At 39.9% G+C, this 72,089-nt stretch overlaps 1 protein-coding gene, 2 long non-coding RNA genes, 1 other non-coding gene and 1 pseudogene across 5 annotated transcripts; 3 read left to right on the top strand and 2 right to left on the bottom strand.

The window, feature by feature from the left end:
* Nucleotides 1-1,566: 1,566 nt before the first annotated feature.
* LOC104226704 (uncharacterized) lies at nucleotides 1,567-2,688 on the bottom strand (annotated as a pseudogene).
* A 6,937-nt stretch (nucleotides 2,689-9,625) lies between these two features.
* Nucleotides 9,626-12,198, bottom strand: LOC138885930 (uncharacterized). The gene is made up of 2 exons (XM_070166934.1): nucleotides 12,187-12,198; nucleotides 9,626-10,708 (listed from the first exon to the last, which is right to left on the bottom strand). Exons 1-2 carry the CDS (start codon nucleotides 12,196-12,198, stop codon nucleotides 9,626-9,628), a joined length of 1,095 nt encoding a protein of 364 aa, XP_070023035.1.
* A 4,436-nt stretch (nucleotides 12,199-16,634) lies between these two features.
* Nucleotides 16,635-25,179, top strand: LOC138886545 (uncharacterized). Of its 2 annotated transcripts, none has more exons than XR_011405533.1 (2): nucleotides 16,635-16,908; nucleotides 22,970-25,179. It is a non-coding gene; the product is annotated as an uncharacterized lncRNA (long non-coding RNA). The 2 variants fall into 2 exon arrangements; XR_011405532.1 differs by having other exon boundaries at nucleotides 23,361-25,179.
* A 635-nt stretch (nucleotides 25,180-25,814) lies between these two features.
* LOC138886423 (uncharacterized) lies at nucleotides 25,815-49,575 on the top strand. The gene is made up of 2 exons (XR_011405150.1): nucleotides 25,815-26,279; nucleotides 49,245-49,575. It is a non-coding gene; the product is annotated as an uncharacterized lncRNA (long non-coding RNA).
* Nucleotides 43,818-43,921, top strand: LOC138886617 (small nucleolar RNA R71). Its single transcript, XR_011405667.1, has one exon. It is a non-coding gene; the product is annotated as a small nucleolar RNA R71 (small nucleolar RNA).
* Nucleotides 49,576-72,089: the final 22,514 nt, after the last annotated feature.

Genomic DNA, 72,089 nt, shown 5'->3' on the forward strand with positions numbered 1-72,089 from the left:
ATCCGTAACAATGCTCTTTCCATAAATATCCGACTCTGAAATGGTCCAAATCTAGCCAAAATCAATTACATAACAGAAATATAACTACAAGAAACTAATCTAGCTAATGAAATCAAAGCTAAAACAAGAAATTGAAAAATCGCCCTAAAAAGTCTCCCGAGCCCACATCTCGGAATCAAGTAAAAGTCACAAAACCTGAAAGCCAATTCACTCACGAGTCTAATCATACCAAATTTATCAAAATCCAACACCATTTGGTCATCCAAATCCCAAAAATTCACTCTCCAATTATCAATCTCTAAATTCCCAAATTTCACTTCAAAATCTCACTAATTAGGCACAAAATCAGTGGCAAAATACCATTATTGAAGATAAATAGGCACAAAAAGCTTACCTCAGTATTCCCTTCGAAAATCTCCTCAAAAATCCCCAAAGTCCGAGCTCAACGTGATAAAAATGATAAATAAGGATGTTTGTCTAAAATTTTTTATCTTTTGTAAATAGCATACACTTAAAATGGCATAATATATTGTGTCTGCTTTTTGTCTTTTGGTTGATGCACATTTTATTTGCTGCATTTCTTAGTAAGCAGTATTTTGTTTAGTGGTGTTGCTCGTTCTCCTTCAAAAGCAGTTCTATTTTTCCATAAAAGTTTTTTAGTTAGTTCCAAGAATGTTTTAGTTTAAGATTTTCACTATTAGGTACTTCCTAAGAATTAAATAGATTGTGACAGGCTAGTCATGGAATCTATGAAGCATCTATCCATTATCACAAATAAGATACTTACCCAACGAGGGAGGTCCAGGAATAACCGAATAACTGAAGAGAAAATAACATGGTAAATCTTTCGCATTCATGAAGCTGTATAGTTTGTCGATAATGAGAAGTATCCTATTTTGGGGGGAATGATTTAATTTGTGGATATGGATATCGATCGGGTCGGATTGGGTCATGCATATTTTAGTTGAGTCATAATTTATTAGACTAAATTTTAAAAAAATAAAGAAATGGTAGAATAAGAAAAAATTACCGGAGAATTGTCTTTCCGGTAACAATGATTTTTTGAGTGAAGTAGTAAAAGTTTTATGACTTTTGTGCCAGAAAACAATGTTATATGAATTTGGTGACAAAATGGTCGTAGTTATATCACATTTTGTGAAATTTACCACACAAGCAACTAACTGCACCGGATTTTGGAATGTAATCTTGGAACCCACACTTGAAGAGATACAGACTTAGATTCACAAAGGAAATGGAGTTTGAGTATCAAATCATGGACTCACAAAATATGCTGATTTTGGAACATAGAATAGCAAGTTCAATCATATTCACTATATTTGCATACTATTTTTTTATGTCTCTGTCTTTTCTTCCATTTCCAAATACAAGTGATGTCAGGGATGACCAAAAGTTGGTTCCTTAAGCTACAAAGAGAACAAATAAGAGTAAAAATAAGCTACTACATAAGAAATTTAGAGGGAAAAGGAAAAGACTGAAAGTGGTAAAGAGAAGCGGGAAAATAAAGGAAAGGCGCAGTACTATGTTTTCTCTTGACATGGTCAGAAGTCAGAAGAGTCTGTTCTCATTGCTTTGAACTCCAATTCCAAATGCCCCTGCAACTGATACTGCAGTTGCAGTCCCTGCAACTTGTCAAAATATATGTATCACAAAGGAAATTTTAATGAAAAAAGTACTGATCAATCAATATGCAATACTTACCTGCAACAACTCCAGGCTTCCTGTGAGAATTTCCGCTATCTGCACCATACATCGAGGATGAATCAGTATTGACTTTAACATATCTAAATTGGACCTAGTTAGTAATTACTATTCACATTTGCTTACCATTACAGTTGGTTGTACTATTTCCTTTGTTACACAGGCACAAAAAATTGAGTCTCTGTATGAAACCCACAAATGCCATCTCCCTTATCAGAATCTTGACACTTGAGGCATCGCGTAGTCACTGGAATATCAAAATCAACTCTAATCCCATACTCAGGGACCTCATTAAAAGCCGGAGTTACCCCAAGATTTCTCCAATATACACTAGTATAAGTTGTACAATGCTTCAACATAAGTCTCAAAGACTGTAGCTTTAGGATAGTAAGAACAACAAGAGCTACTTCTCAATCCATTAGCACATTCAGGTAGGTGCCTACAAAGATAACTCGAACTATCACAAGTCGAATCACACTGTTCAGGAAAACGCTCACAGAAAGTTGGTTTTCGCTCAATGATCACATCTTTTTCACTACAGTTGAAAAAAAGGTAATCATTTTGAGGTGACAGAGTGAAATGTGTGCTAGTGTCTAGGCTAAATGGCCTAGTGGGGAGAAAATTATCGCCGTCTAGGCAATTCCACATAAAGGGGTCAGTGACAAGAATGTGAGGATCTGAATAGTTTATATTTTTAACAGGGTATCTGCCTGAAGGGGTTTTAAGCTCAAGCATATCTGCTGTACAAACAAGAGTATGCCTGTAATATGGACTGCCACATCCATCATCTAGGCCAAATGGGTATTGAATTGGAATGCCACCGCAAGATTTTCTGCAGAGTCTTGATTGAGCTTGTGTTGGAATGAGAAATGGAAGTGTAAATAGAATTATAAATATGGACACAGAAAAGAAACATGGGAAAGTTGAAAAATAAGTTAACGTTAATTTGTTTGTTATTAAAAGGACCATCAGGGACTTGCTGTCACGACCCAAAATCTCAACCCGGTCGTGATGGCGCCTCTCGTGAGGACAAGGTCAGCCAATCAACAAAACAGTACATCTCTTTATAACTACTTAGCAGGAATAAGTCTAAATCATGGGCAATATAATCTTAAATGCGAAATAAACGTGATAGAACAAGGAAAACCCTCCCAACTCAGCCCGAAATCAGGGTGTCACAAGTCATGAGCTACTACAGAGTTTACTAATATTTTATAAAGTCTGGAATTATCATAAATAACAAAGATAAGGGAGAAAACGGGGTTGTGGACGTCAACAGCTACCTCGTTACTCCTAGTCACCGCCTGGTCTGGAAAGAATCAGCGCTCAGGAGCGAACTCAGCTCTGCCTGTATCTGCACACATGGTGCAGGGAGTAATGTGAGTACTCCGACCCAGTGAGTAATAAAAATAAATAACGACTGAAAACATGAAATCTCATAACGGCACAATATAGCGCTATCCCAAGCAGTAAAATCAGTTATACAGTAAAATAGTGAGTATCAGATAATTCTTCTTTTAAAACAGTAAAGACAAATAATTTCCACAGTAAGGATAAATCAAAAGCTTGCCCCTCGGGCTCAATATGTAAATCTCAGTATAGTATCAGCCCCTCGGGCTCACTCCCAACTCACCAGCACACAACATCAGCCCCTCGGGCTCACTCCCAACTCACCACACACAAGCAACGGCCTCTCGGGCCCACTCCCAACTCACCTGGGTACCCTGCGCTCACTGGGGGTGTGTACAGACTCCGGAGGGGCTCCTACAGCCCAAGCGCAATATCAATAGGCCTGAAAGCCTTCACACATCACACACGAGGCCTGAAAGCCTCCTCATATAACACTCGAGGCCTGAAAGCCTCCTCACATCACTCAACATATCCTCACGTATGGCCCTCGGCCTCAATCAGTCCAGAAAATAATCATAAGCCTCTTGGGCATCAGTAAAACAATAGTGCTCAGCTCAACAGCATTATAAATATCATTAAATCTCGAGTTGAGTATAAATGTAGCTGAGTTCACAAAATAATATAATTCAATTGGACTGAGTTCAAATAATATTTCAATTCGTGAGGAAAATAGTGATGTAAATTCACAAAAGATTTCAGATAATTGGCACGAAGCCCAAATATGGCAATAAGCCCAATCATAGTGAAAAACAATAAATCTTTATCAATTACGCGGTAAAAATATCAACTGGGATGGACCAAGTCACAATCCCCAATAGTAAATGACCCCGCGCTCGTCATACAACGCGTGTCTCATCTCAACATAGCAGTATGTTGTGCAATCCGGGGTTTCAAACCCTCAGTGCATCATTTAAAATCATTACTCACTTCAAGACGGTCCAATGTCTACTCCACTATGCCCTTGCCTCTCGAATTTACCTCTTCGCGCATCGAATCTGGTCAAAACCACAACGAATACATTACAATAGGCTAAGGGAATATAACCCAATCGAAAAGACTCGAAAAATATCGAAATTCACGAAATTCGCAAAACCCGAGCCCCGGGCCCACTTCTCGAAAAATTACAAAAGTCACATCACCGGATTCCTCGTCTCACCACGAGTCCGTACATATAAAATTTACCAAAATCGGAGTTCAAATGACCCCTCAAATCTTCAAATCTTATTTTCAAATCCCTAGGCTTAAATCTTCAATTTACTCCTAAAAAACATGTAATCTAATCCGATTATTTGATGATAATTCAATATTATGGAGTAGAAATAATCACAAGTGATTTACCTCAAGATTTCCCAAGATTTCTTGCTAAAAATCGCCCAAAATCCGAGCTTGGAAGTAAAAACAAATGACCAATACTCGGACTGCTGGACATTTAATCTGTCCAGAAATTTTCGGTACTGTTCACGCGGGGCACTGTTCATGCGCATGAGGTCACTGTTCACCCGCGCGGTTACTGTTCACGCGCGGGTACTGTTCACTGCTGCAGAAAATACAACAGCTTTTAAGAAATTTGCAGCACAGCCATTTTTCACAAAAATGGCTCTAACTCTATCATACGAACTCGGAATTAGACGATTCTTGTTCCTATGAGTAAAAAATAATAATACAAACACAACCCTTCAATTGAAACTCAATTTGGAGCTCGTTTGCCCAGTTCAATACCCATTTCGCTCGTTAAACAATTAACTCACATTTCACGTCAAAAACCCAATCGCGACTTGATGAAATTAAACCAAAATTTTTAGAACATTCCTATAATTCATGATTTAAATTTTGGAAGTATCGAAATCAAATTTGGATCTCTAGAACTAAAAATAAACCTTTAGATCATTACATTTATGCTCAAAACGGCAAAAATCTTCCAAAAATGACCCGTTGGGCATCCGAAACACACCCGAGGCCCCCAGGACCCCGACCAATAAAACCAACCAATCCAAAAATACATTACGGACTTGCTCGAGGCCTCAAATCACATCAAACAACGCTAAAATCATGAATCAACCTCCAATCCAAGTTTTATGAACTTTAGAATTTCCAACTTCTATTTTCGATGCCGAAACCTATCAAATCACTTTCGATTGACTTCAAATTTTGCACACAAGTCCAAAATGACATAACGAAGCTACAAAAATTCTTGGAATTCCATTACGACTGTCGGATTAAAATTTCACCTATCAACCGGAAATCGACAATATACTAACTTCGCCAAAATGAGCTAATTTCTTCACCGAACCTCTAAAATTAATTCCGATTGCGCTCCTAGGCCTTAAATCATCCCCCTAAACTAACCGAATTATCGAAATTCAATTCCGAGCCCTCTAACTCACAAGTCAACGTCCGGTTGACTTTTCCAAACTAATTCTTCCTTAAAGAGACTAATTGTCCCATTTCATACCAAACTCGATCCGAATTGACTCAAATTCACCAAGTACACATATTGAAACATGAATAAGCATTTAATAGGGAATACAGGACGAAAATACAGGAAACGACGGTTCGGTTCGTTATATTCTCCCCAACTAAAACAAACGCTCGTCCTCGAGCGAGTTAAGAAACATACCTGGAGTTTCAAATAGGTGCGGTTACATGCTCCGCCTCTCCTGCTCGGTCTCCCAAGTAGCCTCCTCCACGGGCCGACCTCTCCACTATACTTTCACTGATGTTATATCTTTTGATCTCAATTTTTGAACCTGTCGACTCAAAATAGCCACTGGCTCCACATTATAAGTCAAATTTTCATCTAACTGTACTGTACTGAAATCTAAAATATGAGACGGGTCCCCAATGTACTTCCGGAGCATGGACACATGGAATACCGGATGAACACCCGACAATCTAGGCGGTAAAGCAAGCTCGTAAGCCACCTCTCCAATCCTCCTAAGTTTCTCAAATGGTCCAATAAACTGCGGACTCAACTTCCCTTTCTTTCCGAACCTCATAACACCCTTCATCGGCGAAACCTTCAGCAAAACCTTCCCGCCCTCCATAAATGACACATCTCGGACCTTCCGGTCCGCATAACTCTTCTGACGCGACTGAGCTGTGCGAAGTCTTTCCTGAATCACCTTCACCTTTTCTAAGGCATCCTGGACCAAATCTGTCCCCAACAACCTAGCCTCACCGGGCTCAAACCAACCCACTGGAGTTCTACACCGCCTCCCATATAAGGCCTCATACGGTGCCATCTGAATACTGGACTGATAGCTGTTGTTGTAGGCAAACTCTGCAAGTGGTAAAAATTCAACCCAAGAACCTCCAAAATCAATCACGCAGGCACGCAACATATCCTCCAATATCTGAATAGTACGCTCAGACTGTCCGTCCGTCTGAGGATGAAATGTTGAACTCAACTCCACCTGAGTGCCCAACTCGTGCTGAAAAGTCCTCCAAAACTGAGAAGTGAACTGAGTACCTCTATCTGAAATAATAGTAACCGGAACACCATGCAACCGCACAATCTCCTGAATAAAGATCCCAGCCAGCCGCTCCGCAGAATATGTGGTACACAACGGAATGAAATGCACTGACTTGGTCAGCCTATCCACAACGACCCAAATCGAATCAAAATTCTTCAAAGTCCGAGGAAGGCCACTCACAAAATCCATAGTAACTCTCTCCCATTTCCACTCAGGAATAATCATCTGCTGAAGCAAACCGCCCGGTCTCTGATGCTCATATTTCACCTGCTGATAGTTGAGACACCGAGCCACATATCCCACAATGTCTTTCCTCATTCTCCTCCACCAATAATGTTGTCTCAAGTCCTGATACATCTTCGCAGCACCCGGATGGATGGAATACCGCGAACTGTGGGCCTCCTCAAGAATCAAATCTCTAAGCCCATCAACATTGGGCACACAAATACGGCCCTGCATCCTCAATACGCCATCATCACCTATAGTCACATCTTTGGCATTATCATGCTGAACTCTGTCCTTAAGGACAAGCAAAAACGGATCATCATACTGGTGCTCTCTGATGCGATCATATAAGGAAGATCGAGAAACCACACTAGCCAATACCCGGCTAGGCTCAAAAATATCTAACCGCACCAACTGATTGGCCAAGGTCTGAACATCAACTGCAAGAGGCCTCTCCCCAACTGGGATGTAAGCCAAACTCCCCATACTGACTGTCTTTCGGCTCAATGCATCGGCCACTACATTGGCCTTTCCCGGATGATATAGAATGGTAATATCATAGTCTTTAAGTAACTCAAGCCATCTCCGCTGCCTCAAATTAAGATCTTTTTGTTTAAATAAATGCTGAAGACTGCGATGATCAGTGAATACCTCACAAGATACGCCATATAAATAGTGCCTCCAAATTTTTAAGGCATGAACTATAGCAGCCAACTCCAAATCATGAACATGGTAGTTCTTCTCATGGGGCTTCAACTGACGAGAAGCATAAGCAATAACTCTACCCTCCTGCATTAGCACACAACCAATCCCAACTCTGGAAGCATCACAATATACCGTGTATGAACCTGTAGCTGATGGTAACACCAACACTGGAGTTGTGGTCAGAAGTGCCTTGAGCTTCTGAAAGCTCTCCTCACACTCGCCGAACCATACAAATGGGGCACTTTTTTGAGTCAACTTGGTCAAAGGCAATGCAATAGAAGAAAACCCCTGAACAAATCGGCGATAATAGCCTGCTAGCCCAAGAAAACTCCGAATCTCTGTGACTGAGGACGGTCTAGACCAACTCTGCATTGCTTCTATCTTCCTTGGATCAACCTGTATACCTCGCTGGACACTATGTGTCCCAAAAATGCCACAGAACTTAGCCAAAATTCACATTTGGAGAATTTTGCATAAAGCTTCTCCTCTCTCAATCTCTGCAACACTACACGCAAATGCTGGGCATGCTCCTCCTGGCTACGCGAGTACACCAGGATATCATCAATGAATACAATAACAAATGCATCCAGATAAGGCTGAAATACACTGTTCATCAAATGCATGAACGCTGCTGGGGCATTGGTCAGCCCGAAAGACATAACCAAAAATTCATAGTGACCATATCTAGTCCTGAAGGCAGTCTTGGGAATATTCGACTCCCTGATTTTCAACTGGCGATAGCCCGAACGGAGATCAATCTTAGAAAATACCCTCGCTCCCTGAAGCTAATCAAATAAGTCATCAATGCGAGGCAAAAGATACTTGTTCTTCACTGTTACCTTATTCAACTGCCTATAATCAATGCACATTCTCATTGTGCCATATTTCTTCTTCACAAATAAAACAGGTGCACCCCACGGGGACACGCTAGGCCGAATGAACCCCTTATCTAGGAGTTCCTAAAGCTGCTCCTTCAATTCTTTCAGCTCTACTGGTGCCATACGATATGGCGGAATAGAAATGGGCTGAGTGCCCGGCACTAAGTCAATGCCAAAATCAATATCCCTGTCCGGCGGCATGCCCGACAGGTCTGCAGGAAATACATCAGGAAAGTCCCTCACAACTGGGACAGAATCAATACTAGGAGTCTCAGCTCCAACATCCCGCACAAAAGCCAGATATGATAGATAACCCTTCTCAACCATACGCTGGGCTTTCAAGAAAGAAATTACTCTGCTAGAGACATAATCAGTCATGCCACGCCACTCGATCCTCGGAACACCCGGAATAGCCAAAGTAACTATCTTAGCATGACAGTCTAGAATAGCATGATATGGAGATAACCAATCCATGCCCAGAATAATATCAAAATCTACCATGCTCAACAGCAGTAGATCAACTCGGGTCTCCAGACCTCCAATAATCACAGCACATGACCGATACACACGGTCCACAATAATAGTATCGCCCACCGGGGTAGACACATGAACAGGTAAAGTAAGAGACTCCCGGGGCATACTCAAATGACGAGCAAAATATGAAGACACATAAGAATAGGTGGATCCCGGATCAAATAACACAGAGGCATCTGTGTGGTAGACTGAGATAATACCTGTGATAACAGCATCTGACGTAAGAGCATCTGCCCGGTTTGGAATAGCATAAAACCGAGCCAGACCACCGCCCGCTCGATCTCCCCCTCTAGGGCGGCCTCTAGCTGCCTGACCCTTACCCCTAGCTGACTAGGTGGGTGCTGAAATAGCTGGTGCAGAAGATGAGGACTGACCCCTCTGCTATGATGAACTGGCGGTACGACGAGGACACTACTTCCACACATGTCCTAACTCTCCGCACTCATAATAACCCCTAGATGTTGGAGGATGGGACTAAAAAGAACCCCTCGCACCGGAGTGACTAGCTGGTGCACTCGGTGCAGAAGGACCCTGAACTGACGGGGCATGTGAAGAACTCTGAGCTGAAAGGGCACTGAGTGATGACTGGCCCTGCTGAAATCCCTGATGACCACGGCCTGAAGATGGCCCGCGGTACTCTGGACGAGCTGACTGATGAGGCTTGTAAGAACGACCTCTACTCTACTGAAACTGGCCCCTAGACGGAGCACCACTATGACTAGTTGGTCCACGAGGCCTCTTAGCCTCCCGCTCCTCTCTCTCTAGACGACGATCCGTCTCAATGTCGCGAGAAACATCTACTGCATCCTCAAAAGTATGGCTCAGAATCCTTTCTCGAGCCATCAGAATACGAATGGGATAATTAAGCCCATCCACGAACCTCCTAATCCTTTCCCGATCAGTCGGGACCATCCATGGAGCATAACGAGCCAGCTCCGAGAACCTCACCTCATACTGAGATACGGTCATATCTCCCTGACGAAGATACTCAAACTGCCTGCGCATCTCCTCTCTCTGAGATCGCGGTACCCACTTCTCCAGAAAGAGAGTGGAGAACTCCTGCCAGGACAAGGGCGCTGAACCTACCGGTCTACGTCGCTCATATGCCTCCCACCAAGTGAAAGCTTCACCTGAGAACTGAAAAGTAGTAAAGGATACACCGCTAGCCTCCAAGATCCTTGTTGTCCTTAGCATACGTCTACACTTGTCAAGAAAACCTTGGGCATCCTCGCCCTGAGCACCACTGAAAGTAGGAGGTTCAAGTCTGCTGAATCTCTCAAGACGACGCTGCTCATCGTCTGGCATAACTGGGACCATATTATCCTGAACCGGTGCAACCGGCTGAACTGGGGCAACCTGTTGTACTGGTAGTGCCTCTGGTGTCTGTAATCCCTGCACTACTGGCTCAGGTGTGCGAGCAGCGGGGGTCTGATTGCCTCCCCTTGCTTGTGAAGTAACTGCTGTAGTGGTGGCTGAAACTGCCTGAGCCAGGCCAGTGCAAACTGTCAGAATCTGAGCCAGGGCCTCCTGAAGACCCGGAATAACAATAGGCACAGCTGGTGCCTGAGCAGGTGCTGCTGGAGTCTCTGCAGCTGGAGCCTGATCCTGAGCCGGGGCAACTGGTGGGTCTACAGATGCTGCCCCTGCGGCTCTACCTCGACCACGACCACGACCTCGACCACGACCGCATCCACGGCCTCTGGTGGCCTCAGTAGGTGGCAATGGTGGTCGTCCGTCCTGTCCATTAGCGCGTGTTCTTGCTATCTGCGAGAGAATAGAACAACAGAATTTAGTTTTCGGACCAACAAAGTCGCACGACAAGAATTTCCAAGAATATGAAATTTTCCTAAAGGTTCTGCAGCCTCTCGAGGATAAATACAGACGTCTCTGTACCGATCCGCAAGAATCTACTAAACCAGCTCATGACTCGCGAGACCTAGTAACTTAGGCTCTGATACCAACTTGTCACGACCCATAATCCCAACCCGGTCGTGATGGCGCCTCTCGTGAGGACAAGGTCATCCAATCAACAAAACAGTACATCTCTTTATAATTACTTAGCAGGAATAAGTCTAAATCATGGGCAATATAATCTTAAATGCGAAATAAACGTGATAGAACAAGGAAAACCCTCCCAACTCAGCCCGAAATCGGGGTGTCACAAGTCATGAGCTACTATAGAGTTTACTAATATTTTACAAAGTCTGGAATTATCATAAATAACAAAGATAAGGGAGAAAACGGGGCTGCGGACGTCAACAGCTACCTCGTTACTCCTAGTCACCGCCTGGTCTGGAAAGAATCAGCGCTCAGGAGCGAACTCAGCTCTGCCTGTATCTGCACACATGGTGCAAGGAGTAATGTGAGTACTCCGACCCAGTGAGTAATAAAAATAAATAACGACTGAAAACATGAAATCTCATAACGGCACAATATAGCGCTATCCCAAGCAGTAAAATCAGTTATACAATAAAATAGTGAGTATCAGATAATTCTTCTTTTAAAACAGTAAAGACAAATAATTTCCACAGTAAGGATAAATCAAAAGCTTGCCCCTCGGGCTCAATATGTAAATCTCAGTATAGTATCAGCCCCTCGGGCTCACTCCCAACTCACCAGCACACAACATCAGCCCCTCGGGCTCACTCCCAACTCACCACACACAAGCAACGGCCTCTCGGGCCCACTCCCAACTCACCTGGGTACCCTGCGCTCACTGGGGGTGTGTACAGACTCCGGAGGGGCTCCTACAGCCCAAGCGCAATATCAATAGGCCTGAAAGCCTTCACACATCACACACGAGGCCTGAAAGCCTCCTCATATAACACTCGAGGCCTGAAAGCCTCCTCACATCACTCAACATATCCTCACGTATGGCCCTCGGCCTCAATCAGTCCAGAAAATAATCATAAGCCTCTTGGGCATCAGTAAAACAATAGTGCTCAGCTCAACAACATTATAAATATCATTAAATCTCGAGTTGAGTATAAATGTAGCTGAGTTCACAAAATAATATAATTCAATTGGACTGAGTTCAAATAATATTTCAATTCGTGAGGAAAATAGTGATGTAAATTCACAAAAGATTTCAGATAATTGGCACGAAGCCCAAATATGGCAATAAGCCCAATCATAGTGAAAAACAATAAATCTTTATCAATTACGCGGTAAAAATATCAACTGGGATGGACCAAGTCACAATCCCCAATAGTAAATGACCCCGCGCTCGTCATCGAATTTACCTCTTCGCACATCGAATCTTGTCAAAACCACAACGAATACATTACAATAGGCTAAGGGAATATAACCCAATCGAAAAGACTCGAAAAATATCGAAATTCACGAAATTCGCAAAACCCAAGCCCCGGGCCCACTTCTCGAAAAATTACGAAAGTCACATCACCGGATTCCTCGTCTCACCACGAGTCCGTACATATAAAATTTACCAAAATCGGAGTTCAAATGACCCCTCAAATCTTCAAATCTTCAAATCTTATTTTCAAATCCCTAGGCCTAAGTCTTCAATTTACTCCTCAAAAACATGTAATCTAGTCGGATTATTCGATGATAATTCAATATTATGGAGTAGAAATAATCACAAGTGACTTACCTCAAGATTTCCCAAGATTTCTTGCTAAAAATCGCCCAAAATCCGAGCTTGGAAGTCAAAAAAAATGACCAAACTCGGACTGCTGGACATTAAATCTGTCCAGAAATTTTCGGTACTGTTCACGCGGGGGCACTGTTCATGCGTGTGAGGTCACTGCTCATTGTTCACCCGCGCGGTTACTGTTCACGCGCGGGTACTGTTCACTGTTGCAGAAAATACAGCAGCTTTTAAGAAATTTGCAGCACAGCCATTTTTCACAAAAATGGCTCTAGCTCCATCATACGAACTCGGAATTAGACGATTCTTGTTCCTATGAGTCACAAATAATAATACCAACACAACCCTTCAATCGAAACTCAATTCAGAGCTCGTTTGCCTAGTTCAATACCCATTTCCCTCGTTAAACAATTAACTCACATTTCACGTCAAAAACCCAATCGCGACTTGATGAAATTAAACCAAAATTTCCAGATCAGTCCTATAATTCATGATTTAAATTCTGGAAGTCTCGAAATCAAATTTGGATCTCTAGAACTAAAAATGAACCTTTAGATCATTACATTTATGCTCAAAACGGCAAAAATCTTCCAAAAATGACCCGTTGGGCATCCGAAACACACCCGAGGCCCCCGGGACCCCGACCAATAATACCAACCAGTCCCAAAATACATTACGGACTTGCTCGAGGCCTCAAATCACATCAAACAACGCTAAAATCATGAATCAACCTCCAATCCAAGTTTTATGAACTTTAGAATTTCCAACTTCTATTTCCGATGCCGAAACCTATCAAATCACGTCCGATTGACTTCAAATTTTGCACACAAGTCCAAAATGACATAACGAAGCTATAGAAATTCTCGGAATTCCATTCCGACCGTCGGATCAAAATTTCACCTATCAACCGGAAATCGCCAAAATACTAACTTCGCCAAAATGAGCTAATTTCTTCACCGGACCTCCAAAATTAATTCCGATTGCGCTCCTAGGCCTTAAATCATCCCCCGAAACTAACCGAATCATCGGAATTCAATTCCGAGCCCTCTAACTCACAAGTCAATGTCTGGTTGACTTTTCCAAACTAATTCTTCCTTAAAGAGACTAATTGTCCCATTTCATACCAAACTCGATCCGAATTGACTCAAATTCACCAAGTACACATATTGAAACATGAATAAGCATTTAACGGGAAATACGGAACGAAAATACAGGAAACGACGGTTCGGGTAGTTACACTTGCTAGAAGGTGTTGAGATTGATTTCTATTCCAAATTTTCTCTAGTTCAAGAAAGACTGTTGGGGAAATGTTTATTGATGATTGAAGAGAATCTTTATCAGGGCTTGTTTTTTGAACCTTTCACTTTTTCTCTTTTTCTTTGCAGTAGTTTCATGTTCTTGAACTGTTAGTGGGGATGCTTTTCCTTTTAAAATATTCTTTTTACAAAATCTAAGAGCCAAAAACTAAAAATAAAAAAATAGAATAGCATGTTTATGGTAGTACTGTTATCTACTTTAGTGATGAAAATTGCTTATCCGCTATATCTCTTTCCCAGTTTTGAACAAATTCTTGTAAAAATAGCACGGTCTAGCCAATTTTCGGACTGGTTATTCAAAAATAGCCAGCATTTATCAAGTCAATGAAAAATAACTACTATTTTGCTGCAACAGAGACCGGTCCAACATAATATACTGGAGTTCGGTGCACCTGTATATGAACTTCCAGCATATTATGCTGGACCAGTATACTTTGCTGGCTTCAGTATAATATACTGGAGACTGGAGCACCGGTGCTCCAAACTCCAGTATATTATGCTGGACCGGTATATTATACTGGAACTCCAGTATATTAAACTGGAGTATTTTTCCGGATTTTGAACAGTATTTTCGTTAAAATTTATCTTTACATAAAAAGTGACTAAATTTTGATTACTTTTAAAACTGGACTATTTTTGAACGACCACTTGTAAATTTGGCTATTTTTGAATTTCTCCCCAAATTCTTCTCTTGAAACAGCCCAGCCCAATAATTTCCGGACTGGACTAGGCTACATACATGATTGGGGATTCGACCAACTAAACCATTTGTATTGTAAATCTAAGGCCCAGTTATGAGCCAACAAACTTATAATGAGCACAAGTTATTACTTTTGAGTTTTGAGTAAATGTGCAGTTTAGTGGCCTCTTTTCTTTTGGGCTTGCTTTCTTTTCTTTTATCCCTGTGAACATTTTAAATATGATTATTAGTCATGTTACCCTGTATTCACAATACACATTAAAGGTTTATAATCGCGTCCAACTATATCTTATACAAAGGATAAACGGTCGCTGCAAATATATTCCAGTTAACAAGTTCAGAGTCGAATCCCATAGGAAATTAACCTATCAATCACAGCTATTGGACTCACAGAAATTCACATATTCAATCTTTAGAGATATTTGAGTAACAAAGTTGGTGTTTATTAACTAAATATTATGTAATAAAAATGCAGTAATTAAGAACTAGCTATAAACTATTTGTAAGCAAGAATGATAATGGTCTAAGGTTCTGATTTCCCTTTTTGTCGGAGTCCTTTCCGCTATGTTTGCTATAAATTTGCATATGTCTTCTCTATCGATCATGAACACTCTGACTGTCGTAACTCTATCCCGAGTAATTACAACAATATACTAGATATATTATCCCGAATTACGCTAGCTGACCTTAGTTACAGCTCACTTAGATCACACCTAAGGTTTTGTTATCCCTAATCCCACCTTTAAACCCTTCGTATTAATCCCTTATATACGTTAGGAGTGGTGTTGTACATCAACTACCTAAATATGCACTATCTCCCGAGTAATGCATACTAAATAGGTACAACCGATTGAGGGCCCTTCAATCAACAACAATCACAATATAGTTGAACAAACAGAGAAAATATTATGGCAAATCTATATTAACATAATGAGAAATTCATCCTCTAAGAGGTTCTATGAAAACCCTAGATTAGGAGTATAGCTACGCTTAATCGTTTTCACAATCATAATGATAGAATTCATCATCAATGATAAAATAAGAAAAAGAAAGTTAAAAACTCTATCCCGAATCTTCCGCCTTGCTTCTTGCCTATTCTTGCCTTCAAAATCGCTTCAAAACCCTTAATATCCTCTTTTTGGGCGAGCTGAGCTTCTTATTGGTCAAGGAGAGTCGTCCTCGAAATTACATAATTGGCCCTGACTTTGTGGCTCCAAACAACCAGTCCGCGGCTGCGGATTGGACCGCAGATAGACCGCAAATTTGACATAACTTATGTCCGCTGCCGCGTATTTGGTCCTTGCTCTTTCTTCTTCTTTTCGATCGTGTTATCCTCCGATTGGCCTTCCATGCTCCATATTGACTCCAAAACACTCTTTTAGCTTCCTCCTAGCTCGGAATGGCTCCTTCAAAGCATAAAACTCTTATTTAGAGCATTTTGTTATCTTTTACATTCAAAAATTGATAAAGTGCGGCCAAATTGGAGTGTAAATATTATCTAAATTGCATGATTATCGTCTACTATCTGGAGACATGTGATTTTTGACCCTCCCCAAAATTTCACCCACTTTAGCATGTAAATATTTAATTTAGGTCTAATATAACTATTTCAACTAATTTTGACGCTTTTACTTTATTTTATTACAAGAAAAATAAAAATTACAAAAATATTTTCTCTTATTTAGCTAATTAATATTTTTATCTAGTTACTTTTAATTTATCTACCTTATATAAAATTCAAAAATAGTTCCAGGAATATTATCTTAATTTTACAATAATTTTTTCAGTTTTTATCTTTTAGTATGATATTTAAAAATAACAAAATAGGTTTGTTTGAACGAATAGTTTTATTTTAATAGTTATTTTATTTAAGTAGAAATAATTAGTAAATGATGTAGTATTTTTGTGTCTTGTTTTAGAAGAAAGAATATGAAAATTGAGGCTAATTTTGTTTGGTCTTAATTGGAAAAGGCCCAATTTCGAATAGCCCAAAACATTGGGCCCAATACCCATAAAACCCTAGACTTTGACTATAAAAAACCTAGACCTAGACTAAAGCTAGGGGGGATCTCAAAATAAAAGATAAGAAAATCAACCGCAAGAGCAGGGAGCTCTCTAATTTGCAAAAAGAAAATCGGCCAACCCCTTTGAAGACAGCCTCTAAAAAAAATAATAATAAAAGCTCACTAAAAACCCAGTGAAGTTCAAGATATAACACTCCTTGTTCCTTATTGCGGAGGTTCGAAGTCGCCGGTGGAGGTTTAACTTAGAGGCTACAGTTCAAGTTCCTTTGGTAGTTGAATTTGAACAGTCTTCGATGTCAAAATTGTTTATCGGCAAGGTAAATTTCTTTATTTTTATTTTTTTGAATTGTTTTTGCCTTTCTTCTTGAAATTTGTTTGTAACTGGTTCAGGGGTTCATATTTTGCTAAGCTTGTGTAAGCAATGTTGAGTTTGGTTATTAAATTTGTGTATCCAATGTTGAGTTGTTATTAAACCCATATGGTTAAAGTTGAATAGAAACAGTAGCTTTATGTTAATCAAATTGGTTCCATTATATGAGTTGTCAATAATGAATACTATGTCAGTAGCTTTTTCCTTTAATCTAATGCACTTCTTTAAGTTTTTGTCGTTGTTTAGTTTTCTCTTTCAGAAATGTGCTTGATTTTTTAGGGATGGTGAAGTTATATTTGGGCTGTAGATAAAATTAGCGGACCATAAGGTGGGTCTTGAACTATAAGGAATTGGGCTAAGTAATAGATCATGTTAGCCAGCCTATTTACTCCCCAATAATATCTTGTCCATAAATTCGACATCGCAACAATCATAGTAGTTTAAGAAATAACACTTGATATCGTAGTTTGCTTTAGGTGCGATTAATAATAATTATCGTGATCACGGGTACGGTTGTCGTGACGTGGTCATGATATGTAAATCCCCATTCGGGTGTGCATTTATGTAACCCAAATCCAAATATCAACAATGTCGAATAAAATATGTCGGGGACCGCGGGTGCATTTATGTGACGTGGTTCAAGACGTATTTTAGATAACGTTGAAACCTTCCTAAAAAATGATTAAATAAAAGCGGTTATAAAGTTAAAATTGAACCATAGGCTAAAACATGTATTAAAATCAGATAATACGCCAATTATAACAGTTGAGCGACTGTGCTAGAACCACGGAACTCGGGAATGCTTAACACCTTCTCCCGGGTTAACAGAATTCCTTACCTGGATTTCTGTGTTCACGGACTGTGAAACAGAGTCAATCTTTTCCTCGATTCGGGATTTGAATCGGTGACTTGGGACACCATAAATTATCCCAAGTGGCGACTCTGAATCTTTTAATAATATAATCCCGTTTCGATTGTCCTTTAATTGGAAAAACTCCTTTATACCCTTCTCGGGTGTAGTAAAACGGAGGTGTGACAGCTCTGGCGATTCTACTGGGGATTTTAACCCAGAACTTCTGGTTCAGGGTTCAAGAATTCGAGCTTAGGATAATTGTTATAATTGACTTTATTTATTATCTGATTTTATTGCATGTTTGAGCCTAATGTGCTAAATGCCGCTTTTTACCGCTTTGACATTATTTGAACTGTATATAAACTGTTACAAAACCCTTCTCTTCTCATCTTCGGGGATGTGCATGCTGGCGTGACTCCTCCTTCTGTTAGTGTCATACCTTGAAATAAGAAAGAGGCTTAGACAAGTTACAAAGCCGGATGGCCTTTTGGTTCCCGGTACGTAGCCCCCTCCCCGGATCGAGTTGTCCACTCGGGTACACAAGTCTATATACCCAGGTTTTTAACCTAGAATAACTCAGCCTCATGCCGGATTCCTAGTAAGAACGCTTATCTGCATCATGTGCATTTGACTTTGAGGACTCAACATAGGGGTTGGGTCCGTCTAGGACAGGTGCACCCGAATTAAAAGACCATCCTGATACATCTTACGTGCTACTTGTGTATCTGTCTATTTCGGCTTGCATGCTGACTGACTTCTAGAATAGGGAAAGAAAATGAAAAAAATGAAAATCGAAAAAAAAAGAGAAAAGAAAAGAGAGCTTAGGTAGGTATTTGAATTACCCTGAAATTCTGTTGAAATTTTGAAAAAAAAAGAAAGATCATTTCAAAATAAGTCATATTTTCTTTTGTTCCGTCAAAACTGGGTGAACTATGCGGGTCTGATTCTCACCGGATGTGAGATACGTAGGCAAACCTCATCGGTTCCAGCCCATAATTTTCAAAAAAATCTAAAAATATTTTCCTTTACTTCCTCTCTAGAAAAGTCTTTTTTTAGAGACCCCAATTTTCAAAAAATCCAAAAATATTTTCCATTACTTGCTTCTTTAGAAAGCCTTTCTTTTAGACCTTAATTGTTTTTTTTTAAAAAAAATATATACAAAAATATTTTCTTTTAATTTCTTCCAAAAATCCAAAAATATTTTCATTCTTCTTTCAAAATTGAAAAGAAAATTCAAAATTTGAAAATATTTTCTTTTTTTAAAAGCATTTCTTTCATAAATTCAAAATAAAATTCCAAAAATATTTTCTTTCTTCTTTAGAAGTTTTTCTTTCGAAATTTCAAAAAAAAAAAAAAATTTAAAAAAAATCTTTCTTCTTTAGAAGTCTTTCTTTGCAAAAATGCTGAAGAAAAATCAAAATCCAAAAATATTCCCTTTCTTCTTTATAAGTCTTTCTTTCGAAAAAATAAAATAAAAATTCAAAAAAAAGTTAGTTTATTTACTTTATTCATGATCTTCCCGAATTACGCAAGATCTGATTCATGTTCCCACATGATACGTAGGCAACCCACATCAGGTTTGGTCAACCAAACAGAAAAAAAGAAAATGAAAAAAAAAATGAAAAAAAGAAAAAATGATGATAATAATAAAGACTGACTGAGCCCATTCTAACATGTCTTTTGTTTTGAATTGTGAAGAAAGTTTGAGGTGGTCGGTTTGTGGTAAGCGGACAACACAAGATCCAAGGAAAACTGATAACTGACATCGAAGCTGTTACAAGTGCTCAAGAGACTCAGGGTATCTACTGTGTTTCAGGAAAATAGAATACTGAAACAGCAAATGACCAAAATGTGTCAAGCATGGGCCAATGGCCAAGGACAGCCTTGTCATGAGTCACAATTTGTTACCCAGCAAGAGCAATACCACTCTCCTGAGTACCACTCGTACTTGTTTGATCTTCCTGCAAATATTGAGAAGCCTGCCCGAAAGTTGGCATAGGAAAAAATGACCCAAAGAGTGAAAAGCTTAGAACAACGGTTGAAAAACATGCAAAGGTTGGCAGGTCAGAAGAGTATTTCCTTCAAGGATCTATGTATGTTCCCCGATGTCCACTTGCCGTCTGGTTTCAAGAATCCCAAATTTGAAACGTATGATGGACATGGAAACCCCATAGTTCACCTGAAAAGATATTGCAATCAACTAAGAGGTGCGGGAAGAAATGAAGAATTGCTAATAGCTTATTTTGGGGAAAGCCTTACGGGAATAACATCCGAATGGTTTATGGATCAAGACACATCTCGCTGGTACGTCTGGGATGACATGCCGTAGGCCTTTGTCAAATAGTTCCAAAACAACATTGACATTGCCCCAGACCGCAATTCCCTTTCAAACCTAAAGAAGAAACCAAGTGAAAGTTTTAGGGAATATGCCATTAAATGGAGAGAGCAAACAGCTAGAGTTAAGCCACCCATGGATGACCACGAGCTAATCACTGTCTTTCTTTAGGCTCAAGAGCTAGATTATTTTCAAAACACGATGGCCGCAGTGAGTAAATCTTTCTCGGAAGTAATCAAAATGGGAGAAATGGTTGAGAATGGTCTTCAGACAGGCAGAATTATAAGTCAAGCAGTTCTCAAAGCCGTAACTCAGGCTGTCCAGATTGAATCTGATAATTTTAGTGACACGAATGAGAAGGACGAAGAAATCATGATGACATCACGGTCGAGAAGAGGTCCTAGGAGAGCATCTCAAAGGTATGACCAACCTTGTCTGTTTTTCGATGATGCTCCTCAGCACTACTATCCACCTCAGAACTCACAATACTCTGTTGCTCCACCTCAGTATGTTGTCCAACTACCAAATCACCCAAGAAGGCGAGCACGAGCACCGCAAAATCTCCACCAGCCTCCACAAAAGTTTTAAGTGCCCTATAACCCACATCCAAGCCAAGGGTATAGAAGGGAGCAAAGTTTGAAAGATAATTTTATGCCAATAGGGGAGTCCTATGCAAGCTTATTTGAGAAGTTAAAACATCATGACTTGATTGCACTCATTCTTCCAAATCATGTGGACCCACATGCAAGAAGCTTTTACCCTTCTAAAAGGTGTGAATACCACTCCAATGCCCAGGGGCACGATGTTGAAAGCTGTCGGGATTTGAAAAGAGAAATAGAAATGATGATTCAGGAAAAACTGATTGTGATACAAGACAATGACAACCAGAATATCACGCAGAATCCTTCACCTGCACATGATGATGCACACTTTGTGGGGATAATGCCTGCTGACATGGAGTATGAGAATCCTTGCGGGAACTTGCCGACTGAAATTGGAGAAGGCCATGGTGATTCTAATGAGCAAATTTGTGGCCAAATGTCAAGCTTAGCAATTGAAAAGTCATTCTCTTCTTACTAGGAAGGAATCTTGGTAGTTTGTTTTGATATTTTTTCTACTATCTGGGTTATTTCAGGGTTGTCATCCAGATATTTATTTGTTTTATTGAGTCAAACCCTTCTATCCCTCTATTCTGTTTATGTGAGTCTTGTCTGTCTGTTCTGTTGCTATTTTCATTATCCGGTTTATTTTAGGGTAGTAACTCGAATTTTAGGTTATTTGTCTTGTTATCAAACCCTTTCATCCTTTACTTAATAAAATACAGTTTGTCCTTCTATGTCATTCTATTCCTAGTTCTTTTCTCCCTATTTCTAATGGCATGACATGCATGCGAAAATTTTGGCCAGATCTTAGAAACTGATTTAACCTGGAATTGGATAACTGAAAAAAAAAATACTTTTCAGGATGAATAAAGAGTTGAAATACTTTGGAATTAAGGTCGAGTAAAATTCACTTTCAAATCATTGTGAAGATCGAACTTGAGGATGTTTAATCAATTGAAGTTTGTTGGAAAGTTTGACATTAAGGGATGAAAAATGTCTTGTGACCACGACACATCAAGAAGACATACATGTTCGTGAATATTGTGATCGCGAATAGATACTATGTTTAGCATTCTCGAGGTTGGGAGACCCTTTTTCTGCTACCCAAATACTTTATACCATTTGTCACCCCTCTGAGCCTATGTTATTTTCTTTGACCATCCTCTTTTGGAATCAAGTTTAGAGTCGAGAGTCAAAAAAATGAATGAAAAAAAGAAAATAAAAGTCCATGTCCCAAGAGTAAAAACTAGGGCAATTCTTAGAAAGTTCAAAGAAAAAAAAAATTGTCAAAGGTCCATGCCCTCAAAAATAGAAGCTGGGGCAAACAAAAAAAAAGAAAAAAAAGAAAAGGAAAAAAAGAGAAAAAAAAGAAAAAGGAAAAGAGAAACAGAAAGAAAGATGAAAAATAGTTTAGGCTAGATGTTTGAACTACGTTCGACCTGATTCCTTAAAAAAAGGATACGTAGGCAACCTCACGGTCTGGTCCAACCAAATAAGAATTCAAAAAAAAAAAATCCCAAAAATCCCCAATAGCTGAAACTGGGGCAGAGATTTTATTTCACTTTTGAAAGAGTCGATTCCAAGAGTTGTAAGTCCACAACCCCCTTTACTTTGAGTTTATATTGAGCCTTCTTGATGTCCTTTCTTTCCAACCCTATCCAAAATCCTTCCAAATAAAGACCTCCCAATATGCCTTTAAGAATGCCAAGAGAAGCATGCAATGAGCAACGGTTGTCACACGACATAGAACACTGTCAAGTTGCTCAAGAAAGCAACAGAAAAAAGAGGAAGAGAAAAAAATGAGAGAGTCTTGCTAGTGAAAACCCTCACGGGCATTGTAAGGCGACGATAAGCGGAGATGAATAAATGAGAGAGACTTGTAGGTGAAAATCCCTCGGGGCACCACTAGTCAAAAGTGTATCGTGAAGTTAATGCAAAGAATTGGCACAAACAAGCCCGACTTTAAAGGTCAAGAATGGTAAAAAGGAAGATTAGATCAGTTTGATAGATCAGGCTGTTGAGTCCAAAATGCATGTCATGATCATTAAGGCTAGTTAGCGCAAAATAAAAAAAACGAAAAAAAACTCTTCCCCTATCCTTCCCGACCGGGGCATTTCTTGTTAATATTTGTTTCTTTGCGTCATTGTGTCCTTCACCTGAGTTAGTCCTTCTCAAAACAAGCAAGAAAAGATTTCAAAATCTGCTATTAATTTTTCAGTTGTACAAAGTAAATTTGGCCAGCAAACTCAATTGTTAATGTCAACATGCCTTGAGGATTCATACAAAGGCTCCCCCAAAAGACTCTTCAGCCTGCTTGGTGCAAACAAAGATAACTTGTGATTCTCTCTGACAGACAAATTGCTCAAAAAGTAGGAAGTCATTCAAGATATCAGAAAAGGTCACCTAAGCAAAGATCTCCAATTGGGATAAGGCTGATTGAGCCACAACTACAAATGGTACTGGGTATGAAACAATTAGGATTGATGCAGAGCAAGAGTCTCTTGAAACCGACTCAAGCTGATTGAGCAGAAGGCAAGTTGCCAAAGACGTCAAGGACACAAACCGACCACCACTTTTAAAACTGACAAAATTTTCTTTGTTTGAAACAGGAACAAAGCATGTGCAAGGAAAGTGGTTCAAAAAAAAAGAAAAAGAAGAGAAGAGAAGAGCCGACAAAGGGAAGTTTCTCAAATCATTGCCTTTACTTGTTTGCATGTGCATAAAATTTTGCCATTGTTTTTCACATTTTTCCTCCTAGGATAAAAGTCCTAGTCTGATGGATTTTTCTCCCAATAAAAATCTTAGTCTGATGAATTTTTCTCCTAAGATAAGAAAACCTAGTCTGATGAATTTTCTCCTAGGATCAAAATCTTAGTTTGACGAATCTTTCTCCTAAGATAGTAGACCTAGTCTGATGAACTTTCTCCTAGGATAGAAATCTTAGTCTGATGATTTTTTCTCCTAAGATAAGAAAACCTAGTCTGATGAATTTTCTCCTAGGATCAAAATCTTAGTCTGATGAATCTTTCTCCTAAGATAGAAGACCTAGTCTGATGAACTTTCTCCTAGGATCAAAATCGTCGTCTGATGAATCTTTCTCCTAGGATAAAAAGTCCTAGTCTGATGAATTTTCTCCTAGGATAAATGTCTTAGTCTGATGAATCTTTCTTCCAAGATAAGAAAACCTAGTCTGATAAATCTTTCTTCTAGGATAAATGTCTTAGTCTGATGAACCTTTCTCCTAAGATAGAAAACCTAGTCTGATGAACTTTCTCCTAGGATAAACATCTTAGTCTGATGAATCTTTCTCCTAAGATAAAACAAAAAAAAAAAACCTTAGTCTGATGAATTTTTCTCCTAAGATAGAAGACCTAGTCTGATGAACTTTCTCCTAGGATAAAAATCTTAGTCTGATGAATCTTTCTCCTAAGATACCAAACAAAAGATACCTAGTCTGATGAATTTTCTCCTAGGATCAAAATCTTAGTCTGATGAATCTTTCTCCTAAGATAGAAAACCTAGTCCGATGAATTTTCTCCTAGGATAATAATTTTAAAAAAAGAAAGTCTGAATTTGAAAAAAAAGGGAGTCATTTTTTTAGTTTTCTTAAGATTATCAATGTTTAGTTTTCCTGAAATCAGGGGCCCTGCCTGGACAATAGGATCAGTCTTTACTTTAGTCAAGCTTAGTTTATAGTTTTCCTAGTCTATTATTTAGTTTACTCTCATCATTGCATCAATAGTACAAGTGGTTTACAATTTTGCTAACAACTCACCAATCTTCCTAGTGCAAACTGGGTAAGAAAAAATTTCTTTTGTTTTGTCTGTTTTATTGTAATCAGACGCCCACCTGGAGAATAAGGGAAGACAACTCAAGTTTCAAGGGAAAGCAGTTTCGAAGGAAGACAACCTGGGTTTCAAGGGAAAGCAGTTTCGAAGGAAGACAGTTCAAGTTTCAAGAGAAAATGGTTCAAGGTGCAAGGGAAAACAGTGTCAAGTAACAAGAGAAGACGGTTCAAGTTCAGCAATCAGGCGCCCGCCTGGAATAAGAGAATTCAATTCAGAATGCAATATAGGTCAGCAACAAAAGAAGCTCGCGTCAAGAATGCGAGTCAGTAGTCCGAGATGATCAACAGAAGTTAGTCACAATCCAAAATAAAAAGAAAAAAAAACAAAAGAAAGACAAGAAGTGAATCCAAATGCAGAAGTTAATGAAAGATGTGAGCTGCTCAAGACATGGTTGAGGTCACAAGCTCTGCATGTCCCGTCTTGGTTTGAAAAGCTGAAGAAGATTGAACCAACACCTGCAGCTAACAAGCATTAAGATTCAGATCAGGGTCCGCATGAAGAACCAACCAAGACTCAAGATCAAGCTTCAGAAGACTCATAGATAGGAATCTTGTAACTCGTAGCTGATAGGCTTAGTTAGTCTTTTTCATTTTTGATTTTGATGTAATAACGGGATCGCGGACCGGAACCTCGGCGGAACGGCACCTCGACCGGCTCTTCACCTCGACATACTCCATCATCTCACTCACCTCTGAACTACACGTGACCTGATTCCTTTATAGCCAAGGATATGTAGGCAGCTCAGATACCAGGGCTCGGTCACATTCTCCTTCCTCTTAGTTTTTGGTCTCCTTAAATAAGGGTCGGGTAAAAAAAACATGTCTAGTCGTTCTTTGTCCGAAAACTCTTCGCGTTTCCAGTCAAAGAGGGGCAACTGTAAAAATGTGATTTTTGACCCTCCTCGAAATTTCACCTTCTTTAGCATGTAAATATTTAATTTAGGCCTAATATAGCTATTTCAACTAATTTTGACGCTTTTACTTTATTTTATTACAAGAAAAATAAAAATTACAAAATATTTTCTCTTATTTAGCTAATTAATATTTTTATCTAGTTACTTTTAATTTATCTACCTTACATAAAATTTAAAAATACAAAAATAGTTCCAGGAATATTATCTTAATTTTACAATGATTTTTCCAGTTTTTATCTTTTAGTATGATATTTAAAAATAACAAAATAGATTTGTTTGAATGAATAGTTTTATTTAAGTAGGAATAATTAGTAAATGATGTAGTATTTTTGTGTCATGTTTTAGAAGAAAGAATATGAAAATTGAGGCTAATTTTGTTTGGTCTTAATTGGAAAAGGCCCAATTTCGAATAGTTCAAAATATTGGGCCCAATACCCATAAAACCCTAAACTTTGACTATAAAAGACCTAGACCTAGACTAAAGCTAGGGGGCATCTCAAAATAAAAGATAAGAAAATCAACCGCAAGAGCAGGGAGCTCTCTGATTTGCAAAAAGAAAATTGGCCAACCCCTTTGAAGACAGCCTCTAAAAAAGATAATAATAAAAGCTCACTAAAAACCCGGTGAAGTTCAAGATGCAACACTCCTTGTTCCTTATTGCGGAGGTTCGAAGTCGCCGGTGGAGGTTTAACTTAGAGGCTACAGTTCAAGTTCCTTTGGTAGTTGAATTTGAACAGTCTTCGATGTCAAAATTGTTTATCGACAAGGTAAGTTTGTTTCTTTTTATTTTTTTTGAATTGGTTTTGCCTTTCTTCTTGAAATTTGTTTGTAACTGGTTCAGGGGTTCATATTTTGCTAAGCTTGTGTAAGCAATGTTGAGTTTGGTTATTAAATTTGTGTATCCAATGTTGAGTTGTTATTAAACCCATATGGTTAAAGTTGAATAGAAACAGTAGCTTTATGTTAATCAAATTGGTTCCATTATATGAGTTGTCAATAATGAATACTATGTCAGTAGCTTTTTCCTTTAATCTAATGCACTTCTTTAAGTTTTTGTCGTTGTTAAGTTTTCTCTTTCAGAAATGTGCTTGATTTTCTAGGGAGGGTGAAGTTATATTTGGGCTGTAGATAAAATTAGCGGACCATAAGGTGGGTCTTGAACTATAAGAAATTGGGCTAAGTAATAGATCATGTTAGCTACCCTATTTACTCCCCAATAATATCTTGTCCATAAATTCGGCATCGCAACAATCATAGTAGTTTAGGAAATAACACTTGATATCGTAGTTTGCTTTAGGCGCGATTAATAATAATTATCGTGATCACGGGTACGGTTCCCGTGATGTGGTCATGATACGTAAATCCCCATTCGGGTGTGCATTTATGTAACCCAAATCCAAATCTCAACAATGTCGAATAAACTATGTCGGGGACCGCGGGTGCATTTATGTGACGTGGTTCAAGACATATTTTAGATAAAGTTGAAACCTTCCTAAAAAATATTTAAATAAAAGCGGTTATAAAGTTGAAATTGAACCATAGGCTAAAACATGTATTAAAATTAGATAATAGGCCAATTATAACAGTTGAGCGACCGTGCTAGAACCATAGAACTCGGGAATGCCTAATACCTTCTCCAGGGTTAACAGAATTCCTTACCCGAATTTCTTCTTTCGCGGACTGTGAAACAGAGTCAATCTTTTCCTCGATTCGGGATTTGAATCGGTGACTTGGGACACCATAAATTATCCCAAGTGGCGACTCTGAATCTTTTAATAATATAATCCCGTTTTGATTGTCCTTTAATTGGAAAATCTCCTTTATACCCTTCCCGGGGTGTAGTAAAAGGAGGTGTGACACTATCAACACCCCACACTTAAACCTTTTCTCGACCTCGAGCAATCAAACCACACTCTACAACGGCCTAATTTCACTGAGCGACACCTCTAACTTGTCACACCAAGAACATTTCACAAGAATTGAGCCGAGTAGTGTAACATCTTCGCCTCAAGAGCCGACTCTCCCTTGCCACGCAATATTCCTAACTTTACTCACTTACTCTAACGCAGAGGTTAAGACTCAACTTTCCTTCATAAATCAAGTGCCCTTTCCATAACAAATGAGAGTGGTTCCACACACAATAACAGTTAAGAACAATTAGGAACTCAAGATAGAAAGAATTACTCACTCTGAGAAAGAACATTCATATGCCACAAAAATATGCACCATAGACTTGCCCGTAGTATACTACTCCAGTAATCGAGCTCATTCAGTCTAGGATCAATTAGGACTTTATTTGGTTGTAATGTAGGTTGCGGGACAGGTAGGATCCATTTAGGTATAAGAGTGACTACACATCCCTAAGCACTTTAATACATACACTTTAACATTTAAACACTACACTTATATCAAACCATAACTCCACCTTCACATCACTATATATTAACTCCATTCTTCTTTAAGTACAATTATATCACAAGCCACCACTTAGCAAGGAATATTTTTTTTCCACAACAATACAACTATTATTTTCCTTTTTTTGTTCAATTCAAGTGACTCATACTTTTTTCAAAACAGTGCACATTTCTCCTTATTTCATTAATTCTACTCAAAAGCCAAACCAACCACCACACTTTAACTTTTACAAGGTTCATAACAATTCAAGTACCCATGAGAGGTGAAAAGGTTCAAATAAATGGTTAATTCAAACAAAGGGGTCAGGCTTGTACTGTGGTTACCAAAGAAACAGGATTACAAGCGCAAAGGGGTTAACTAATGATACATAATAATTAGGCAGGTAATATATATATATATATCTGGCTTAACAAAGAAACGCCTATATCATTTCCAAGACGGAACAAACTACTATTTCGCTTTGCAAACACATAGGGTGAGTTATAGGCATCCAATGCATTGCACAGAATACAACAATCCTCACACACACATGGCACATGACTCACTCCAGATTGGATCATCGAAACACTCTAGTCAGAGTACTTAAGCTAAGTTAAGAACATACAATTTAAGGTACTCTAATAAGAATCAACAATTGAGCCTAAGCATCACATTAAAGTACCTAATGTATTCAAAGCATAATGACGTTAAGAGATCCTCCTTCCATATCAGCACTTAGCCCACAAGTACCTAATTAAGAAAAAAAACTAACTAACACGGTTCAAACAAAAACCCTTGGAAAGGGACCGCGATAAAAAAAAAAACAAGGGGTAATTGATACACTACCTATAAAAGATTTTTGTTATATATCGACTTAGACCCTCAAGAAATCCGTCGAGTGATATCCGTCGTCGGGACAAGTTGAAAATTTGTAATTTTCACATATTCACACATTTAGACTACTAACCAAAAACCAAAATCAAACTAACCAAAGACTACAATCAAATTAACCAAAGACCACAATCAAACTAATCAATGACTACAATCAAGCAGAATCAAGCTACATTCCTATATATACACAACATACCAACGAAGTAACCCCACCCCACACTTAAAAAGATGTCATGTCCTCATGTCATAAAACAAAAAGTAATGCGAGGCAAAGGAACTTCCCTGGAAGATCAGTCTTGATCAGAGACAATGCCGGGGTCTAAGTGACACTCTCTCCCCATCGCACGCAACTAGCCCATGATTTTCTTCTCTGATTTAGCATTTTGGATGGACAAGGCATCAACTCTAGTCCCCAAGTCCGTGACAGTAGTACGCAACCCTGCCATTTCTTACTCTAAGGCTGCCAATCGTGTAACCCCACCAACCCCGGATGACCCTTTGGCTTCCGTAACATGCTCATGGGAGGGCAAATCAGCCCCCTTCATCCTACTCATCATCTCCCTCCTCAAATGCATCAGAATCATCACTACCAGCTGAACTGTCTACCACCGTCTCTTTCCCAATGGTCACTTTGGAAGCCCGAAACATTGTTTCTTTCTTCACCTTGCCGCCCACAATGGGGTTCTCTGACACCCCTACAACCCGACACAATCTAGTGACCAGAGATGGGAAGAAGTACCCATACCTCCTCAGTGTTGAATGGATGAACATCTCAGAGTGAATAACCTTGGCCACATCAAAATTGTGGCCATTCATGAAGCACAAGATCAAAGCAGCTCGCGGTTCATTGACTTCAGTGGTGTTATGGGACAACAGTAGTGGACTATTGATGATGTACAACAAATACTTACCTTCAAAGGTGAGTGAGGCGGAGTGCTACTTCGATCCCTGAAAAACCCACACTGCCTCCTTGTCTGGTTTACAAACAGGTATGACCTGATGTCACGACCCCAAAACCGGACCCAGTCGTGATGGCGCCTCTCGTGAAGACAAGGCCAGACGACTCTTTTCCATTTCAGTTTTAAATAATTACAATAAGAATTAAGCCATTAAACATAATAAAACCCCAAAAATACGGTGAATAATTCAATTTGCGGAATACAAAACCAACACAGCCCGATACCGGGGTGTCACTAGCCATGAGCATTTAAAAATCCGAAATAAGACAAGAAAGTCTACAGAGTTCAATACAAATCTAAAACAAAGAGAAATAAGATAAGGGAAGAAGCTCTGGGCTGCGAACGCCGGCAGCTACCTAGAGAATCTTCGGATCCGCCTAAGCTGGAAAGATCAAAACTCGGTAGCGGGACCAGATGCACCTGAATCTGCATACAGGGTGCAGGGAGTAAAGTGAGTACTCCAACTCAGCGAGTAATAATCATAAATAAAGACTAAAAGCAAGAAATCACGTAAGACACATTATAGACTATACGAAAGTAGTAAAAGCCAGTAAAAGCAGTGAAACAGTGATAATGTGTAAAGTCATTTCAGTTCAGTTCAAACTTCATGAAACACCTTTTTAACAATTAAGCAGGTAAATGACAGACAAATAAGATAGATAATCATATAAAGGATTGCCCTTTGGACACAATGTCAACAATACCAGCCCCTCGGGCTATATCTCACATCACAATGGGTACCCGCGCTCACTGGGGGTGTGCAGACTCCTGGATGGGACCCGTTCGGCTCAAGCGCAATATCAAGCCATCTCGTGGCATCATCACTAGGCTCTCGGCCTCATATCAACAATCCACCTCGTGGCGTCCATATCTCAGGCCCTCGACCTCATAGTCATAATCAGTATTTCCTCACAACATAGGCACTCGACATTACTCAGTCAGAATCTCACAGCCACTCGGGCAACAGTAAAATATAGTGCTCAGCCCAAAATATCATTTAAGTGTTAAAGTAAAGTAAACATGGCTGAGTTATGAAAACAGTAGAATATAGCATGACTGAGTTCAAGTATAAAGTCAAAATAGTGAGGAAATATCAATAAAAATCCTCTAAGGGGTCAAATAGTTGGCACGAAGCCCAAATATGGCAATCAACCCAAAACATGATGATAGCAAATAGTTTTCAATCAAATACGCGGTAAAACAGTCATTCGGGATGGACTAAGTCACAATCCCCAATAGTGGACTACCCCACGCTCATTATCTAGTGTGTGTGTCACCTCAATATAGCACTACGATGTGCAATCCGGGGTTTCACACCCTTGGGACATCATTTACAATCATTACTCACCTAAATCCGATCCGAACTTTAGCCCGCGACGCCTTTGCCCCTCGAATCGGCCTCTACTCGCGTCGAATCTATCCAAAATCAGAATCACGACGTCAAAATATACTAAGGGAATGAAACCCAAGCAAAATAATCAATATACAACATAAATCCCGAAATTACCAAAATCCGACCCCGGGCCCACATCTTAGAATTCGATAATTTTTACATCAATAGATTCCTTATCTCCCCACGAGTTCATACATAACAAAAGTTCTGAAATCTGACCTCAAATGATCCTTCAAATCCTTAATCAAAGGTCTAATTTTCCAAGCCCTAGTTTCCCCAAACTTTGATCCTTAAAATCCATTAATTACAAGCCTAATCCGTAAAATAATACCATGGAAACGAGTTTTAGGTCCAAAATCCTTACCTCAATGAAGTTCCTTTGAAATCCTTCTTCAAAATTGTCCAAAAAGCTCCATAGCCGACTTAAAAATGGTGGAATAACTCAAAAATCGCGAAGGAAGCAATTTATACTTTCTGGCCCATGCATTTTTGCATCTGCGGCTCAATTCCCACTTTTGCAGTACCGCATTTATGGCCAATTAACCACTTCTGCGGTTTTCACTAAAGTGACCAAAATCGCATCTGCGATGCTCCCTTCGCATCTGCGCCTTCGTAGGTGCAGTCCCATAACCGCATCTGCAGTTCCTGCCTTCCCAGCCATTTTCCGCTTCTGCGGCCCCCTTCACGCATTTGTGGCATCGCACCTGCGGTCCCTAATCCGCAGGTGCGAAAACACAAGAAGCAGAAAATCTGCAGCTTCTCCAAAATTCCAAACTCTCCTTCAACCATCCGAAATCACCCGGAGGCCCCCGGGACCTCAACCAAAAGCACCAACATATCCCAAAACCTTATTCAAACTTATACGAATCTTCAAAACACCTCAAACAACATCGAATCAACCAAAACTCATCGGATTCAAGCTTAAGTTTCTAAAATCTTTCGAATTTCGCTTTTGATCACAAACTCAACCAAACCATGTCCGAATAACCTGAAATATTTGCACACACATCCCAAATGACATAACGAAACTACTGTAACTCTCAGAATCCCATTCTGACCCCTATATCAAAATCTCACCTATCAACCGGAAAACGCCAAAAATCTAATTTCGCCAATTCAGGCCTAAATCTACTCCGGACCTCCAAAACATATTCCAATCACGCTCCTAAGTCTCAAATCACCTCTCAAAGCTATCCGAACCATCGAAACTCACATCCGAGGCCTCTAACACATAAGTCAACATCCGGTTGACTTTTCCAACTTAAGCTTCCTCAAGAGAGACTAAGTGTCTCAAACCTTACCAAATCCTTTCCGAACCCGAGCCAACCAACTCGATCACATATAGAACCAATAGACAAAGCAATAAGAAGCAGAAATGGGGGAAACGAAAGGTAACTCATGAGACGACTGGCCGGGTTGTCACATCCTCCCCAACTTAAACAAACATTCGTCCTCGAACGAGTCAAAAAACATACCTGAAGCCTCAAACAGATGAGGATATCTGCTCTGCATCTCCTGCTTGGCCTTCCAGGTAGCCTCCTCCACGGGCCGACCTCTCCACTGCACTTTCACTGAAGCTATATCCTTTGACCTCAACTTTCGAACCTGACGACCCAAAATAACTATTGGCTCCACATCATAGGTCAAATCATCATCTAACTGAACCATGCTGAAATCCAGAACATGAGACGGATCCGCAATATACTTTCGGAGCATAGAAACATGAAATACCGGATGCACACTCGACAAGCTGGGTGGCAAAGTAAGCTCATAAGCCACCTCCCCAATCCTCTGAAGCACCTCAAAAGGCCCTATGAACTGAGGACTCAATTTACCTTTCTTCCCAAATCTCATGACACCCTTCATGGGGGAAACCTTCAACAAAACCTTCTCACCAACCATGTAGGACACATCTCGAACCTTCCTGTCAACATAACTCTTCTGCCTTGACTGTCGGTACGAAGCCTCTCCTAAATCACCTTCACCTTTTCTAAAGCATCCTGCACCAAGTCTGTTCCCAATAGTCTAGCCTCACCCGGCTCAAACCAACCAATTGGAGATCTACACCGCCTCCTATACAAAGCCTCATATGGATCCATCTGAATACTCGACTGGTAGCTGTTGTTATAAGCAAACTCTACAAGCGGTAGAAACTGATCCCATGACCCTCCGAAATTAATGACACAAGCAACAACATGTCCTCTAATATCTGAATAGTGCGTTCGGACTGCCCATCCGTCTGAGGGTGAAAGGTTGTGCTCAACTCAACCTGAGTACCCAACTCTCGCTGCAAAAACCTCCAAAATAGCGATGTAAACTGGTTGCCCCTATCTGAAATGATGGAGACTGGGACACCAAGCAAACAAACAATCTCCCAGATATAGATCTCTGCCAACCGCTCTGAAAAATAGGTCGTACACACAGGAATGAAGTACGCGGACTTGGTCAGCCGATCCACAATCACCCAAATAGCATCAAACTTCTTTAAAGTTCATGGAAGTCCAACTACAAAGTCCATAGTGATCCGCTCCCACTTCCACTCGGGAATATCCATTCACTGAAGCAAGCCACCCGGTCTCTGATGCTCATATTTCACCTACTGACAATTGAGACACCGAGTTAAAAATCCTACAATGTTTTTCTTCATTCTCCTCCACCAATAATGCTGCCTCAAATCCTGATACATCTTTGCGGCACCCAGATGAATGGAATACCGCGAGCTATGGGCCTCTTTCAGAATCAACTCCCTAAGCCCATCCACATTGGCCACACATATCCGGCCCTGCATTCTCAACACCCCATCATCACCAATAGTCATATCTCTGGCATCATCATGCTGAACTCTGTCCTTAAGGACAAGCAAATGCGGATCATCATACTAGCGCTCTCTGATGCGATCATATAAGGAAGACCGAGAAACCACACAAGCTAATACCCGACTGGGCTCCGAAATATCTAACCTCACGAACCGATTGGCCAAGGTCTAAACATCAACTGCAAGAGGTCTCTCCCCAATTTAAATATATGCCTAACTCCCCATACTCACCGCTTTTCGGCTCAAAGCATCGGCCACCACATTGGCCTTTCCCGAATGGTACAATATAGTAATATCATAATCCTTTAGCAACTCCAACCATCTCCGCTACCTCAAATTAAGATCCTTCTAATTGAACAAGTGATGGAGGCTACAATGATCAGTACATACCTCACACGACACACCATACAAGTAATGGCTCCAAATCATCAACACGTGAACTATGACAGCTAACTCCAAATCATGAACGGGGTAGTTTTTCTCATGGGGTTTCAACTGACGAGAAGTATAAGCAATAAATCTACCCTCCTGCATCAACACACACCCAATACCAACTCTCGAAGCATTACAATACACGGTATATAAACTTGAAGCTGATGACAAGACTAACACTGGAGCTGTGGTCAAGGCTGTCTTGAGCTTCTAAAAGCTCTCCTCACACTCGTCCGACCATACTAATAAAACACCCTTCTAAGTCAACTTGGTCAAGGGCGATGCGATAGGCGAGAATCCCTAAACAAACTGATGATAGTAACCCACCAAACCAAGAAAGCTGTGAATCTTTATGGCTAAGGAGGGTTTGGGACAACTCTGAACCGCCTCTATCTTCTTCGAATCAACCTGGATACCCTTACTAGACACCGCGTGCCCCAAGAAAGCCACTGAACTGAGCCAAAACTCACACTTGGAGAATTTTGCATAAAGTTTCTCCTCCCTCAATTGCTGCAAGACAACTCTCAAATGCCCCGCGTTCTCCTCCTGACTACGCGAATACACCAGAATATCATCAATGAAGAATATGAAAAAGAGTTGAGATAAGGCCGGAACACGTTGTTCATCAAATGCATGAATGTTGCTGGGGCATTGGTCAGCCCAAAAGACATCAACAAGAACTCATAATGACCATATCGGGTCCTAAAAGCTGTCTTAAGAATATCCGATTCCCTAATCTTCAACTGGTGATAACCTGAACGGAGATCAATCTTGGAGAACACTCTCGCTCCCTGAAGCTGGTCGAATAAATCATCAATGCGAGGCAAAGGATACTTGTTCTTAACTATTACTTTGTTCAATTGCCTATAATCAATGCACATCCTAATAGTGCCATCCATCTTCACAAATAGAAATGGCGCACCCCAAGGTGACACACTAGGCCGAATGAACCCCTTATCAAGGAGTTCCTGAAACTGCTCCTTTAACTCCTTCAACTCTGCTGGTGCCATACGATATGGCGGAATAGAAATGGGTTTTAGTGCCCGGCACTAGGTCAATACCAAAATCAATATCCCTGTCCGGTGGCATGCCCGGTAAGTCTGCGGAAACACATCTGGAAAATCCCTTACAACTGGAACAGAATCAATACTGGGAGTCTCAGCACTGACATCCCTCACAAAGGCTAGATACGAAAGACAACCCTTCCCAACTATACACTGGGATTTCAAGAATGAGATCACTCTACTGGGAATATAATCAGTCACAACTCACCACTCAATCCATGGCACACCCGGTATAGCCAATGTGACTGTCTTAGAATGACAGTCTAGAATAGAACAACATGGAGATAGCCAATCCATGCCCAAAATGACATCGAAATCCACCATACACAATAATAAAAGATCCACATGGGTCTCCAGACCCCTAATAGTCAACACACACGACCGGTACACACGGTCTACAATAACAGTATCGCCCACCAGGGTAGATACATGAACAAGTGAAATAAGAGACTCACAGGGCATACCCAAATAATGAGCAAAGTATGATGACACATAAGAAAAGGTGGAACCGGGGTCAAATAATACAGAGACATCTCTGTGGCAGACTGAAATAACCTATGATAACAACATCTGAAGCAATAACATCGGGTTTGCTTGGAAATGCATAGAAACGGGCCTGACCGCCACCTGAGTGACCTCCCCCTCTAGGGCGACCTCTAGCTGACTGACCTCCACCCTTAGTTGGGTGGGTGGGTGGTGGTGAAGTAACTGGCGCTGAAGCCGATGACTGACCCCTCTGTTGAGATGAACCCGCAAGACGACGAGGACACTGCCTCCATATATGACCCATCTCTCCACACTCATAACAACTCCCAGGTGCTGGAGAAGGGGACTGAAGGGAAACTCCTCGTACCGGAGTGACTAGCAGATGCGCCTGGAATAGATGAGCCCTAAACTGATGGAGCACGGGATGAACTCTGAGCTGGAAGGGCACTAAGTGATGAATGGCTCTAATGAGAACTGTGAGAACCATGACCTGATGACGCCCTACAATAACCTGGGCGAGCTGGCTGAGCATGCTTGAATGGATGACCTCTGTTGTGCTGAAACTGACCTCTTGAAGGAGCACCGCTATAACTACCAGATCCTCGAGGCCTCTTGGCCTCCCTCTCCTCTCTCTCCTGGCGACGAACAAACTCAATCTCCCAAACAATGTCTACAACCTCCTCAAAGGTAGAACCAATCACCCTCTCCCTGGTTATAAGAATACGAAGCTGATAAGTGAGGCCATCAACAAACCTCCTAATACTCTCTCTATCTATCGGAACCAACCAAATAGTATGATGAGCTAACTCGGAGAACCTTATCTCATACCGCATCACAGTCATCTCTCCCTGACGCAACCACTCAAACTGCCTAAACAGCTCCTCTCTACGAGACAGAGGCACATACTTCTCCAGAAAGAGAACGGAGAACTGCTGCCAGGTTAGGTTTGCTGCACCAACAGGCCTACGCCTCTCAAAAGTCTCCCACCAAGTAAAGGCAGCTCCAGAAAACTGATAAGTAGTGAAAGCGACCCCGCTGGTCTCCAGAATACCCGTTGTACGAAGCATCCTCTGACACTTATCCAAGAAACCCTGGGCATCCATAACTTCTGCACCACTGAGGGTCGGAGGCTGAAGTCTACCAAACATCTCCAACCTATGTTGCTCGTCCTCTAATATGGCAGGAACAACATAGTCCTGAGCAGCTGTAACCGGCTGGGCTAGATATGCCCCCGGTGTTTGGAGTCCCTGCACGACCTGCTCAGGTGTGCGAGCGGCGGGAGTTTGAGTGCCTCCCCCGGCCTAAGAAGCAGTTGCGGCTGTAGTGACTGAAACTGCCTAAGCTAGGCCAGTGCAAACCAATAGAATCTGAGCCAAGGCCTCCTGAAGACCCGGAATCACAATGGGTACAGTTGGTGCCTGAGCTAGTGCTGCTGGAGCGTCCACAACTGGGACTTGATCCTGAACTAAGGCGGCTGGTGGATCTGCAGGTGCTGCCCTAGCTACTGTGCGGGCCACACCTCTGCCCCTACCGTGATCGCGACCAAGACCGCGTCCTCGACCTCTAGTAGCCACAGATGGTGGTACCGGTGGTCGTCCATCCTGGCCAGTAGCGCGTGTCCTCACCATCTGTGAGAGAATAGAATGACAGAAGTTTAGTACTCGGATCAACAAATTCGCATGACAAGAATTTCAAGAATATGAAGTTTTCTTAAAGGTTCTACAGCCTCTCGAGGATAAATACAGACGTCTCCATACCGATCCGCGAGACTCTACTAAACCTGCTCATGACTCGTGAGACCTATGTAACCTAAGCTCTGATACCAACTTGTCACGACCCCAAACCCAGACCCGGTCGTGATGGCGCCTCTCGTGAAGACAAGGTCAACCAACTCTTTCCCATTTCAGTTTTGAATAATCACAATAAGAATTAAGCCATTAAACATAATAAAACCCCAAAAATATGGTGAATAATTCAATTTGCGGAATACAAAATCAACACAACCTGATACCGAGGTGTCACTAGCCATGAGCATCTAAAAATTCGAAATAAGACAAAAAAGTCTACAGAGTTCAATACAAATCTAAAACAAAGAGAAATAAGATAAGGGAAGAAGCTCTGGGCTGTGAACGCCAGTAGATACCTAGAGAATCTCAGATCCGCCTGAGCTAGAAAGATCAACACTCGGTAGCGGGACCAGATGCGCCTGAATCTGCATACATGGTGCAGGGAGTAAAGTGAGTACTCCAACTCAGTGAGTAATAATCATAAATAAATATTGAAAGAAAGAAATCACGTAAGGCACATTATAGACTATACGACAGCAGTAAAAGCCAGTAAAAGCAATGAAGTAGTGATAATGAGTAAAGTCATTTCAATTCAGTTCAAACTTCATGAAACACCTTTTTAACAATTAAGCAGGTAAATGACAGACAAATAAGACAGATAAACACATAAAGGATTTCCCCTCGGGCATAATGTCAACAATACCAGCCCCTCGGGCTATATCTCACATCACAATGGGTACCCGCGATCATTGAGGGTGTGCAGACTCCTGGAGGGGCCCCTTTCGTCCCAAGCGCAATATCAATCCATATCGTGACATCATCACTAGGCCCTTTGCCTCATATTAACAAGCCACCTCGTGGCGTACATATCTCAGGCCCTTGGCCTCATAGTCATAATCAGTGTTTCCTCATAACATAGGCCCTCGACCTTACTTAGTCAGAATCTCACAACCACTCGGGCAATAGTAAAACATAGTGCTCAGCCCAAAATATCATTTAAGTATTAAAGTAGAGTAAACATGGTTGAGTTATGAAAATAGTAGAATATAGGATGACTGAGTTCAAGTATAAAGTCAAAAAAGTGAGGAAATATCAATAAAAATCCTCTAAGGGTTCAAATAGTTGGCACGAAGCCCAAATATGACATTCAGACCAAAACATGATGATAACAAATCGTTTTCAGTCAAATACGTGGTAAAACAGTCATTCGGGATGGAATAGTGCACGGCCCCACGCTCGTCATCTAGCGTGTGCATCACCTCAATATAGCACTATGATGTCCGTAGTTTCATACCCTCAGGACATCATTTACAATCATTACTCACCTCAATCCGGTCCGAACTCTAGCCCGCGATTCCTTTGCCCCTCGAATCGGCCTCCACTCACGTCGAATCTATCCAAAATTAGAATCACGACGTCAAAATATGCTAAGGGAACGAAGCCCAAGCAAAAATAATCAATATACACCACAAATCCCGAAATTACCAAAACTCGACCCCTGGGCCCACATCTCAGAATTCAATAATTTTTACATCAATAGATTCCTTATCTTCCCACGAGTTCATACATATCAAAAGTTCTGAAATCCGACCTCAAATGGTCCTTCAAATCCTCAATCAAAGGTCTAAGTTTCCAAGCCCTAGTTTCCCCAAACTTTGATACTAAAATTCCATTAATTACAAGCCTAATCCGTGAAATAATACCATGGAAACGAGTTTTAGGTCCAAAATCCTTACCTCAATGAAGTTCCCTTGAAATACTTCTTCAAAATCGTCCAAAAAGCTCCAAAGCTGACTTAAAAATGATGGAATAGCTCAAAAATCGTGAAGGAAACAATTTATACTTTCTGGACCAGGCATTTTTGCATATGAGGCCCAATTCTCGCTTCTGCGGTACCGCATTTGCGGCCAATTAACAGCTTCTGCGGTTTTCAGTAAAGCGACCAAAATCGCATCTGCGATGCTCACTCCGCATCTGCGCCTTCGCAGGTGCGGTCCCATAACCGCATTTGTGGTTCCTGCCTTCCCAGCCATTTTCTGCTTTTGCGGCCCCCTTCACGCATCTGCAGCATTGTACCTGCGGTCCCCAATCAGCAGGTGCGGAAACACCAGAAGCAGAAAATCTGCAGCTTCTCCAAAATTCCAAACTCTTTGTCAACCATCCGAAATCACCCCGAGGCCCCCAGGACCTCAACCAAAAGCACCAACATATCCCAAAACCTTATTCAAACTTATACCAATCTTCAAAACACCTCAAACAACATCGATTAACCAAAACTCATCGGATTCAAGCCTAAGTTTTCAAAATATTCTGAATTCCGCTTTTGATAAAAAAACTCAACCAAACCACATCCGAATGACCTTCAATTTTTCACACACATCCCAAATGACACAACAGAACTACTGAACCTCTCAGAATTCCATTCTGACCCCTATATCAAAATCTCACCTATCAACCGAAAAACGCCAAAAATCCAATTTCGCCAATTCAAGCCTAAATCTACTCTGGACCTCCAAAACACATTCTAATCATTCTCCTAAGTCTAAAATCACCTCCAAAAGCTATCCCAACCATTGGAACTCACATCCGATCCCTCTAACACATACGTCAACATCCGGTTGACTTTTCCAACTTAAGCTTCCTCAAAAGAGACTAAGTGTCTCAAACCTTACCAAATCCTTTTCGAACCCGAGCCAACCAACCCAATCACATATATAACCGATAGACAAAGAAATAAGAAGAGGAAATGAGGGAAACAGAATGGTCACTCATGAGACGACTGGCCGGATCGTCACACATGAATTTGTCAAATGCGAACACCACTGCCAACATCTCTTTCTCGGTCACAGTGTAATTTAGCTGGGCTCCACTCACCGTTCTACTTGCATAGTATATTGGATGCATGATTTTATCTTTTCTCTGCCCAAGAACTGCTCCCACAGCATATTCACTCGCATCACACATCAGCTCAAATGGTTGCTCCCAGTCGGGCGCAACTACGATAGGTGTTTTTACCAATCTCTTCTTTAATTCCTTAAAAGCTACCCTGGAGTCATCAGAAAACACAAAAGGGTGATATTTTCAAGCAATTTACACAAGGGGTTAGCAATTTTAGAAAAATCCTTTATAAATCTCCTATAGAACCCGGTTTGATTGCTTTGACGGAGGTGGGTGGTGGAAGCTTTTCTATCACATCAACCTTTGCGCGGTCCACCTCAATACCTTTACTTGACACTAGGTTCCCCAAGACTATACCTTTATGTACCATGAAATGTCACTTTTCCTAGTTGAGTACCAGATTAGTTTCGATACACCTTTTCAAAACTCTTCTCAAGTTCACAAGACAATCATCGAATGAGTTCCCCACCACTGAGAAGTCATCCATGAAAACCTCCATCATCTCCTCTACCATATCTATAAAGATGGCCATCATGCACCTTTGGAATGTGGCAGGTGTGCTGCATAGGCCAAACGGCATTCGCCGAAAATCATAGATTTCATAAGGGCAATAGAAATCTGATTATACCCCGAGTACCCATCCAGAAAGCAAAAGTAAGACCTCCCTGCCAATCTATCTAGTATCTGATCAATGAATGGCAGTGGGAAATGGTCCTTCCTGATGGCCAAGTTCAACTTCCTGTAATCCATACAGATTCACCAACCTATGACTATTCGTGTAGAGATCAACTCGTTCTTCTTATTTTTCACTACCGTCATGCCTCCCTTTTTTGGTACACATTGCACTGGGCTAACCCAGTTGCTATTACAGAGGGGGAATATGATTCACGCATCTAACCATTTAATCACTTCCTTTTCACCACTTCTTTCATGTTGGAGTTCAACCTTCTTTGATGTTCTCTAGAAGGTTTGTGCCCATCTTCCAGAAGAATCTTATGCATATAGAAGGCCGGGCTGATCCTCTTAATGTTTGCAATGGTCCACCCAATTGCAGTCTTGCACTCAGTCAATACCTGCAAAATTTGTTCTGCCTGCACATCTAACAAACTAGCTGAGGTAATAACAGGTAAAGTTGAGTCAGGTCTTTAGAATGCATACTTGAGATGGGATGGAAGTGGCTTCAGTTCCAACTTCGGTGGCTCTTCTATTGACGGCTTATGTAGATGAGTTTTTCTTTCCTCTAAGTGCAAAGGCTTAAATTGAAGCTCCCTTCTCCAAAAACCTTGGCCTTCAAGGTCAAGTACCCACTCTGCCAACTCTTCTCCATTAGATTCATCTAAGTTCATGAGACAGGCTACTAAATGGTCTTTAATGTTAAGTGCCTCATCTTCCTTCTCCAAAACTACATCCACCACATCTATTAGAGAGCAATTAGCAAATTCGCTTGGTCTCCGCATAGATTTCTGCACGTTGAACGTGATCTCTTTATCGTTTAATATCATCTTGAGCTCTCCATTTTCACAATATTAAGGCTCTCCCAGTGGCCAAAAATGGCCTTATCAAAATTATGGGAATTTCCTTGTCAACCCGACAGTCAAGGATGACAAAATCTTCTGGGAACACAAACTTCCCAACCTGTACCAATACATCATGTAGAATCCCAGAGGGCCTCTTCACTGTTCGATCAGCCAGTTGTAGTAACATAGACATGGGTATAGCTCTTCCAATGCCTAGACTTTTGTAGATAGCCAGGGGCATAAGGTTTATGCTTGCTCCCACATCACACAGTGCCTTAGCAAATGAAAGTTGCCTATTGTGTAAGGGATTGTAAAACTCCCAGGGTCAGACAACTTCTCAGCTATGGGTCTCGTTACAACAGCACTGCAGGTCTGAGTCAATGTAACCGTGGCCAAGTCTTGAAAGTCGAACTTGCGGGACATCAAGTCTTTCATCATCTTCAAATAACCAGGCATCTCCTTTAAGGCATCAATCAGTGGAATGTTTACCTGAATTTGCTTCAACATCTCCAAGAATTTCTTACACTGCTCATCTTTCTGATACTTGGCCAATCTCTGTGGGAATGGTGTTGGTGGCCGCTTCTTCCCTGTGATTTGATTTTTCTCTTGTTCAGGCTCTACTTCTATTGTCGGCTCCGGTGCAACCTCCATCTCTTTCACAACATTTTCTTCTTTGTTGGTGTTCTTTTATGCATGATGTACCGTCACCTTAGTTAACCCTATTGAATTGTCTAGCTCAATGGGTACTGGCACCAATGTCTCTGTCAGTCTTCTTTCATGAGCAATTTCTTACTCCAGATCTAAGTCTCTACCATTTCGGAGACTCACTGCCATCAGCTACTTCGGGCCCTGCTCTTTTGGATTGATTTGGGTGTCTGCAGGTAACATCCCATGAGGACGATTATTTAGGGCCATGGAAATCTGTCCTAATCAAATCTCAATATTCTTTATCGCTGACTCATGTGAGTCTACTCTGTCAGCTAGTTTTCCAGTGGACCTAATCACTTGTTTCATCATTCCCTCAAGTTTAGCAAACCCATCTTCTTGTCTCACAATCTATTGTTGTGGAGGTTGTTGATAAGCCTGCTACTGATTTTGTTGGTTGTACCCTTGTTGCCTTTGGTAAGACATCGTTTGCCCCTGTGGTCGCATAGCCCCATGGTTATTGTTGTTGTTATACTGCTAATGAGCTGGTCTATATTGTTGATTCTACTTACCCCAATTCTGACCACCTGGTCACAGTCCCCCGTAGTTGGCCACATAATTCATGTTCTCCTGATATTGTTGGTAATCACCTTCCGCACTCCACAAGCAGACATATGGTTGATTCATGCATGCATAAACCCCCATTAGTTGCATCAACTATGTGTACCTGCTGCTTCTGGCCTGATTCGTCAACCTTTTTGGTGAGGATGCTCATTTGTGTCAGTAGAGTGGGCATATTTTTAGCTATGGAGTTATTCGGGTCTAGAGCCACTAAGTGAACCACAAGAGTGATTGGAGCGTTTCTTGTTGTCCATCCTGAATTTTGTGATATCTTGTCAAGTAAGATCTTGCTCTCTCTGAATTTTTTACTCAAAAATGCTCCGCTTGTTGAAGCATCAACATTAGCTTTCAAACTATCTACTAAACCCATGTAAAATCTCTACCCCAACATTTGCTCCGAAATAACATGATGTGGACACATAACTAGCAGACCCTTGAATCTCTCCCATATTTCTTGTAGCATCTAAGTTGGTTTCTGTCTGAAGCTCAATATCTCATCAATTTGCTGAGCAGTCTTGTTGGGTGGATGAAATTTGTTCAAATGTTGCTTGACTAATTCCTCCCAAGTAGTGATGGAGTTTATGGGGAGCAAATTAAGCCAAGTCTGAGCTGCTCCTATCACTGAGAATGGAAACAACAACAAACGTATTGCTTTCGGTGTCACATTTTGTTGTCTCTGCATGGCACAGATTGACAGGAAATTCTTTAAATGCTGTTGAGGGTCTTCAATGTATGACCCAGAGAACAGTCCTTCGTTCTACAACAAATGTAGCATGTTATTTTTGATCTAGAATGAATCTGCTTATATCTAAGGGACTACAATGGCAGTTGCTAAGTTATCAGCGGTGGGTTGTGCCCAATCATATAGTGTTGTTTCTAGCACAAGAGGTTCCACACCCTGATCGTTTGGGTCATTCACGTTGTCTCTGTTGTTTGGATAATCGTCTTCCATGTCTGGTTCAATTTGTTTGGTTGAGCTCTATTGTCGTTTACCTTTCTTGTTTGCACGATTCAATGCCTTGAACAATTTCTCAGGATATGATAATGCTTCGAGCAATTCACTAGTTCTTGAGGAGTTTCTAGGCATGTACCTATAAAAACCACGTCTACAAACGTTATAATTTCAATGGTCAGTTTAAATTGAAGAAAATTGACTACACTAAGGATTTTTGCGCTTCTTTTTAACTATAGTCAATAACACTATTAACTCCCCGGCAATGACGCTAAAATTTAATCGCACGCAACTATGCCTTATACAAAGGACAAAGCGGTCGCTGCAAATATATTCTAGTTAACAAGTCCGGAGTCGAATCCCACATGGAATTAACATATCAATCACAACTATTGGACTCACAGAAATTCACGTATTCAATATTCAGAGATATTTGAGTAACAAAATTGGTGTTTATTAACTAAATATTATGTAATAAAAATGCAGTAATTAAGAACTAGCTATAAACTATTTGTAAGCAAGAATGATAATGGTATAAGGTTCTGATTTGCCCTCTTGTCGGAATCCTTTTCGCTATGTTTGCTATAAATTTGCCTAAGTTTTCTCTATCGATCATGAGCACTCTGACTGTCGTAACTCTCTCCCAAGTAATTACAACAATATACTAGATATATTCTCCTACATTACACTAGCTGGCCTTAGTTACAGCTCACATAGATCGCACCTAAGGTTTCGTTACCCCTAATCCCACCTTTCAACCCTTCGTATTAATCCCTAATATATGTTAGGAGTGATGTTGTTCATCAACTACCTAAATATGCACTCTCTCCCAAGTAATTCATACTAAATAGGCACAGTCGATTGAGGGCCTTCCATCAAAAGCAATCACAATATAGTTGAACAAACAGAGAAAATATTATTGCAAATCTATATTAACATAACGGGAAATTTATCCTCCAAGAGGTTCCATCAAAATCCTAGATTAGGAGTTTAGCTGCGCATAATCGTTTTCACAATCATATCGATAGTATTCATCATCAATGATAAAAACAAGAAGAAGAAAGGTGAAAACTCTATGCCGACTCTTCCACCTTGCTTCTTTCCTGTTCATGCCTTCAAAAACCTCAATATCCTCTTTTTGGGTGAGCTGGGCTTCTTATAGGTCAAGGAGAGTGCTCCTAGAAATTACACAATTGGCCCTAACTTTTTGGCTCCAAATAACCCGTCTGCAATCGCGGATAGACCGCGAATTTGACATAACTTCTGACCGTGATCGCGGACCTGACCGCAAATTTGGTCCTTGCTCTTTCTTCTCCTTTTCGATCATGTTATCCTCTGATTGTCCTTGAATGCTCCATATTGACTCCAAAACACTCTTTTAGCTTCCTCCAAGCTCGGAATGGCTCCTGCAAAGCATAAAACTCTTAATTAGAGTATTTCGTTATCTTTTACATTCAATCATTGATAAAGTGTGGCCAAATTGGAGTGTAAATATTATCTACATTGCATGATTATCGTCTACTATCAGTTTAAACAAAATATAGAGCTTATTCATGTGAAACAAGGTTACACATCCATTGTAACCTCTCATTCTAGATGCTTTTCCTTTTTTCTAGCTACCGTATGGGAAAGACATATGGATAGTGTGAATTTATATAGTTGACCAGGATCTACAGCAGACCTACACTGTGTACCTATTAGGTGCTCAAGCACCCATTATTGTTGACCAGACATATGTATTTATGTCACAAACGTAGTAAAATTAAAGAAATAGAGAGATAGAGCACCTATTTCGGGATATGATAATGGGTGTGCTGGTTAAAAATTGGATCATAGGCCGTTGAGCACCTTTAGTTTAAAATTCTTGAGTCTGCCACTACCGAGATAACTTGGGCCTAAACATAATTATTGTTGTTTCCTTCCTTTCTGATCATTGAAATAGTTCATGTGTTGGTAAACCTTCAACATCATCTTGTGCTTTGATAGAGCAGAGTTAAAATAGCATTTTTAGTAATTAATTTGATAAAGGATAGAAGGTTTTATACTAACAGAGATAGCTCCTGCGAAGTTTGTACCAAGATGAAAGATCATTAGGTTAGAAAGAAGTCAGAAATATAACAAAAGTTCACTTAGTCTAATTGGTCCCTACTATAGCTGTGAGAAATTATATTACTTGCTTTCTGCTAATTAATGAGAAGAGAATTGCTTTCTGCTAATTAAAATGGCTAAAACTAGGCTTTTCGAAGTCTCTGGAAAACAGCTACAAATCAATTGCTAACGTCCAGCATGGGCAGGCATACCTAGATATGCACAAAAAGATGTACAGAAATATAGTATAAGTACACCATAATGGTACCTAGTAAGTATCAAGCCTAACCTCGATAGAGTAGTGATGAGACCCGGTCAAGACACCTACTAGGACAAGATAAACAAAAAAGAAATATAATAACTAAATGTAATGGGAAACGGAGAGATGAATAACAGTAAAGCAATTTAATAATGTAAACTAATGACAAAATTGTAAGCATAAAAATCCATGTCTTCCGTTCCCCTCGGCAGTATGATATCACCACTCCTACGGGATCGGGTCGTTAGCTTCGACAGTATGATGGAAATAATATTCTTATAGGATCGGGCCGTTCGCCTCAACAGAATTGAGTACCACTATTATTATGGGATCGGGCAGTTCTCCTCGGCAACTTCGTGCTTAATAATCGAAACTGGCTCTGATTTGGGTTTAATTGAGGTAGCGCCTTCACGGACAGTCATGATATGTTGGGAATGTGATACAGACTCTTGATTTTATTTATTATGGTTGCTCTTATTTGTTTTGTAAGGCCCCGAAAAATTTCGCTAAGTAAATTAGGATTTCGTGGTGCCATGTAGGCTAATTATAATGTTTTATGTGCTATTAACATGATGGGCATCAATTGGATTTGGTAAATAAGTGTATAAGTCATATAATAAATAATGTGGGGTCTAATGGGAGGCCTAAGTCTAAGTCAAGTTAGAAAATATCATAATGGGCTAAAATTCCAAATTAGTTTGCACAAGTCCACAATTTGAACGAGCATATCTAAATATATATATATATCTAAATATATATATATATATATATATATAAGGTTTTATGTGATGAACAACCTATCATATGAAAGGTTTTCGAGTCTAGTTTCAAACACTTCAAACCGTTAGTCATTTGGACATTCCTACACAAAGTTATGATCAAATTACCAAAGGCTGGAAAAATGTGATCCTGTGTCAATTCTGCGATCGCAAAACCATTATGTGGTCCGCATAATTGATCTGCGATAACAAATCTGGTCGCAAGCTGGGCCAGTATAGCACAGTTTTGGGCACCAATTCCGCGATGCATTTTGCGACCCACATTCTTATTTTGCGGTTCATTATGCGACTGCAGACCCGATTTCGGAGGCTTATTTTTCCTATTTTTATAACCCGACACCATTTTAATATATAGGCTTTGGGGCTTTATTTGGGGTCATTTTCTACTGATTTTAGAGAGAGTTGAGATCATATAGAGAGATAAAGAGAGAGAAGGAGCCTAGCTTCATAATCACCCAAATCGTAATCAAGTTTTCAAGAATCAAGGAAGATAACCACTTGATTGTTCTCCATCCGGGGAAGTCCTTCTTTCAAGATTTCATGTAAGAGGTTAAGGGTTCAAATATGTTGTGGGGGATTAGAAATAGGCCATGCATGTGGGACTAAGTTGTAGTATGTGATATTAAAGAACTAATTTGGGTAGTTCTTGTTAAAATTGGTTGAGGGAGGAAGGAATTTCCATTTTCAGACCTTGTAGACTACTTCACATGTTAGGTGTTTGATAAAATTCCTAAGACAGTTACACCATGGGTAATCTTCCTAATTATTAATCGATTCCCGCTATCTCTTTATAGATTGTTATTGCTAGAGGTGTTGGTGGATTGTAGAAACTTAAGGAAAGTTTAAATAAGGTATGTATGGCTAAAACCCCATCTTCTTAGAAATTGAGCTCCCATGGTGTCCTCGCATATATTGTAAGTCCGAAATTTGATTTATGTAGTATTAGTTATTTCAAATGATTTGGTGTTGCAAAATATATGTGAAAGGTGTGTCTCAATGTGTTCAATGTGCTATTCTTGGTAAATTGGGGATATGTAAAGAATGTGAACTATATGCTAAATAGCCTAGATTTCAAGTCAAGTTTAAATTGTGATTATTATGTCGAATCATGAGAATTCCTCTCTATGCTTACAACTTGAATTGCTCTTGTATGTGCCCATTATCTTCAATTGCAAGTTTGATGTTGAAAGTCAAAGTGATGTGGAATGTGAGTTGTGAAATGTGGCCTAGTGCCAAGTATGAGGTGATAATTGTGGCCCTAAGTGCCTATGAATTGATGTATGTAAAATAAAGATTGAAATGAGATGACTAATGAGAAAGGAACAACGCCTTGGTAAGGCGGTCTAGCCGATCGGGCCGTGATTGGACACCATGCCGCACACATGGTGGTATTGTGCTGATATTGAATTCCGGAAACCAAGAATGAATTGATTGAGGTACATGTCTCAAATGAGGCAATCTATCCGATCGGGTCGTGATCGGACTCCGCCCAAGAAAGCGGTGGTATTGTGAATGATGACGAACAGAATTAAATGCCCCAAACTAAAGCTATGGAAATTGTGTGAAAGCTATGTGATTCCTTTTATTTGATGATGTGGTGATTGTTTAAAGCTTTTGTTGAATCCTTATGATTTCTTTGTTCTTGTATGGTTTTTCTTTCTAATGAGATGATATTTAGTTATACATACTAGTGTTATTCGACGGCACTAACGTCCCTTTTGCCGGGGGCGCTACGTCTTTAAATGGATGTAGGTGGTTCCATAACAGGCAGTGTTGGTCGCAGCTAGTGACGCATCTCCCTTTCAGCTGACTTGGTGAGCCCCACTTTATTTCGGGGTCCTGTACCATTGTTTATCATGTACTTTGTATTTTGAGGTATAGCTGGAGCTTTGTTACGGACATTTCCATATTACTCTTTAGTTATATATAGAGGCTCCGTAGACAGGTTGTGGGTGGTGTCGGGTATTGAAAATTTAAACTAGATATGTTGTCATTTCTTAGAATGGTTCCTTCGTATCTATTAATTGTAATAATTTGGTTAGTATGGTTGAACTGTTAATGAAAGACAAAGATAAAAATTGTCAATGTAATGCTCATAAAGTAGGATTTATGGAGTTAATCTCCTTGTTATTCATAAATTAATTTTTGGGTAGAATGAAACCTAATAGGCTTGCTCGGTTGAGCACCGGTCACGTCCCTCAGTTTTGGGGCGTGACAAACTTGGTATCAGAGCCTAAGGTTTTAAAGTGTCCTAGGATGTCTTGGAGCCATGTCTAGTAGAGTCTTTCTTATCGGTGTGTTGTAGACCACATCTATAAGTTGGAGGCTATTCGAACATGTAGGAATTTCACCCTTCTTTAAAACTCCAGATCGTGCGGTAGAACCCAACATAGGGAGCTAATTTCCTCGCTATGTCTTATACTCTAGATGAGTAATCTCGATACCATAATCCACAAGTTTGAAGCATTAAGGAGGGAATGACCCCACCATTGAATCTGAGGGAGATTGCCCAAGATTTTGTTAGGAGAATGTATCGAGCCGTGGAGGGATTGGTAGAACTTGTTGCTAAGGGGAGTACCCTTGTTCCTATTAATGTCACTGCACCACCGGATAATGTAGTATATTAGTATGTTACCAACGTGCGCTAGGGATGTGTAGTCGAGGGGCATCGATTAAGTTATTGCCCTATCAACCTAAAGTCACCAAGTAAGTCACTCCCTTGTACATCATTATGAACAACACAAAAATTTTACTCATTGCATGTCTACATCCATATTGAAGAGTCCTCATAAACATGGTCTTAATAAGATGTGAGTCACAAAAACTTGTGTGTACCCACTCCTTGAAGGAGATGTATTGTTCGTGAATCCACTCTATCACAAATTCTCTTATTTATATCCTCTTGTGGAATTAAGTTCTATAAATACGTCCTTGAATGAAGTTATAACTCTAGGATTAATACTTCCCACTTTCTTTCCTAAATTCTCAACAGGGGACTACATTCGATGAATTTGTTACAAAACCTTTTTATGGACAACGTCTGCTCATTTGTGCATATGCATAAACCATCGTAAAGTTTACCTATGTGGTGTCAAGTTCCATGTAAAGCATCCCAGTGTTGTGATTCTTCTCGAGTCACTCTTTTACTCACTTGTGTATATAGCTTATATGGTTTGAACATTCACTCTACTCTCTTGCGAGTATCATCATGAAAGCTTCTCACTGTCTAGTAACATAAGAGCATACCTTAACACCTATCACATGAGTGAATGTCAATTGAAATGGTCACCGTGTGCATAAAGTCTCTCTGAAAATTGAGATCCTCACATTCCCGTCATAGGAAGATCTTGTGTCGCCATCTTAGTATAACTTTCATGTCCATTTGGGACATCCCACAGTAAGTAGTTCACTTTGTTCCTAGTATTGTGGTTTCTCATGGCGTGGTCATGTATTGCAGTTGGGAGTTAATATAGCAGAAGCATGTCCAACTCATATCAAATATTTATTTTCTCTTTACACCTACACAACATGTGTTAATTGTGTTCCTTAGTTGGTGAATTCATTATAGTAGTTTCCCAACACTTGTTCGATAACCCTGAGAGAACATATCCTTCTATGTGTCATTGTAACACCTCCTTTCTCATAAGGACCCTTACTAGGCTCTCCGTAAAGACCAAGCGCACCTTTGGGGGTTATCATAGCACAACACCTATTTCTCATGTTTTTCTGTCTTTCATTAGCATCTGGGTAGTTCTCAAGTCAAAATCCATGGAGAACTCATTATGAACATCCACAAACCTTCCATGATTATTTTATTCTATCTCATTGGGTTCCCACCTCACTTCAAGTTCATCAAGGGTTCATAGCATGCCGCAATTGCTGAGATTGAATGATCTCCTTTCGATAATGGATTATCTACACATGTGCTAGTGCAACGATCTGCTTATCAGTCTAACTCTCACCTTTTGGTTTTGGGTCGACAAAGCAGCAATAACCATGTAACACATTCATATGTCAAAGCCTTTCTCTCAGTCAAGTCTTATTCTCCCAATGTGGCTGGAAATAGCTAGTTGTGTAGAAGTGTGTTGTAGTACTTCATTGTGAAGTAGAGTTGCTTAACATAATTGGATTTTTGAATTTTGGAGCTATACATCACGTGACTACATACAGAGATCTTCTTTCAAAAATTTAGCTTCTCATAATCCCTTATATTACCACCCTTCCTAGTGGTTACAATGTAAAGGTTACTTCCATAGGCTCTCTCACTTTCTTTTCATTTACTTTGCATCATGTGTCGTTTCTCCATATTTTTTTTCAATATGATCTTATCTCATTTTCTCGACTAGCTATCCAACTATATGATTTGATTCAATTCACCTCACCTTTTGGTACTCTACAACCCCCCTTTTCAAAAAAAAAAAAAGACACTGGAAGTGGGTAAATTCCTCTTTACTATAGACTTCTAAAGTCTTCAACTCAGTTTAAACTTGTTGGTTCCAAATGGTGCTCATTAGTTTTGCTGCCCTACTATCTATTTCATCTGATAACTCTCATTGTAAATATCATTTTATGTTTTATGGAATCAAAGAGGAAGTCTTATAGCATCAAGGGCGGGGACATATTCCTTTTATTAGAATAAATAAATATTGCTGGTATTCCTTGTAGATGTTCTTCTAACAACCATTTACCTGCTCTGTTTGTCCTTGTGACTAGATAACCTAGGTTACTTTCCCCCGATAAATACATTAAGATATCTCATTCTTTCAAACTTATTCATGTGGACACTTTGAGGCCTTATTCTACACCAACTCGTAATGGTTTTAAGTACTTTCTCGCCATTGTTAACAATTTTCTAGGGCTACGTGGGCTTGTCTCATGGGTTCCAAAATAAATGATTTTCCTTAAGTTCAAGCTTATATTGCCATGATTTCAAATCAAAGTGTGTCCCCTTTACAAAAGTCTTAAATGGGTCAGATTGGATGGGTTATGTGGCCTTCTGCTCACTCGGCTTCTAGGATTATTGACAATGTCATTGTCATGTGCGAGAAATTTTGCTACCCCTGGAATTCCACCTGCTTAAGGAGAATATGAGTTTTAATTGTCCTTCTTCCCGGAGCGTTACGTCAACCATTAGAACCCCTCTAACCAATACATGATTTCACCCATATGGTAGGATGTACTAGCTATGTGGTTTCACTCGTGAAAGGTTGAGATTAGATGCCTTCAGATTTTTGCACATATCATGAGCATATTGATTTGGAAGACAAGTTGTCGTATCTTTAGTTCTCTCATATAGGGTCAATTATCAGGAAAGGTTAGGCTATTTACAATATGATAATCTCATAAGTGTTCACTTCTTTTCATCCTCATAGGCTTGTGGCATATATTCCTTGTGTAAGATAATGTTAGGAGTGTAATTCAACTTCATGTATTTTGAAATCCATATCACATTCAAGGTGCCAGAGTACTCTCATTCTTGATAAACGAATTTTCCCTACACTCCAGGAGATGACTGGGTCACATACTTGAATATTCCTCCTTAATGATTCCTATTGCGAATGTACTAGTTACCAATGTGCGTCATTTGTCTAATAATTGATGTCGTCACCATGGCTAACCATGTTAGTGTTGTTAGTAGTAATCTTCGTGTCTCTTAGCATATAACCTTGTGAAATACTCTACTCAGCACATTAATGGATTTCTGTTGCTCCTTATTGTATTGAATCTATTGGGTATTGAAGGTTCACACATGTCAAAGAGGAAGCATCCCCGTATGATCACATATATTCGATTGGTAAATTTTTCTGGTCAGTTAATGACAACACATCTTAGAGTAATTGTTGAAGGTCATCAAAGGTTTAGCATGGGTGTTTGCGTAGAGATTTAGAGTTTAGGAGGGTGAATGAGTTATTCTCAATATTTCCCCCTAAAGATGTTACGTGAATTGATAATGAAGGTGAAATAAGTGTAGTTCACATTAGGCCGTGCTATGAGTATGATGTTCCCCATCGTTGTTCTCCATGTATTCTATGTTTTCATATGTCTATGTCTAAGAATGTAGTTGGAAATCCCTTGTGCATCATTTCGGTGGAGATTACTGAAGGTGGAGGTAATGGATAGTTGGCCTATGAAGGGTATCTACTTGTCATCCTTGTTTGGTAAGTTTAGGGGTGGTTATTCCTTTTGTGAATGTGTCCTGGCGAAGTCTCTAAGTATAAGAGGCCACATTGAAGGCCGAGAGTCTTGTGGAAATAAAATGTTTTCTCTTGATTGTATAGCAGTTGGTTTTGATTTGAAAGGTACCTTCTAGGTGTTATGATTTAAAAATGTGCAATTTATGTCCAGGTATCATCGTGATATTGTAGTGCTTGTAATGCTGAGGTTCATGATATATATATATATATATATATATATATATATATATATATATTGTGGTGCTTTGTCGAGTTATGAATGTGTTTTTAGGATGGTTTTGGCGGTTCTCTGGCAGGTGGATAGGCCTAGTTACAAAGGAGACTCTGCCGAAATTTCTGAAATTTTTTGGGAGTTAGTCAAAACTTAGGGACTTGAGATGGGTTAGAAAAGAGATATGTTATGTTAGGTGTTTAGGGGGGCTCTACCTCTCATTCGAGGACGAATGACCCAAAGCGGGGGAGAATGTAAGGCCTCGAAAAATTTCGCTAAGTAAATTAGGATTTCGTGGTGCCATGGAGGTTAATTATAATGTTTTATGTGCTATTAACATGATTGGAATCAATTGGATTTGGTAAATAAGTATATAAGTCATATAATAAGTAATGTGGGGTCTAATTGGAGGCCTAAGTCTAAGTCAAGTTAGAAAATATCATAATGGGATAAAATTCTAAATGAGTTTGCACAAGTCCACAATTTGAACGAGCATATCTCTCCCTCTCTTTATATATATATATATATATATATATATATATATATATATATATATATATAAAGTTTTATGTGATGACCAACCTTTCATATGAAAGGTTTTCGAGTCTAGTTTCCAACGCTTCAAACCGTTCATCATTTGGACATTCCTACACAAAGTTATGATCAAATTACCAAAGGCTAGAAAAATGTGATCCTGTGTCAATTCTGCGATCGCAAAACCATTATGCGGTCCGCATAATCGATCTGTGATCGCAAATTTGGTTGCAAACTGGACCAGTGTAGCCCAGTTTTGGGCACTAATTCCATGATGCATTTTGCGACCCACATTCTTGTTTTGCGGTTCATTATGCGACCGCAGACCCGATTTCGGAGGCTTATTTTTCCTATTTTTATAACCCAACCCCATTTTAATATATAGGCTTTGGGGCTTCATTTGGGGTCATTTTCTACTGATTTTAGAGAGAGTTGAGAGCATATAGAGAGATAAAGAGAGAGAAGGAGCCTAACTTCATAATCACCCAAATATTGCTCAAGTTTTCAAGAATCAAGGAAGATAACCACTTGATTGTCCTCCATCTGGGGAAGTCCTTCTTCCAAGATTTCATGTAAGAGGTTAAGGGTTCAAATATGTTGTGGGGTATTAGAAATAGGCCATGCGTGTGGGACTAAGTTGTAGTATGTGATATTAAAGAACTAATTTGGGTAGTTCCTGTTAAAATTGGTTGAGGGAAGAAGGAATTTCCAATTTCAGACCTTGTAGACTACTTCACATGTTAGGTGTTTGACGAAATTCCTAAGAGAGTTACACCATGGGTAATCTTCCTAATTATTAATCGATTCCTGCTATCTCCTTATAGATTGTTAGTGCTAGAGGTGTTGGAGGATTGTAGAAACTAAAGGAAAGCTTAAACAAGGTATGTATGGCTAAAACCCCCTCTTCTTAGAAATTGAGCTCCCATGGTGACCCCACATATGTTGTAAGTCCGAAATTTGATTTATGTAGTATTAGTTATTTCAAAGGATTTGGTGTTGCAAGAATATATGTGAAAGGCGTGTCTCAATGTGTTCAATGTGCTATTCTTGGTAAATTGGGGATATGTAAAGAATATGAACTATATGCTAAATAGCCTAGATTTCAAGTCAAGTTTAAATTGTGATTATTATGTCGAATCATGAGAATTCCTCTCTATGCTTACAACTTGAATTGCTCTTGTATGTGCCCATTATCTTCAATTGTAAGTTTGATGTTGAAAGTGAAAGTGATGTGGAATGTGAGGTGTGAAATGTGGCCTAGTGCCAAGTATGAGGTGATAATTGTGGCCCTAAGTGCCTATGAATTGATATATGTGAAATAAAGATTGAAATGAGATGACTAATGAGAAAGGAACAACGCCTTGGTAAGGCGGCCTAGCCGATCGGGCCTTGATCGGATGTCATACCGCACACATGGTGGTATTGTGCTGATATTGAATTCCGAAAAGTGAGAATGAATTGTGATTGAGGTACACGTCTCAAATGAGGCAACCTAGCCGATCGGGTCGTGATCGGACTCCGCTCAAGAAAGCGGTTGTATTGTGAATGATGATGAACAGAATTAAATGCCCCAAACTAAAGCTATGAAAATTATGTTAAAGCTATGTGATTCCTTTTATTTGATGATGTGATGATTGTTTAAAGCTTTTGTTGAATCCTTATGATTTCTTTGTTCTTGTATGGTTGTTCTTTCTAATGAGATGGTGTTTAGTTATACATACTAGTGCTATTAGACGGTACTAATGTCCCTTTTGCCGGGGGCGCTACGTCTTTAAATAGATGTAGGTGGTTCCATAGTAGGCAATGTTGGTCGCAGCTAGTGACGCATCTCCCTTTCAGCTGACTTGGTGAGCCCCACTTCATTTCGGGGTTCTGTACCGTTGTTTATCATTTACTTTGTATTTCGAGGTATAGTCGGAGCCTTGTTGCCGGTATTTTTATATTACTCTTTAGTTGTATTTAAAGGCTCCGTAGACAGGTTGTGGGTGGTGTCGGGTATTGAAAATTTAAACTAGATATGTTGTCATTTGGCAGAATGTTTCCTTCGTATCTATTAATTGTAATAATTTGGTTAGTATTGTTGAACTATTAATGAAAGACAAAGATAAAAATTGTCAATGTAATGCTCATTAAGTAGGATTTATGGAGTTCATCTCCTTGTTATTCATAAATTAATTTTTGGGTAGAATGAAACCTAATAGGCTTGCTTAGTCCGGCTTGCTCGGTTGAGCGCCGGTCGCGTCCCTCAGTTTTGGGGCGTGACATGCTTCATTGATACTTGTTGTATACTCACCATGTCTACTCTATGCACTTATATTATTATTATTATCGACCTCTAGTAAGTGTCAAGTCGACCCCTCGTCACTACTTCTTCGAGGTTAGACTAGATACTTACTAGATATGCATTATTTTTTCATACTCATGCTACACTTCTGCACTAATGTGCAGGTACTGAGACAGGTTCTACTAGTGGTCACGCGGGTGTGTAGCCAATCATCTACAGAGACTTAGTAGTGAGCTGCTTGCCTTGCTACGATAGCACCGAAATCTCCTTCTACCTAATTTACTATTCCTGTCTATCACTTTCAGACAATAGTTTTAGTAGTTTGTATATTCTCTAGATTGCTTATGTCCTTGTGACGCGAGTTTTGGGGATTTGTAGCGTTTATGTAATGTTGTACTCGTCATTCCTACCACCGCAGAGTATGTACTTATTATGTTGGTCTTTTGTTAAAAAGACTTGTCATAGTTACATGAAATCTAGTTTAAAGTGTTCTCTAAAAAGAAAAACTTCCGTCTTAAAATTGTTAGAAAGGGGTAAGTAGATAGTAGTTACAGTTGTGGGTTTGCCTAACGACAACATTAGGTGCAGTCTCGACCTATTATGGATTTGGGTCGTGACAAATATAGCCCAATATTTATTATACAATATTCATCTACTTAGAGATATTACTTGTTGACATCACTTCACTATACAACAATCTTATACGAGGTCTTGTTTGTTTAGTTGTTACAAGTGGTAGAATGGCCAACCCTTAATAGTATAAAATACATTATCAATTCTAGTATTTTTAAATGTTCCATGGTGAATAATAAAATGTTTAAAAGATATAAAATAAAATAAAAACTAAGGTCGAACATAATGTAATCATTATTTTAGTAAATTCTCGACCACAGTAAGAGTGGAGGACACAACCTGATGTTAACACTCGACCATTAAGAATATCTATTAATTTAGGTTGAATGTTAAGGATTAGGGTTCAGGGTTGGGGTTAGGATTCAAGGTTTATATAGATAACACGTACTGTTAATAAATTAAAATATGTCCATATTGCCTATCCCTAACCAAACCCTTTTTTGACTCGTTCAAAATTACCCATATGGCAAGCCATCTTAAGACCAAAATTATTCGCATTTCAAGATAAAGACCAAAATTACTCACATTTCAAGTCCATTTTTACTTCCGAATAAGCATTAGTCAAATTTTGAAGAAGATGAGTCAATGATCGAGTGTCGTTTCGGTCGAGAAAGAACTGTCATTGTGCATTGCTGCGAGTCAGTTCACATCTACAACTCCAGTGAATGCTAGTAGGCCATTCTCAAAATGTTTAAAACCTAAGGTAAGATAAATTTAATAATTTCATTCGTTTTTTAGGATTTCAAATTTTTTGTTCATTTTTTTTCGATTTTGTTGGATTAAATGAAAGATGTCGATTTTGGGAATGGGATGATGATATTCTAGATCCAAGGATTGCTGACCTTATCAGCAGTTTAAAGTAGGAAAAGGACATTCTTAAGCGTGAAATAATAGTTCTGCACCTAAAGGTGGTTGAACTTTAAAATATTTTAGCAATGGATGTTTATGCAGAAGATGATGCTGATGGAAGCATTGAACTGGTGGTAGGGCATATTCCTATATATTATTATATTGGAGGGATGATTAAGTTAGTTTATTACTAGAAACATTGTCGATTATGCAATCTCTAGTTCATTGTAATATAAAAAAGAAGTGCATCGAAACAAATATTATATCAAGAATAGTTTATCGCCAAAAAGGTAGTTTCATAACATAAAGGTAGATACAAAAATCACAAATTATAACTAATTTACTAAAACAATTTGTCCCATGACCGATTCAAACATCAATTACACTAGAATTTATATTTAGATGTGTCGCTTGCCCTTACAAACATAGAAATTGATAGAACATCCTGGTCACTTTCACCTGCTCCATCTGTTTCACTTTCTAACTCATCTTTACCATCTTCAGCTTATTCATCATCTTCGTCATCATAATCTCCTCCTCCTCCTCCCCCTCCCCCTCCTCCTCCTCCTTCTTCTTCTTCTTCAGCATTTATATCAACCTCCTAAGCAACATCACAATTTTCATCCTCTTCAGAAGCATCACTACAATTTACATCTACCTCTAGAGCATCATCACCATTTTCATCCTCCTCCCACCTAAACTTTATCTACACTATCATTTTTTTTCTTCGATAATTGCTTTTTTAGCAACAAATTCTTTTATTTAATTTTGTGCTGAATTCATGTCCAATCTTCTTCCTCCTCCTCATTAAAATCCTCTAACGCCAAACTCCTTGCAACAAGTTTTAAACTATTATGTATACCCTTGTCAACTAATGTAGAACTTGATCTTGTTTTTTTTCTACTCGTAGCTTTTAATGGCTCTCTGTTCTTTTTTCTCCTACCGCGCTTAGAAATCTCAACATTTGTTTTACTAGGGGATGCTTCTGAAGTATCTACATTTTGTTTTCTCGTGGCTGGATTTGAAGGCTCAACATTTGCTATACTAGGGGAAGCTTCCGAAGTATTGTATTTCGTTTCTAGGTGGCAGGCTTTGAAAGCATTGCGGTTACTATCTTTGCCGGGGAATTAAGCTTCTTAACAACTAATTTGTTCTTCATGTTACATACATGCAAATATTTTATATTTAATAATTTGAAACTTATGATTGGAATAAGAAAAATAAGCCACATTCCAGCACTCTGCTATGACCAGACAACAATCGACCATAGGTTTATTAACAAATAATAAGTCACCAGACTGACAACAATTTAAAATATAGATCCCAAAAGTAGTCGAATAAAGAAATATAACCACCCACTCCATATAAAATATTATTATACACAATTAAATCAAAATGGCAAATACACATGTACAAATTTCTCTACAAAACCCAAATCACAGTTGAAAAAAGGAAAAAAAAATAGGAATTTAGAATTTACCCAAAATTAGCAAGTTATGAGCAAATATACAGTACTTGTTAGGTATATATAGACAATTCATGTCATGACCCAAATCTCACCAGATACCGTCACGGCGCCCAACGTTGTCGTAAGGCAAGCCAACAACTTAAAAACACATCGATCAATAGTCCATAACATATTTTGTAATAAGTGATTAAATAATTAAGAAATATTTTTCTGTTTTTATAGAAAAGTACTGAAATAATATTAAATGTTCAAACGTGGTCAAAATAAAAATTTAAATATCATCACAGAAATACAATCAAGAACGAGAGTCAAAATCCTCAAAATCACGGTGTCACAAGTACATGAACATTTACTAGGAAGTACAATATTAATACAATATATGTCTAGAATATAAGATGAAGAGGATATAGTAAATGACTAAGACGAGGACTCCGTGTGCTACAGATCGTAGCTTGGAATACATCTCACCACAAAGTCGCTTCAATAGTTGCGCCAATGCGCCAAGATGCCCACCAAATGTACCTGTTTTAGTACTTGCACAATCAGCATAGAAGTGTAGTACGAGTACGTAAATCAATGCATACCCAGTAAGTATCTAGCCTACCCTTAAAGAAGTAGTGATGAGGGGTCGATATTGATACTTACTAGTGGTCCAATAATTATAGTATAATAAAAGTAGACATGTAAGAGGCATATCAGGTAAAAACAATGAAAATAGATATATGTGCATAACATGATCCTCAACAGAAGAGTAAAAACCAAATTCTTAGATATCGGATATTACCTCTTTAACGACCCGACCAGTTATTTTGTGTATTGTAGCCCTGTTCCCCTATTTATTGCCTCTACTATATTTGTTTATATTTATGTGACTTGTCAGGGTGGTTGGATTGATTTTGGGGAAGTTTCATAATAAATTGGGAAATTTAGTCCCAAGGTTGAGAGCTTAAGTTGAAAGAATTGATCGGAGTTCGACTTTTGTGTAAACGACTCTAGAATAGAGTTTTGATGGTTCCAATAGCTTTGTTTGGCGATTTTAGACTTAGGAATATGTACAAATATTGATTTGGAGGTCCGTAGGTTGATTTGATACTTTTTGGTGAAAGTTCAAAAGTTGAAGGTTTGGAAGGTTGAGAGATTTGGCCGAGAGTTAACTTTGTTGATATCGGAAATAGATTTTAGCTCCGGGAGTTGGAATAGGTTTGTTGTGTCATTTGGGACTAGAGTGAAAAATTTGAGGTCATTCGGAGTTGATTTGGTAAGGTATGTCATTAGTTTTAGAAGTTGAAAGTTTATTAGTTTATTAGGCTTGAATTGGAGTGCGATTCATGATTTTGATGTTATTTGATGTGATTTGAGGCTTCAAGTAAGTTCTTAACATGTTGTAGGACTGGTTGGTGCATTTGGACTGGGGTCTTGGGAGCCTCGGGGGTGTCTCAGATGATTGTCAGATCATTTTTTTGACTTAGAGGAATGGCTGGTGGAAATAGTTTTGGTGCAATCTCACCTGCAAGGGATTTGTCGCAGGTGCGACACAACAGAAGCGGCCTTTGGAGCGCAGGTGCGGATAAGGCTGGGCTTGGCTGGGGCTGGAAGAAGTCGCAGGTGCTGATGTGCAGAAGCGAAAGATGGACCGCAAAAGCGGAAGGTTTCTAGAAGGCCAAGGAACACAGATACGAGTTGTTTTCCGCTGAAGCGGATGGTCAGCTTTTGGAGGAAGTCGCAGGTGCGGCCACTTTTCTATAGAAGCAGGATGACGTGTGCAGTTAAGTGAGCCATAGGTGCAAAATCACTGGGCAGAGCTTATAAACGAGGGTTTGGTCGTTTTGTTCTCATTTTTTATTTTGACGCTCCATTGGAAGTGATTTGTGAGAGACGCTTCTACAATTGAAGAGGTAAGTGAAGTTTAATTACTCTTGATGTTAGATATTGATTACCCATTGATTATTACACCTAGTTAGTGTGAATTTGATATGAAATTTGGGATTTTAGACTATTTTATTGGAGAGTGAGATTTGGTGACTGGATGGAATTGGATGAAATTAGTATGGTTGGACCTGTAACTGAACGGGTGTTCGAAATTTGTAAATTTTGTCAGGTTTTGAGATGTGGGCCTAGGGTCGACTTTTAGGATTGACTTTGGTTATTTGATTCAAGACCGTAGCTTTATCTTTTGGAATTATTTTCTGTAGCTATTATTGATGATATTAGGTTGCTTTGGCTAGATTCGAGTCGCTCGGAGGTAGATCGATTCACGAGGTAAGGGCTTTTTGGAGTATTGATTTGCGCATTTTGAGGTAAGTAACATATCTAAACTTGGATTTGAAAGTATTTAACCCTAGAATCTATGTTATATGAAAGGTATTGGGGTGACGGGCGTGTGTACGTGCACCAGTGTGTTCTTGATTTGATATGGCTTTTAAACTATTACTGGAATTGTTTTGCTATCATACCTTATTATACCCGTGTTTATCCCAACTTGTTTGAACATTTGAACTGTGATTCATGTTAGACATCACGTCTAGGCTATGTGCTATTTGTTTGAGACTTGATAGGGTTCTTCTTGCTGTTTCTGAGCTATTTCCTTTTTTGTACCCATGTTCTCAACCATGATGCTATATCCGTGTATGATATCTCTGTCTCATTACTTCTTATTTGATTCATCACATGTTGTTGATGCCTCTTGTATGTAACATGGTTAAACTGAATATTATGAGATGCATTTATCTGATACTTGAACAGTAAATGACTGAGTTTGGGCCATAGAACTGGTTTGGTGTTGATTTTGAGGTGACGTGTTCGCCAGGCCCATATTGGGCTACGTATTATTGTTTTGAGGCGACGCATGCACCAGGCTTCACTATTGGGATAAATGATTATTATTAGCACTTGGGCAGGATCCGCCCCTCTGGAGTCTGACATGCTAGTAGTGGGCACAGGTACAATGTTTTATATACGTGTTTGATGATGGGAAGATATGCTAGGCACCCGTACAGTGGTAAGTGTGAATATTTTGATGGATCCATTGTGATATTGTTGATTTGACATGTATTCTTGACATGTAGGCATAGAGATGTACCTTCCTCATGTTAGCTAGTAAATGAAATGCTTTATCTGTGTTGCGCTTTAACTGTTATACTTGAAAGTATGCCTAAATTTCTGAAATGTGAACAAAATAAACATAATATCCTTGAGCTACTTGTTTCTACAATTTCCCTTTATATTCTGAGTTGTTACTGTTTATTGACATTGGCATTTGTCTATTGTTTCTGAGCTCATCACTGCTTTCAATCCAAAGTTAATGTTGTTACTTATTGAGCATATGGTCGTTTGTACTCATACTACACTCTGTACTTCGTGTGCAGATCTAGGTACTTCTGGATGGGGCAATTTCCAGAGTTGAGTTGCTATTATCTTTTTGGGAGACCGTGAGGTAGCTGCTATGTCATCCATAGTCCTTGAAGTTCTATTTCAGTTATTGTATCTTTACTGTTCTATTGTTCAAACAGTTGTATCAAAGGATTTTGCTTATATCTTGTTATTCCGTAGTGCTCGTATACTCGTTGACACCAAAATTTGGGGTTGGTTATAGTAGTATTATAGCTATATTCGCAGATATTTCATGATGTTTCCATTGTTCAGTTTATTAAACCTTGTTTTATCAAATCCATTGTTCCCATATGATTGTTGGCTTGCCTAGCAAGTAGTGTTAAGCGCCATCGCGACTCCGGTGGGAGTTGAGTCATGACATCAGATGGAATACAAAATGGTCAACACCAGATAAAATGTCACATCTCAATTTAGAAAGACTCATAAGTACGCTGACTCCTTATCATATATGAACGACCCTATTCCATAAGAGTGGCGGTATAATGTCCTGTTGTGGCGTATGGCCCAATCCCATAGAGTGGTGGTACAACATCCTTTGGTGGCATACAAGCCGATCCCATAAGAGTATATTACATGATACTGTTGAGGAAAACATCCAGATCCCATAAGGATGTGTTACATAATACTACCGAGGCGACCAGTCCGATCCCATAAGAGCGTGATACATAATACTGCCGAGAAAAACGGCTTAATCCTATAAGAATGCAACTTTAACAAGTCACTAGGCCCACTCACAAATATACGTGTGAGTTATGAAATTCAAGAAAATATTAGAACGAATACGCACAACGATGAGGAAATCAAAAAAAGAAGTATAATTTTCACTACAAATCAAGTAGCTCGTCAAGTATCTAAAATAGTAAGTATGCTTTACGCAAGTTTAGTCTTAGGCTAAAATGTAAATTAAGGCATTTAAACTGGAAAGAATTACTCAAATAATACAATTAAAGCATGGAATGACTCTAAGTCTACCCAGACATAATCATGAGTTCTAGCATACGCATGGACACTCGTCACCTCATACGTGTGTAGCTCCCATAACACATAGCATAATACAAATACAGTACCTATGGGGTAATTCCCCCTTACAAGGTTAGACAAGAGACTTACCTTGCTCCGAAATTTGATAACCAGTTTCAACGCCTCTATAACACCTCAAACCAATTCCAAACGATCTGAAACCTCAATAGGTGGATGGAATAACTCTCCAAAATCACCCCAAAATCGGCTTCAAAAGAGAAAATGAGATGGAAAATGAGCAAATTTCCGATTTGCTAACTTATATTCTGCATAGGCCTTGCTCTATGCAATCGCGAACTCCAAACCAGCCTCGCCGATAAATCCTCCTTCGTAAATGCAGGGTCCTCTCGCGATCGCGAACCTTATTCAACCATGCCTACACGAATGCGAAAACCAACCCTTCAACCTCAGAAATTAATCTTACGCGATCACGGACTCTTCCACGCGATCACGATGAACATCCCTCCAAACTTATCCATAGGCTTGAAACACCACTAATAAAATCAAAACCACGAATCGACGATCAAAATCCTTCTTTTAACTTCCAAACCTTCAAACATCGTCGAACACATCCGAGTCTAACTTAGACATTCCGCATTACGACCAAATTTCACTCACAAGTTCTAACCAACTAAATGAACCTATCCAAGGTGCTGAAACACCTCCCGGCGTCCGATAATACCAAAGTCCACTCTAATACTCTAAGTCAAACTTAGCTAATTCAAAACCTTCAAAATGCAAAACTTTTGATAATAAGCATTGAATGATTATCGGACCACCCGATACTCAACCCGAATATGCTCCCAAATTGGAAATCACCTTACAAACCTATAGGAACGTTCAAATCCCGATTTCAATGTCATTTATTAAAAAGTTAAACCTTGGTCAACTCTTCCAAATTAAAGCTTCCGAATTGAGAATTATTCTTCCGAATCAACTTCGGACTTCTCAAAAAATCAAAACCAGTGCAAGTCATAATATATAAAGTGGAGCTACTCAAGGTCTTAGACTGCCGAACGACATGCTAGAGCTCAAAATGACTAGTCGGGTCGTTACATTCTCCGTACTTAAACATACCTTCATTTTTGAATGTGCCAAGAACCGTTACAAAGTTTCCAAAATTACTGTATAACTCCTTGTGCACCTAACATTGCCACCACAATCCATATGAGCATATGACCTCAACTCAGACTGAAGATCCTTCCCTTTAGCTTATCCCACAAGCATTAGAACAAAATTTCAACATCCGGAATCTTCTATAAGGTTTAATTCTTACATAAATACACTTTATCAATCTCCGCAAGTTGTACCAAAACATACATATACACCCAAGTTGTAATCACACAATGTATCACATAGCTCATATACCCATTGTAATATCTTCGAACCACAATAGTTGAAAATTCCCAAAATTGCTACCCGCAATATACCTCGTGACACATAAAAGCCCTGTTCCAACCATTGAATAGTACAACGATGAAAGAGATGTGCAGAAACTCATAACCATCCATCAAATCAATAAATCATGGGGTTCTTCCATTCGAAAAGAACCATTGTACATTCTGAACTGATTGGCAATATTCTCCCTCTAAACATACACCATACAAATTCGTTTGCACTAATTGCAGGTCCAAAAACCTCGTCACCCGGTACAAGATTCTCGGTTGACAAGACATATCAAACACCATCTAAAATCGTATACAACACGATCCGTGCACCAAATAAGCTGCAACTCGAATATGACCAATAAGGTAAGGAACCCCAAGTACCAGAACTATCCAGCGCATGTAAAAGATATAACAACCAAACAAAATTCTATGAATCTACCCCATAAAGGATAAGTAACGCACACAACATAAGTATAAGAAATCGTACCCAAAATCTCGTACTGCGTCGTGCAACCCAATCAACAACATGATACCATTGCGGCATGTAGCCCGATCTAAACATCAGATCCGTGGAGGTATGCCACCTGATACACACATAATACTCTGCATGGGATTACCCATCGAGCCAAAATGCTCACATTCACTAGACACACCTACATCAACAACAAGCACACCAAGTGTATACACATAAACCGGGGGAGACAAAAAGCATAATGCACTTATGAAAAAGGCCAAGCACGTTTTTGGTGAAATAAACAAACCTGCAACTCGAGAGCCATATCGCTCATATAACACCACAAAGCTTATACATGACCACAACACACATATGAAAAATCAATCCGCTTGACAATCCATATAGCATGAAAGAGTAACACATGAAATAGACGATGACAAGAATAACATCCACTACGCCCGAAGACTCATCCATAGACAAATGATGTGCAGAATAAACACATCCAATCATGTGTAGAATATACATTCACATCAGGCTACCAATGGACCTCTGAATCGATTCCAATCATCTTAAAATAAGTCAATAGCCTTCCAAATATCCACAATGACCTTATCCATGACACATACAGTAAACTATAAAATCTTGAAAACACTTCCACCGGTTAGCAACATTTCACTTAACTCATCCTAGAAGAAAAATCGCAATACGCAACAAATTTCCCATAATCGAAGTAGTTGCAAATCTCAAATCGTGGTCAAAATCATCATAAACTCTTCGAACCCATCTACACATAACCAATACATCTGACTGAATCCCTCTCAATCAACCAAGTCACGTACACTACCAAGCCCGCAAGTATAGCCACAAAACACCTATATGGCCTTATCAAACTGAAGGAACCGATCGCATTCCTTAACATGATGATCTAAACCACTACTAAACTGACACTACTTCTTCAGAGGTCTTGACCTCCTTTCAAAATAACACTTCTCTTCCCACCGCACAATGGATTTCAATCAACACTCGTCTTGAGTGACCAAATCAGAAGAACACGTTGTATCAATACCCATAAGCCATTTTATACCACGCTCATGCACTCAATAGTAGCTCCAAATGCTACACCCATTCGGAGGAGACCTTCTGTGAATCTAAAGACCATCATACTAAAAAGCCTTAATGCATTCAAACAAGGACGATAACACAATAACACAACTACACAAACAAGAATTCCACCAAGTTCAGAATTATCCAATCTTGCAACTCTGCCAACCAAAGCCTGAACATCCATAGTCAAATTCCCTCTCCTGTGCTGGAATTAAATATTGAATCTTCCAATCATGAACCGAATAATCCCCCTCCTGAAGTATTCACTACTGTAGCACATAAGTAAACACCCTACTATTCACACAAACATTGCGTGATAACAATACAAGAAATATCACAATACACCATGTATAGCCCTGAACTTGTGGCCAACACCAACACTGGGATGAAATGACGGAACATCCCTCTACAAGGCGACGATAGTAACCCGCTTGCATATGCAGGGAAATAATCATGCACCCTATCCCTAACATCTTCACAACTTGTCGGTGCCCAACTGATTTCGAATGCTCAACATCGCATATGAGTGAGTAGGAAGGAACTGAAGGTATTAGCTTCAATAAAATCAAATCGCATGATAGGGAATCAAGAAAGGGAATTTCTCCTAACATCCATGCAGTCTCTCAAAGATAAGTATAAACATCTCTGTACCGATCCGCAAGACTCTACTAGGCTTGCTCATGAATCGCGAGACCTAAGTGAACCTAGTACTCTAATACCAAGCTATCACGACCCAAATTCCACCATAGGTCGTGATTGCGCCAACCTTACCATTAGGCAAGCCAACAACTTAACAACGTGCCAATCGATAGTCCATAACATATTTTGTAACAAGTGATGAAATAAATAAGCGCAGTTTCTCTATTTTTATAGAAAAGTACTGAAATAATATTAAATGTTCAAACGTGGTCGAAATATAAATTTAAATATCATCATGGAAATACAACCAAGAACGAGAATAAATATCCCCAATATTCAGATGTCACAAGTTCATGAGCATCTACTAGGACTAATACAACATCTATTTGGAATATAAGATGGAAAGGATATAGTAAATGACTAAGGCGGTGACTCTGTGTACTGCGGATCGTGGCATGGAATGCAGCTCACCACAAAGTCTCCTCAGCAGCTGCACTTATGCGCCAAGATGACCACCAAATGTACTTGTCTCAGTACCTACACAATTAGTGCAGAAGTGTAGTATGAGTACGTATATAATTGCATACCCATTAAGTATCTAGCCTACCCTTGAAGAAGTAGTGACGAGGGCCCTTGTGACGACCCAAGGGGTCATCACCGTAATTCTTCCTTGTTCCGTGCTCCCGAGGCCTTGAAAACCTCGCTTTTAGTCGCCTCGATTTGCATGCGCAGTTCGGGCGCGTAGCCGAAAAGTTTTTATGTTAGAATATGTGAATTTTGTGAAATGTTTGATGAATTTTGGTATTAATATGCATAATGTTGACTTCGGTCAACATTTTGGGTAAACGGACCCGGACCTGTGATTCGACGGTCCCGGAGGGTCCGTAGAAAAATATGGGACTTGGGCGTGTGCCCGGAATCAAATTCCGAGGTCCCAAGCCCGAGAAATGAATTTTTGAAAGAAATTATTTTCTGAAATTTGATATGAAAATTTGAAATGAAAAGGAGTTAGAAAATATAGGTATCGGGCTCGTATTTTTGATCTGACGCCCGGTACAAGTCTTAAATATGTGTTAAGCACTATCTGTAAAGTTTGGTCAAAAACGGACGTCGTTTGACGTGTTTCAGACAAAAACAATGGGAAATTTGAAGTTTATGAAAGTTGAGGAAAGAAAATCATGTGTTTTGAGGCTTGACCCTATGTATATGATGTTATTTTGGCGATTTGATCGCACGAGTAAGTCCATAAGATGTTTTTAAGGTTGTGTGCATATTTGGTTTTGAGCCCGGGTGAGTTTTGAATGGGGCCCGGGAGGTCTTGGACTTAAGAAAATGCAGGTTCAGGTGTTGTAGACACCAGCGCGGCCACGGTCATTTCCGCGCGGTCCGCGCTGGAGCCGCGCGGCCGCGATGCATTTTTGTGCGGTCCTCGTGGCTAAGTCTGAGGGCTAGGGTTTCAGGTTAACCAGCGCGGCCGCGTACCAAAATAGTGCGGTCTGCGCTGGAAGGGTTCAGAGAAGCCCCAATTTTTCTCCCACTCGGCGCGGCCGCAACACATTTTTGTGCGGTCTGCGCCAGGTCCTCAGAAAGGTATACAAGTTCGGAAAATCTTAGTCATTTTTCACTTTTCAAAAACCCAAAACCTAAGAGGCGATTTTCCAAACAACTTTTCTTCTCCAAAACGATTGGTAAGTGATTTCTAACTTAATTTCTTTATTCCTTAACATCTTTTAACATAATTTCAACTTCAAATCAAAGATTTTCATGGGGAAAATTGAGTGTTTTGGGTAGAACCTAGGTTTTCTACAAATTGGGAAGTTGGACCTCAATTTGGGGTTCGATTTCAAAACAAAACATATATTGGATTCGTGGGAAAATGGGTAACCGGGTTTTGGTCCGAACCTCGAGTTTCGACCACGTGGGTCCGGGGGTATTTTTGACCTTTTGGGAAAAACCTTGTAAAATCTATTTTCATGCATTAGGGACGATTCATTTAGTAATTTTAATGTGATTAAGTAACTTATGACAAAGATTCGAGCGGATTGGTGGTGGAATCAAGAGGTAAAGCTATACTAGAAGCGTGAGTTGAGTTTGGAGCATTCGAGGTAAGTGTTTGTTCTAACTTTGGCTTGAGGGAATAGGACTAGGATGTTATTTGCTACTTTCTAATGTGGAGTACGGTGTATAGGCATGGTGACAGTTATCTATGCACCAGAGTCTAGCATGACCGTGAGTCTTAATTACTTTTAATTCGAATAACGTGACACAACCTCCTTGTTTATTTGATGAATTTAATATAATGTGAACGGTTGAGGTAAAATTGTGATTGGTGTACTTTTGGAGCGTTAGCTCGAACATGAATGTGTTAGTTAAGGAAGAATGCATTTAAAAAGAGAATGTGTTGTGATTACTCCCTTGCCGGGATGTGTAGACCGATTATATACTCTCCCTTGTCGGGATATTTTGGGCTGTTAGTTGTACCCTTGCCGGGTTAGAGTGATATGTTGTTGATTTCCCCTAATGGGACTCTCCTTACAAAATTAGATGTTTCGAATTATATTATGGGATCGTGTGGCACGCCGTCCACTTACATATGATAGTATGGGATCTTGTGGCACGCCGTCCACTTACATATGATATTATGGGATCGTGTGGCACGCCGTTCACTTATATATGATACTATGGGATCGTGTGGCACGCCGTCCACTTATATATGATATTATGGGATCGTGTAGCATGTCGTCCACTTACATATGATAATATGGGATTGTGTGGCACACCATCCACTTATATATGATATTATGGGATCGTGTGGCACGCCGTCCACTTATATATGATATTATGGGATCGTGTGGCATGTCGTCCACTTATATATGATATTATAGAATCGTGTGGCACGCCGTCCACTTATATATGTATATATATCATGGGAACCGGAGTTTCTTTTGTTTATTTCCGATATTTCATTTTTACCTGTTACTCCCCGATAGCATGTCCCCTCCTAGCTTTACTTTGTATTATCTTGTTATTGTTTTTTATCTTTTCTTGCACTTGTATATATATCTGTACTGGTTAATTGTGGTAGGTCCTGTTAGCCTCGTCACTACTTTGCCGGGGTTAGGCCAGGCACTTACCAGCACATGGGTTCGGTTGTGCTGATGCTACACTCTGTGCATTTTTGTGCACAGATCAGGGAGCAGCTTACGGACCACAGCAGTAGGACTTCTGGGAGCTATCTTCAGTCCAGGGACTCTCGAGGTAGCCTAGCTGGCGTTCGCAGGCCGAAGTCCCTTTCCATGTTTTTCGTTTGTTCATCTTGTATCAGACAAACATGATGTATTTCCTTTCAGACATTGTTTGTAGTATTCTGTAGTAGTCCGTGAGCTAGTGACACCAGACCTTGGGTAGTGATGTGTATTAAACTTCCGCACTTTTGGTTTTCAGTTGCTTTAGATTTAAAGTCTTCCGCTTAAATTTTGTCTCGTTTATTATATTGTTTGAAAGAAAGCAGGAAAGGTGTTTTAAATATTTGGCTTGCCTAGCTCCGATAGTAGGCGCCATCACGACACTCGATGGTGGGAAATCCGGGTCGTGACAAGTTGGTATCAGAGCACTAGGTTACTTAGGTCTCACAACTCACGGACAAGCTCAGTAGAGTCTGAGGGATCGATACGGAGACGTCTATATTTATCCCGCAGAGGCTACTGAGTTAGGAAAACTTCACCTTGTTCATTCTTGTCGTGCGATTCTGTTTCTCAAGTACTGATTGTCTTTCCACTCTGTTCTTTTGCAGATGGAGAGGACACGTACTTCCTCTTCTACCGCGCAACAGCCTGAGCCCCCAGCAGCAGCCCCTATTAGGGGCAGAGGGCGAGGCCGAGGCCGTGCCAGAGGCCGAGGCCGGGGCAGAGCTCAGCCCCGAGCAGCATTTCCAGTGACAGAGCCTCAGGTTGATTTTGAGGAGGAGGTTCCGGCCCCAGCTATTCCAGTGGGCCCAGCTCAGGTCCCAGAGGGTTTCATAGCCACTCCAGTGCTTTAGGACGCTTTGGTCCGACTGGTAGGCTTTATGGAGGGCATTTCTAGAGCGGGTTTGCTTCCCGTAGCTCCAGCCACATCTCAGGCTGGGGGAGGAGTTCAGACTCCCGATACTCGTACTCCAGAGCCGGTAGCTCCTCAGGCTTAGGTTCCAGCAGTTCAGCCAGCTGTGGCAGCCCAGCCAGGTATTGCGGCTCAGTACAGCGATGGTGCGACTATGTCCGAGGATGCTTTGTGGAGGCTTGATCGTTTCACCAAGCTCTTCACAACCACATATAGTGGCACCCCCTCAGAGGATGCTCAGGATTTCATATTCAGTTGTCATGAGGTTCTACGGACTATGGGCATTATAGAGACCAATGGGGTCGACTTCGCCACTTTTCGCCTGGCAGGA

Source organism: Nicotiana sylvestris, chromosome 2, assembly GCF_000393655.2.
Source record: "Nicotiana sylvestris chromosome 2, ASM39365v2, whole genome shotgun sequence".
Taxonomy (NCBI): domain Eukaryota; kingdom Viridiplantae; phylum Streptophyta; class Magnoliopsida; order Solanales; family Solanaceae; genus Nicotiana; species Nicotiana sylvestris.